This window comes from Carassius auratus, unplaced genomic scaffold, assembly GCF_003368295.1.
Source record: "Carassius auratus strain Wakin unplaced genomic scaffold, ASM336829v1 scaf_tig00029710, whole genome shotgun sequence".
Lineage (NCBI taxonomy): Eukaryota > Metazoa > Chordata > Actinopteri > Cypriniformes > Cyprinidae > Carassius > Carassius auratus.
The window spans coordinates 1-64310 of NW_020525788.1; the positions used below are offsets into that span (position 1 = coordinate 1).

The 64310-nt window shown below is 34.6% G+C and overlaps 3 protein-coding genes and 1 long non-coding RNA gene across 9 annotated transcripts; 3 read left to right on the forward strand and 1 right to left on the reverse strand.

Moving 5' to 3' along the window:
- The first annotated feature begins 19551 nt into the window (after positions 1–19551).
- On the forward strand, positions 19552–21417 carry LOC113079873 (C-C motif chemokine 12). 3 transcript variants are annotated; one of them, XM_026252097.1, is made up of 4 exons: positions 19552–19813; positions 20739–20865; positions 20949–21016; positions 21100–21417. In XM_026252097.1, exons 1-4 carry the CDS (start codon positions 19723–19725, stop codon positions 21120–21122), a joined length of 309 nt encoding a protein of 102 aa, XP_026107882.1. In that variant the 5' UTR covers positions 19552–19722; the 3' UTR covers positions 21123–21417. The 3 variants fall into 3 exon arrangements, with proteins under 3 accessions (XP_026107882.1, XP_026107884.1, XP_026107883.1); XM_026252098.1 differs by lacking the exon at positions 19552–19813 and adding an exon at positions 20002–20202; XM_026252099.1 differs by lacking the exons at positions 19552–19813; positions 21100–21417 and adding an exon at positions 19934–20202 and having other exon boundaries at positions 20949–21039.
- A 6135-nt stretch (positions 21418–27552) lies between these two features.
- Positions 27553–28585, forward strand: LOC113079876 (C-C motif chemokine 8-like). The gene is made up of 3 exons (XM_026252103.1): positions 27553–27737; positions 27840–27914; positions 28072–28585. Exons 1-3 carry the CDS (start codon positions 27568–27570, stop codon positions 28094–28096), a joined length of 270 nt encoding a protein of 89 aa, XP_026107888.1. The 5' UTR covers positions 27553–27567; the 3' UTR covers positions 28097–28585.
- A 1270-nt stretch (positions 28586–29855) lies between these two features.
- Positions 29856–58184, forward strand: LOC113079875 (C-C motif chemokine 12-like). 3 transcript variants are annotated; one of them, XM_026252101.1, is made up of 4 exons: positions 29856–29987; positions 42528–42654; positions 57928–57995; positions 58076–58184. In XM_026252101.1, exons 1-4 carry the CDS (start codon positions 29918–29920, stop codon positions 58096–58098), a joined length of 288 nt encoding a protein of 95 aa, XP_026107886.1. In that variant the 5' UTR covers positions 29856–29917; the 3' UTR covers positions 58099–58184. The 3 variants fall into 3 exon arrangements, 2 of the variants coding, with proteins under 2 accessions (XP_026107886.1, XP_026107885.1); XM_026252100.1 differs by lacking the exon at positions 29856–29987 and adding an exon at positions 40148–40301; XR_003281771.1 differs by lacking the exons at positions 29856–29987; positions 42528–42654 and adding an exon at positions 57755–57846 and having other exon boundaries at positions 58076–58133.
- On the reverse strand, positions 49504–53662 carry LOC113079877 (uncharacterized). Of its 2 annotated transcripts, none has more exons than XR_003281772.1 (5): positions 53429–53662; positions 51799–51957; positions 51561–51638; positions 49982–50033; positions 49504–49902 (listed from the first exon to the last, which is right to left on the reverse strand). It is a non-coding gene; the product is annotated as an uncharacterized LOC113079877 (long non-coding RNA). The 2 variants fall into 2 exon arrangements; XR_003281773.1 differs by lacking the exon at positions 53429–53662 and adding an exon at positions 52972–53223.
- Positions 58185–64310: the final 6126 nt, after the last annotated feature.

Genomic DNA, 64310 nt, shown 5'->3' on the forward strand with positions numbered 1-64310 from the left:
AAGTGGTCCTGATTGAACTATATTAAGTATACAAAGAAAGTATATAGAGTTACCACTTTGCATAAACGCACACAAAGTAGGCAAACTCCAAAGATTAATATCAGGTACTCAGGAACATGCGTTCAATCTCTTCACTCCGCTCGTTGACAAGAGAGAGGTCGGAAAGTTTCTAGCTTGCCACCTATCGTCCTATATCAGGAAGGGGGGGGGGCAAAACATTTTCACACCACTGTAGGTGTGAAGACTCACGTTCATCACACTTTACGAAACATCATCACAGCAAGACCCCTCTACCTGTTTGATTTGAAAACAAAAGGCCTGTAGATTGTCACATACTCCTTTGAGAAATACTATAGTTCAGTTCAATTCAGCTTTTTACGATACAAATTGTTTCAAAGCAACTTTGAAAATTAAGTTTTTTACAATATTTAGTAGTAGCTTATCAGTGGTGACTATCAGTGTCACCACTGATCAGCATCAGCATGAACTGTTACAGTTCTGTGGAGGAATTTTGGTAATCTATGCAGAATTGTTGTAATTCATCCACATTGGAGGGTTTTTCGAGCATGAACCACCTTTTTAAGGTCATGCCACAGTATCTTAACAGGATTCAGGTTAGGACTTTGATGTTGACTTTTATGATGTTCTTTTTCTGAAATGCAGTGTTATGTAATGGGCCCACACCTTCCAAGAGGTTCAACGTTTGTCTCCTCAGTCCTCAGAGAATTTTCCCAAAGTCTTGGTGATCATCAAGATGTTTTCTGGCAAAACTGAGACGAGCATTTGTTCTTTTTGCTCAGCGGCGGTCTTCGTCTGTCTTCTTGGAACTCTGCCATGCAGACCATTTTTGCCCACTGTCTTACTTATGATGGAGTCATGTACACTGACCTTAAAGAGCCACACAGATGGGAAATCAAAAAATTACCTGAATCGCTGAACGAGTCGTTATAGATTTCAAATCTTGTGCCCATCTCTATGTACGTCACTAGGAACACTTTGCATAATAATCTCCGCCTACCGTCTTGGGAGAAACGGAACTCTGAACTGCCCCACCCCCCCACACAGATGCTCTGGTTGGTGTGATAGCGTCATGTCGAGGAGACAGTGTGTTTTCAATTGTAAAGGCAAGTTTGTTTTATTTTCACTGCCAAAGAATGAAAATCAGAAGAACCAATGGCTAAAATTAATTTTTACCACAATACCAGAGCAGTACAACAAATCCCTTTTGTTCTGTTCACAACATTTCACTGATGACTGCTTTTCTAATCTCGGTGAGTACAGCGGGATTTTCAAAGCGTTTGGCCATAAAAGAGGGTTCATTACCAAATTTATTTAGAACAAACGAGCATCTCCGAATCACAACGCGCAGTATGATTATGAAGTTATGTGTCTGTTTTCTCCCGAGCGTCTTATCAGTATGTGTGCTGTCTGCAGCCTGTGTGCGCTGATCGTCATGTCCAAACACGTCATTAAAATTAAGTGTAACTCTGTGAATACTCAACGAAGAGACATGAGAGAGATATCTATAGAAAGCTTGACATGTCTACTTTAAAACTAAACAAGTGCTGCCGAACAGATATTCTGTGATAAAGTAATCCATATAAAAATAACGCTATGTCTGTTTTTCATGTCTCCCTTCGTTATATGTGACCACGCCCCCACGCTGAATGCGCTATTCAGATTCAAACTGAAGCGCGCGGCTTGAATACACCAACACAGAAGAAAAAGCAGCGAGACTGTTCAGGTTTTTTATTTTACTGTTTGCTTCGCGATGAGAGGAATAAGACATAATTCACCCCAAACAGATGTTAACGCAAAGTTTACCGTGGAGGTGTGTGCGGAACAACCAGTCAAACCTGACTATGTTAGTTGACCAATCAGAACACAGTATGCTACCGAAAGGTGGGGTTTAAGGAAACTGAATCTTTTGAACAGCTTCGCGCGAACCGTTTGGGGATCTCTGAGAATTTAGGTAATTTTAAAATTATATTTTGACAAAATGACAATGTTTTTTTAACCTTGGATGGATTTAAACCTAATGTACAGGACTTATAAACAGTGATAGGAAGCTTAGAATTTTCATCTTACTGGCTCTTTAACTGAGGCGAATGAGGCCTGCAATTCTTTGAATGTTATGTATGGTCTTTTAGGAACTCTTGGATGTGCTCTTGGCATAATTTTGGTCAGCCGGCCACTCTTGGGAAGGTTCTCCACTGTTCCATGTTTTTGCCATTTGTAAATAATGGCTCTTACTGTGGTTCGATGGAGTGCCAAAGCTTTAGATATGGCTTCATAACCTTTTCCAGACTGATAGATCTCAATTAATTTCCTTCTAATTTCTATTTTTTTTTTTTTTTATCTCAGCATGATGTCTCAGCGTTACCGTCTGGGCAGAACTATTGTTCCAGTCACCAAAGACAGATTTGCAAATAACCTGCCTGATCTATCTCAACTGCTATTTGTGCCCAAAAATACACATGAATTAGATGAAATCACTGACAACATGGGCACTTTTTTCTCTAATACAATAGAAGCTGTTTCCCCCATCAAATTGAAAAAGGTTAGAGAAAAACGTACTGTGCCATGGTATGGTAACAGTAATACTCACTCTCTCAAGAAAGTAACTCGTAATCTTGAACGCAAATGGAGAAAAACTAACTTGGAAATTTTTAGAATTTCATGGAAAAACAGTATGTCCAGATAGACAGGCTCTAAAAACTGCTAGGGCAGAGCATATACACAAACTCATTGAAAATAACCAAAACAATCCAAGGTTTTTATTTAGCACAGTGGCTAAATTATCAAATTACCAGATGCCACCTGATTCAAATATGCCACCAACGTTTAATAGTAATGACTTTATGAATTTCTTCACTGATAAAATAGATAACATTAGAAATACAATAGCAAATGTAGATTCTACAGCGTCTAACACTTCAGTTTCATCCAACGCACCCAAAGATAAACTGCAGTGCTTCACAACCATAGGACAGGAAGAACTAACTAAACTTATCACTGTATCTAAACCAACAACATGTTTATTAGATCCTGTACCTAGTAAATTACTGAAAGAGTAGCCGAAGAACCGCTTCTCAATATCATTAACTCGTTGTTATCTTTAGGTCACGTCCCAAAACCATTCAATCTGGCAGTTATCAAGCCTCTTATTAAGAAACCAAAACTAGATCCTAGTGTACTGGCAAATTATAGGCCTATTTCAAATCGTCCATTTATGTCTAAAATTTTAGTCTGCTAAAAAATTGTCTGCTCAATTGAGCACCTTCCTGCACAAAAATGATCTTTATGAAGAATTTCAGTCAGGTTTCAGGCCCCACCATAGCACAGAAACTGCACTTGTTAAAATTACAAATTACCTGCTTCTTGCGTCAGATCAAGGCTGCATCTCATTTCTAGTCTTACTTGATCTTTGTGCTGCGTTCGACACCATGTCCGATCTACCTGCGTTGTCTACCTGTCCGATCGCTACCATTTTGTTTACTTAAATGGGGAGTCATCTCATTTATCATCAGTAAAATATGGAGTACCACAAGGATCCATCCTAGGTCCCCTTCTATTTTCAATATACATGTTTCCCCCTGGTAATATTATTAGAAAATATGGAATTAGCTTCCACTGTTATGCTGATGATACTCAGCTATATATCTCAACGAGACCAGATGAAACTTCTCAATTATCTAAGCTAACAGAGCGTGTTCAAAATGAAAAAGATTGATTGACAAATAATTTTCTCCAATTAAACTCGGATAAGACAGAGATATTGATTATTGGACCAAAAAACACTACACAGAATCTTGTACAGGTAGATTACAATCTGCAACTAGGCGGATGAACTGTTACTTCCTCTACAGTCAAAAATCTGGGTGTTATATTTGACAGCAACTTCCCTTTAGAAAATCATATTTCCCATGTTACAAACTGCATTATTCCATCTTAGAAACACTGCCAAGCTACGAAACATGTTATCCGTTTCTGATGCAGAAAAGCTAGTTCATGCATTTATGACCTCTAGACTGGACTATTGTAATGCACTTCTAGGTGGTTGTCCTGCTTCTTCAATAAACAAGCTACAGGTTGTCCAAAATGCAGCAGCTAAAGTCCTTACAAGGTCAAGAAAATATGATCATATTACCCCAATTTTACAGTCTCTGCACTGGCTACCTATTAAGTTCCGTATCAGTTACAAATTATCATTACTTACCTATAAGGCCCTAAATGGTCTAGCTCCTGCCTTCTACCACATTACAATCCATCACGCTCCCTAAGGTCACAAAACGCTGGACTTTTAGTAGTTCCTAGAATAGCAAAGTCCACTAAAGGAGGTAGAGCTTTCTTACATTTGGCTCCTAAACTTTGGAATAGCCTTCCTGCACTTCCTGATAATGTTCGGGGTTCAGACACACTCTCTCTGTTTAAATCTAGATTAAAAACACATCTCTTTCGCCAAGCATACGAATAATGTATCTATTAAATTGTGAGTGTAATTGCATCTGAGCAAATGTGCATTCTTATTAATTAGCTTGGGTTAAACTAATTTTACTTTGTTGGATCAGCAGCTATGCTAATGATGTCTCTATTTTGTTTCTATGTTTTTGCATTTACATCCTGTGGTAACTAGGATTTACACAAGCTCCAGTCTGGATCCAGAACACCTGAGAAGAGATGATGCTGACCCTCAGAGGACCCCAGATGATCCTAACCCTGAATCAACAAACACAACTAATAAATATTGCTACAAGTGTGACTGCATCATATAATAATTATTAATTAATAATATTAATAATGTTCATCATCTGGCTGACTACGTCTTGTATTAATTTTTCTAAAAATCCTGTCATACATGCACAAACTGACAGTCACCACTTATAAGCTACTACTAAATATTGTAGAAACATTATTTTCTGTAAAGTTGCTTTGTAACGATTTGTATTGTAAAAAGCGCTATACAAATAAAATTGAATTGAATTGAATGTCTAGCTTTTGAGGATCTTTTGGTCTACTACTTCACTACTTCTTCTGTAAATTTAATTGGTAGTTTGCAATCATTGTGCATTACCACCATCTACTGGGCTGAGGTGTGATCACACTGGGATGTCATCAAAAAAAAAAAAAAAAAAACTTTTAACATCCTATAGGACCAAAGCCCAAGCTTCAGCTGACGCTGCGTGTTCAGCTCCTCCAGCTTCCACTCTGAGCTCCTCATCCTACAGGAGAAAATAATTAAATAATAATACAAAAAAACTGCCCTAATAGTGGGCTGTGTGTTGGTTAAATTTTCCATTGTTAAAGTCTTTATTTGCCATTCTTCATATTTTCCCTTTCTCTGGTGTATTGTGTACAATCTAGAAGTATGTGTTTTACATTATCTATTACTCCACAATTTGTACATACTCCAGTCTGATATTTCCTTATAATATGTAATCCACTATTTAAACTTGTATGTCCCGTCCTCAGTCTGGTGAACAATATTTCCTCCTGCCTTTCCACTCCACTGATTTTACTAGTTGTAACCTCTTTGTGTATGTTGTACAAGTGTCTGCCTTTTCCCTCCTTATCCCATCTCTCCTGCCACATTCTGTTAATTGTGTCCTTAATAAAACTTTTAATTTCTGACCTGCTTATTTTGATATCCAGTCTGTTTACTTCGCTTTGTCCTATTTAAGAGATATCTTGATTGCAAACAGGTGTGGCAGTAATCAGGCCTGGGTGTGACAAATATGAGAAATTGAACTCAGGTGAGATCAACCACAGGAAAACACTTCTTCACACAGGGCCATGTAGTTTTGGATTTTGTTTACCCTTAATAATAAAAACCTTAATTTAAAAACTGCATGTTGTGTTTACTTGTGGTATCTTTGACTTATATTTAAATTAGTTTGATGATCTGAAACATTAAAGTGTGACAGACATGCAAAAAATCAGGAAGGGGGCCAACACTTTTTCAGTGGTCTGAGTTGTGCAATAAAAAGAAGAATATGAAGTGAGAAATTGCAATAGAACTGATATTTGGCAAAGAATTCATCAAAAAAGAGAATGAAATGTATTAAAAAATAGGCTTTCTACAATGAAACACGTGAGCACTCAGCAGATGGCAGCATGTAACAAAAAAAGGAAAAAAGAACGAGCGAAAGTCCATCACTAGAGGGCGCTACTGACATCTATAAATGTTTATCTTATTACACAAATGATAAGAATTCATGTGCCTTAAAATGTACTTGAGAGAACAAATTAAGTCTCCAAAAAAAAAACAAAAAAAAAAAACATGGAGAATAAATGTTCACATAAACAGCATCAATATATATATATAACATTTTATAATGTTCTGACTTCACTTACAGAGATGGTTTCATATTTAAAGAAATGTATATTCATATGTTCAGTTATATTCATAACTGTTTCTTTTAATCTGGGTAGCACCCTTACACAAATTTATTAGGGTAAGCTTCCATTCACATACCACAGGTACCAAAGTGTGATACTCCTGGGTATTATCCAAGTGTCACAAAATAATAATAATAAAATTAATTAATTAATTAATTAATTAAATTAAATAAATATATATATATATATATTTAAATGGCTAAAAAAGACAAAGTATAACATCTTAAGTATCTTAAGTAATTTGGTGGAAACTGTGGTTACCATGGTAAATGTTTGTAAATCAATCAATGACTCAGATAAACTCACAAAACACGTGATGATGTATATTGATTACTCATTGGTCTGATGTTTGTTCTCACACAGTTGTCACAAGGGAACTGTGTCAGTCATTATAAGGTTTGTACTTAAATGCCCAGTTACACAAATGTGTTTCATTATCAGTGTTTTTTTATATATATATATATATATATATATATATATATATATATATATATATATATATATATATATATATATATATCAAAGTTTAGGAGAACTAGTTTTATATCTTCCACAAAGGGAACTTTGTTAAGTTGAGCAGAACTATGTATCTAACATAACAACTCAGTAACCAGTATGCTATATAGCTGTATAAACAAGCATTAAGAGTCTCCAAAAAACATATTTCAACTTAAAACTATAGTAGACTGTAGGAGAATTTCAGTAAGGTTTCAGGCCCCACCACAGCAAAGAAACTGTACTGTTTAAAATGACAAATGACCTGCTTCTTGTGTCAGACAGAGGTTCGATCTTATTGCTAGTTTTACTTGATCTTATTGCTGGATAGGTCATCACATACTCATAGATTGATTACAAAACTATACAGGTATTCAAGGGCAGGCATTAAGATGGTTTAGATCCTACCTTTCCAATTGCTACCACTTTGTTTATTTAAATGGGGAGTCATCTCATGATTAATGTAAAATATGGAGTGCCACAAGGCTATGTCCTAGGTCCTCTGCTATTTTCAATATGCATGTTTCCCCTTGGTAATATGAAAAATAAGGGATCAGTTTCCATTGTTTTGCTGATGATACTCAACTAGATATCTCAACGAGACCAGATAAACTTTTAAATTATCTTAACAAACAGAGTGTGTTAAAAATGTAAGATTGGATGACCAATAATAGCAGAGATATTACTTACTGGACCAAAAAAACAGTACACAGAATCTCTTTTATTTTGATTTTAGATGGATCTACTGCTACTTCCTCTACAGTCAAAAATCCGGGTGTTATATTAGACAGCAACTTCCCTTTAGAAAATCATATTTCCCAAAAAGCATTCTTCCATCTTAGAAACATTGCCAAGCTACAAAACATTTTACCTGTTTCTGATGCAGAAAAGCTAGTTTATGCATTCATGACCTCTAGAATGGACCATTGTAATGCACTGCTAGGTGGTTGTCCTGCATCTTACATTTACGTTAAATCATTTAGCAGACGCTGAATGATTATCGAATACAGGTAGTCAATAAACATGTACAGGTTGTCCAAAATGCAGCGGCTATTGTCATTTCCAGGTCAGGAAAATATGATCATATTCCCTAATTTTAAAGTCTCTGTTCTGGCTACCTGTTAAGTTCTGTATCAGTTACAAATTATTATTGCTTGCCTATGAGGCCCTTAATGGATTAGCTACTGTGTTCTTAACTAGTCTTCTACCACACTACAATCCATCTACACAGAATACCTGAGAAGAGATAATGCCAATGACACCAACCCTAAAACAACATACATAACTACCAAGTTTTGCTATAAGTTTGATTTCATCATATAATAATTGCTGTTAATAGTGTTCATCATCTGTTTGATTACGTCTTTTATTGATTTTTTTCATACATTTCTGCCATATGTACATAAACTGACAGTCACCACTGATAAACGACTTCTAAATATTGTAGAAACTTAATTTTCTTAATTTGCTTTCAAACGATTTGTATCGTAAAAAGTGCTATAGAAATAAACTTGAATTGAACTGAACTATAATGTTTCTTAAAGGAGTACGTGATGCAGTCTGCAAGTTCAAACTTTTCATGTCTGAATATTTACTATTTCCTGTTATCAGTGTTCATCTGTGGTCTGGCTAAGTGCTAACCGCTAACAGACTAAATTTTTGCTAAGCTGGCAGCACAGAAAGGCTGAGGCTACAAGAGAGATATTAAGTTAAACACAAGCATTGTCTAAATGAAATCAAAGAAGACATAGTATACAAATGAACAGAGTTATACAGTTAATAATATGCCACAATAATAATATTCCATAATTCTGGATTTAGTTAAACAGAAGTTTAATTCTGACTGGTACATTTACTGACACACGGCTGTAGACTTTTTTTTTCCATTTTGCAAAATGTACAATTAAAAATACATGAGGTTAAAAGTTGTGTGGGCCACCATGACAGTGCACATTCCATATACAAAGAGCGTTATTAATATCTGTCTCGTTGACTCGTCAGCAACGTGGGATGATTTCATCTTGACTACTTGAGCAACTTCCTGTGGTTTCTTGTCTCGCTAGCTTTGGTATCTTTGCATGCATCACCTACACAAACGCTTGATATTTCATTAGAAACACTGCGACGCAAATCAACCCAAGGGTCACCGAGACTTTGTTTAATTTTTCATGAGTTTGAACATTTTAAAAAAAAAATGTTTGAATGCATGTGACAGTATCAGTCCTAGACATGGGAGTAAAGGGTGGAGAATATTTCAACAGTCTGTCCCATCCCCAGGACTTGTATGAGGTGAGATCCAGGAAGCAGGTTGATAAGATAACCAGTGACCTCTACAATAACCCTCTTATTGCACCATCCAGCTCCTAAAATAATCCTTGTGTTGAAAATAGAAACGAATACATGCCTTACAATGGTAAATTAGAGTAACAATGTCAGCACAGACATAGATAGATAGATAGATAGATAGATAGATAGATAGATAGATAGATAGATAGATAGATAGATAGATAGATAGATAGATAGATAGATAGATAGATAGATAGATAGATAGATAGATAGATAGATAGATAGAAAGATGTTTTCTGAGTTAAACAAATATTTTAATGTAAAAGACACAAATGAGCTATAAATTACATTTATATTTGCACATACAATTTACATTATTGTTATTTATGGTAATGCTTAAAAAGTGTTTACTTTTAGCTAGTTGCTAATTAACATGCATATTACTAGTAGCATATTGACTGTTTATTAGGACGTCCAATGCATATATTAATGCATTATTCTGCATGAGCATATTCTATATTTTCATAACCTTACCCCACACATAAACGCAATTACTACAACTACACTATTTACTATTAAAAAGAAGTAAATTATGAGTTTGAGGGAAAATTCTTATATAGCGAATATGTGTTCCCTAATATAAAGTGATATTTTTATACTTTATACTTTATTTATGATGTATATATTTTAATGTTATCTATCATAAATGTATATTGTGTATTAAGACATATCATGAGTACAGAATGTTTGCTGTGTCTCAACCCAGCTAATTCTTTGTAAGTGTAATTTTATAAACCAACAAATGTGATTCTAAATTGTTTGTTTGTTTGTTTGTTTTTTGTATTTTTCAAATAGTTTGAGAATGAGTCTGAGACTGAGCAGATAGAACTTTTAAATTCCATGACCCTTGACCACAAGTTCCTCAATCTCCTCTTGGTAAAGCAGCACAAGAAAGTAAATGAATGTTGGCGCTGTGGCTAATCTGTAAGCCACAGAAAGACAATGGGGGGGGTAGCCTCTCACATTTCAAAACTGGTAGAAGCAGTGATGTTACAGAAGTGATGCAGAGGAAAGCTCTAAAGACAGACTCTTAAAACCATCCATGACTCTGTCGCTGTCTTGTGACATAGCTGTGGGGATTTCCTGTCCTGGCTGTGACTAAAGCCTCAAACTCACTTGGACTATAACTGTCCACCACACATAAAAATAACTCCTCTTGGCTGGAATGTACTGCACTAAATGCTAATTGTGTATATGGTATATTCCCTTGTTAAATATATCTCAAAGAGAAGAGGATGTGCGAAGTGACATTCACAGACCAGCATTTATGGTCAAGACCAAATAAGGCAGTGATGTCTACTGAAGACCGGGGCTAGTTGTCACATGGAAAGTTGTCACAAATACTTTTTCTCAGTAACTGTATGGTTTAGAGTCACACATCCATTACACAATTTGAAATTAATTTTCAATTACACAAAGATAAATAAAATAATTCAAAACATTAATAATGAGTGTATACTATACCAATACCTTCAGTATTCTCCAGTTATTGCATTTTATGTCATGATTTACTTTTTTTTCTTTCTTTTTTTTCTAATAAAGGTCATACAATAAAATTTTATTCTCACTAATGGATCCTCAGTAGTGAATGGGTGCCGTCACAATGAGAGCTTGAACAGCTTGATGGAATATCATGGTATTGAGGTGTTGTATGTGTGGTTTAACTGTGGATATCATGATCTAAATATATGCTACTATGGAAGACCAGTGGTGACTTTTAATAAAATTCAAACAGTCATAATAATTACATTTCACCAGAAAGGGAAGGAAAGGAAATGCTCTGTATTTCACTTATCCGTGTTCACACACAAACCAGTGAGTAGTGAACACATACACATTGTGAACACACATCCAGAGTAGTAGTTTTGTGAACACATACCTGGTCTTGGTATTGAGAATTCTTTTTTTTCGGGGGGGGGGGGGGGGGGATGGGGGTTGACAATTTTTTGGCCCTTAGCTTGAATCTTAAATATATTTTCAGCAAATTTTCATTTTTGGGTGAACTGTTCCTTTAAAGCGCTAATTCGCCACAGAAATAGCACTTTTTACAGACTTCTAGTTCTGAGTGAACAAAAAAGTTATAAAAGCAAAAAAAAAAAATAAATAAATAAATAAATATTAATTAATATTCTGGTAGGGAAAAATTATTGATTTGGTATATTATCCGTCACATTATTTTTTTTTTCACACAAGCACCTGCCTAATGTTTGCATGCACCATTTTTTTCCACTTGAACATTTTGCACAACATGCTGTGGTTTGTTTTCACACAAGCTTCTGTGCAGTTGAATCATTATTGGTTTCACTTTTCACTTTAACACTTATATCCTAACTGCATGAATTATTTAATTAAAATGTGTTCCCTAATTAATCATATAATGCAATAATACACTTGTTGACAATGCTGATCTGTTGTAACAGTTATTTAATTCCCAATTTTTTATCCCGATTAACAAATTTTAGCAAAATTAAAGAACATCGCCAGAGCATCATCATCATACTAGCGTTACAAAAATATTACTTGGTCCTGTATTTTTGGCTTTCACGTGTCCAGATTTGACACTAGTCCCATGACAAATTTCACAGAAACCCTACAAATGACGATACTCTCCAGTTATCCTTGTCATTTCCAATAATTACATCATTTACAGTAGCTAATATCTCTGTGAAGCAACAACCTAGATAACTGTAAATGTTCATCCTTTAGAAGTAACCTCCATAACTCATGTCATGTCCATGTCATGCTGCAGAGTGATTAATCTTGCGTAAGTTATTCCGTTATGAAGCATTAACAAAGACGATACTTCCCGTTTCTGAGGACATAAAAAGCAATAGCAGCCCAAGTGCAGCAAACAGTTTGTGGAATCGGATAGCACACAGGATCCCTCAGGAAACATGTACCTGTCCTCAGCATCTCAACAAATGATCTGTTTGTTTTCTTTGGTTATATTCCTGTGTGCTTTCACATCAGGAGGTGAGTGTCCTTTGACTTCTGCACTCGCACACAAATTGACATTTGCACTCAATACTTAAGGAAAATTGTTACATTTATTTAAAAAATTTATATATATGTTCAACCATAAACCTAATTAAATTCTTATAGATTATAGTTAAAACAAGGACACAAGTATTGGCCAATGTATTAAGAATACTCTGCTTAAGACATAATCTCTAAAGTCTTATTAGCTTATGAAATTTAGCTTTATTTACATTGTTACACTTCGAGAGCTTCCGAAATCAACCTAAAAATGGGAAATACTTTTATTTATGGATGTCTTTCTGTCTGCTTGCAGTGATCTCTCATGACCCTAAAAGGCCAACCTGCTGCAAGGAGGAGATGCTCACGGATAAAGAACCTTTGATCAAAATCACAAGCTGTTACAACCTTCCAGCAACACGCAAATGTCTTGCAGCTGTAGTGTAAGTCTGTCAGTTAAAAACAATAATAATCAAATGCCTGCCAAATCTCTTCTTTGTCAAAAAGCATTTTATTGCATAAATTTTGTCAGTATATGTAGTCTAAATGCTTTTCACCTTTCATCTTTACAGGTTCGTTGATAAAAATAACTGGTTGCACTGCATCGATCCTAAGGCTCCATGGCTCAGTAAAAGGACAAAACGTCTAGAAAAGGTTAGAGTCTTCAGATTATGAAAAAGAGTATGTAAGGAGTAATGCAGGATAGATGAACTGAATAAAATATGACAACCTCTGCATGGTTTATACAAACAAAGTCTATTATAAATTGGTATATATATAAAGGGCTACTTCCTGACCTGTTTTTCTTCTGTTCTAATTCAACAGAACGGTGTGATTTGTAAAGATTATACTAAATCTGAAGATACAGACATGGTGACCAAACATCTGTGAACTTCACCCAGAATCCGGTCTTCACCAGCCACACCAGCAAGGCCTCTTTTCCATCTCTGTTAGCCAGACAAGCTACACTGTACTACACAATTCTGCTGAATACACATGGCTCTTCTACGCTGGAAAAATATGTTGAACATATTGCACGAAGAAACAATCTGCGGTTCGCTTTCACACTTAGCTGCTGGGCAGTCTAAGTTATATTATCCCTTTGTCTTTTTTATTTATTTTTCACATATTGATGTTCTAGTTTTATTTATAATGCTTAATTCATAAATCTTTATTTTCTTTTTAGAATTGTATGTATTATGCATTTGCTTTAAGTATTGTTTAATATATTTAATTTGTTTTTTAATTCGTCCGAGTATATATTTATTTTCCTATTATGACTTATAGAATATACTTTATTTAATTTATGACATCAGTTAAAGTGTTTAAAATGTATTGGATGAAGTATGTATTAAACAAAGATAAACTGCAATAAACACTACTAAATGTTGGTCTTCTGAAATGGAAATTTATCTAAAAACCAATTTAATAGAATATAACTAATATAAGTTTATTTCTGAATTTCTCCTGTGACTGTCTTAACCTTTGATTAAAGGCCTGAGGCCTACAGGAATGAGAGGTTAGCAACACCTTTCTAAACTATTTGAAACCATCAGAATATCTAAGGAGGGTCTTTGTGGTTAGAATGCATTTCACAAGTATTATCACACAGATTTCACATAGAGGTCACAGTAGAGATGAACACACACACACACACACACACTCACTCACTCACACCCAATAACTGTCTGAGGAAACAACATCAGTCATATGTTCCGTTTCTCTAAAACACTGATGGGAACTGTGCATCATCATCCTCCAGAATAATAACAGTCAGACACGTCTTAGAATTTGCTTATGTAAATATTTAGTGTAATGGTGTGAGAAATTATCTCAGACGAGTCTGATTTGTAAGCAATCACCACCGCAGCCATGTAAAGAATTTACAAAAAACTAACCTTTCATTAAAAACAAATGTGTGTGTGAAGGGGTTTCATTATGATTTTTTTTTCTCCAACACATTGTGGGCACGATTATTGGTCCCTTTTTACTGAATACTATTTGCAACCTCCATTTGCCAAGATAACAGCTCTTGAGTCTACTTCCATAATGTCAGATGAGTTTGGACATACCCAAAAAGATTTTGGAGACCATTCTTCCATACAGAATCTCTCCAGGTCCATGTTGGTGCCTCTCTTCTTCTGTTCAGATCACTTAATTTCTGCATGATTTAGGTCAGGGACTGTGATGGCCATGGCAGAACCTTCATTTTGTGCTCATTGGCTCATTTTTAAATTGATTTAGATTTTTGTTTTGGGTTAATTTCCTTGATGGAAGATCCAACCAATGCTTATTCTAAGATTTCTTGCAGAGTCTGTCAGATATAGATTTTTTTTATCTGTTGGTATTTGACAGAATCTTTGATACTATCTGAAGATGTCCAGGACCTCCGGTCACACACAACATTAAAGGGTTCGTATGATGCGATCTCAACTTTTCCTTACTCTTTGGAGTGTTACAAGCTCTAGGTGCATAAAGAAGATATGTAAAGTTGCAAAGACTAAAGTCTCAAATCCAAAGCGATATTCCTTATAAAAGTAAAGAATCAACCACACCCTCCTAAAATGGCTCATTTAAACACGCCCCCACATGTCTACCTCACGTTGTGGGAAGATTTGCATAACGCTACCAAAATGTTCACGCAAAGGAAGAAGGCATAACTTTTATTCTTGCTGTTGCCGCCGCCACCATGTTCTGAAGGTGTTTTCCTTGTGAAAGCGAAGCTTCTTTGTTTGGCCTTCCAAAGGGGACAAAACAAGAAATCAGTGGTTAAGTTGTATTTACAACACTGTTCCAGAACAGTTTTAAAGCTGCGGTAGGGAACTTTTGACACTCTAACGATTAATAAACAGAACTGCTTGCGTCTTGTGGAAGAACATCGTAGCCGGAACTACTTCTCTCTGTTTATGTCTATGAAGAATCACAAAGGTACTGGGTTACTCCGCCGCGGTACCCCCGAAGCAATCTAAAATAGTCTAATTTTTTTTCACAGATTATCTGTCTCATATTCTACTATCAGGACATAATGACAGGTTTAATAAATATGTAAAAAATATTTTTTTACAAAAGTTCCCTACAGCACCTTTAACCCAAATATTCAGATGTGTGGTGCTCATTTTATGGAGGACTGTTTCCTTATCCTGGGAGTAGCCTACAATGCTAGCTGTTCTGACTCACAGTCTGTAAGTACGTTTACATATGTAAACATTTGCCTCTGACAATTCAAACATGAGTTTTGAGCAGTTTAGAGTAGCACTTGTTGTTTGTCGTTTCTCTGATCACAAATACAGAAATGGTTTTATGTTTACATGACGTGATGGAACGCAGCGCTTCCAACGGTTACTGAAACCACACCTTTGTTCTTTGCGTGAACATTGCGTGGGGAGCATTGCACAACTTATTCCACATAGTTACGTAGATATGTGGAGGCATGTTTAATAAGCCTTTTTAGGGGGGTGTGGCAGAGTCTTAACTTTAATAAAGAATATCTCTTTTGGATTCAGACTTTAGTCTTTGCAATTTTACAGATCTTCTTTATGCACCACAAGCTTTTAACACTCAAAAGAAAAAAGGAAAAATTGAAATTGCATCATATGACCCATGGGCGTAGGTTTAGTGGGGGACTCTAGGTACTAGTCCCCATCAATATTTTGAGATGACAAATTTGTCCCCACCAATATTTAGCAAGCTCCTTTAAACTGCTATTTGGATCTTTCTATTGCTATTTGGATCGATTCTAACGGCCAGGACAACGACAGTATAAGAAACGCCGTAATTTGATTGGCAGTGGAGTATCTGACAGGCTACACGCGCGGGCCTGGACTACTTTTGTGCTTACACTAGCAGCGAGCGGGTGGTTAGTGTGCGCGTGCATGTTGATGACGCAGACGGTAAGTTACAAGGGCTGTCTCTCTGCCACATACAAAGGCCAGATTTTTTTTTTTTGCCCCTTTTTGTACTTTGTAGATACCACCCAAGAAAAAGAAAGGGAGTGCTTTCAATTTTTTCAATTTTTTTGAGAGTGCTTTTTTGAGATTATACAGTTATATTAAATAACCATTAAATCACTGGAATCTTACAACAAAATAATTTGGGGGGGGGGGTATTATGGGGGTGTCCCCACCAAAGCTGAGACCAAACCTATGCCCATGATATGACCCCATAGGAAAAATAATTTAGGAACTGAGACAACTGGTTGACTTTATGAACCACTCTTCTTCATAAGGAATAAGAGTAAAATTACAAAATTTCTTAGAGTTTTGACACAATTAATAGTATTTTTTTACTCTGAGCAGCTTTAGGCATATAGTCCATGAACTATATTCTCTGGTTTTACTTATTCTGATGGATGATTAAGGGGATATAGGGGGGGTAAATAGTAACATTCTTCTTTTGGAGGCTTTTTTTTTCAGTCTATATCCCATTCATGTGATCACACATTTTAATATAATTATTTCATTTTTATATATCCATTTTTTTATATATAATAGACTTCCAGTCATGTATGTGTTCCAATCTGTCAGTAAAGGAAGTCTTCATGATAAACTGAAACAGTGTCTTGAATTTCAGAAGAATCTGAACAAAACTCCCCAACAAACCTCTTTGGTGAAGTGACTGTAGCATGTCAGCTCTTCCTTCCTAATTTTCTTCATTTGAAAACATGTCAACTTTACAAGATAAAACATATGAAAATTACTGAATTAAAAAAAAAGAAAGAATCACCACTGGTACACTGATTTGGTCTATTGGGGTGTTACAAATAAAGCTATTTTTTAGTATACACTGAATTCAAATCAATTAAATGACTCACAGCGAGGTTAGAAATTAAATATAATGTAAGATTTTTCAAAAATAGATGCCCTCATCTACATTTATATATATTAATTGAGCAAATGGCATTTACACCTGCTGTGACAAATGAATTCACTTCCAAAATAAACTACATGGAAATCCAGATACCGTGATGCAAAAGAACAGTGATGAAATCATCCACAAAAATAAATGTGGCCGCAATGGACAGGATGCAGCTCATGCAGTTCCGCTTTATTGACTATTTAAGAGGAGCTAGTAAGAGTCTTGAATATATTCTCTCTGACTCCAGAAGTGAGCACTGAAGATTGACTGTGACAATGGAGACACGCAGGACCCTCATGAGGAGTTTGGCTGTTGCGGTGGTCATTGCATCTGTGATCTGGACTACAACAGGTGAAGAGCTTTAACTGTTCATTCATTATTCTGTCTGATGGAACAATGCAGAATATTGAGGTTTACCCAGTTCTTTTTTTTTACTGTAGCTCAAGATCAAAAAGTGAAGGAATGCTGCACTAAAGTCTCCACAGCCAAGCTGAACGATCCCATCCTCAATTTCAGGCTGCAACGTGAAAGTCTTCCATGTGTGAAGGCCGTCATGTAAGAATCACAGTTCATTTCTAAAGAAAACATGTCATGATTAGAAATAAACAGCATTCGATGTTATATTTATGTGTTTTCAATGTTTTCATTCTCTTTGACAGCTTTGAAACAGAGCGGGGAGAATTCTGCATTGACCCAAGACAACGATGGGTCAAGGAGAAAGTTAAGCAGTTTTTGTAAGTTAAACCTAACAAGTATGGTGAAACGTAACAGAATTAGTAACAACATAAAATACTTTTTAAAGTGTATTGTGATGCATTTAATAAAGTATTCTTGTATTCACACTTTTTTTTTTTTACAGCAGATCTCAAAGAAACAAACCCTGACTTCCACAGCAGCCCCAACATCATCTATTAGTGACCAAACTCATGTGGGAGGAGCTACACAAGAAACTGACAGCTCATCAGTCACAGATGTCTTAAAATTAGCTAATAATGAGAACATGATAATGAGTAGTTAGGCCTTTTAAAACTAGCTGATTCTGCTGTAGTATTTGAAACATTTTGTAAATTATGCACATTTAAATTGATTATTTAAAATATTATATGTTGTCTAATACATGTAGGACAATTTGACAGTGACTGTTATTAATCTATTCAGAAACTGAATTACAGTGAAAATGTTTTGTAACAATTGTGGTTTAAATATTCTATTTTATGTTTCACATTGAAATTTATTTCACACAATGTACTAGTAATGGACTTGTTGCGTTAACTTGTGTCGAGAAGGCTGACACAAGTCTGAGTGAATTTTACTTGAATGAGAACATTAATTTTTTTCCTTTGTTTGATGAAGCAAATGAACAACTGCATTTTGAAACTTCAAATAAACTCTGATCAGCATCTACATGGTTTTGCTTGTGGTTGATTTTTCCAAATGTGTGCAAGAGGTCCTTCCTCAAACCTGAAGATATCTTTTCTCTTAAGCATTTTTATTCTTTTCTTTTTTGCTGGTTGCTGACTATGCACAATTTTTTTTTGTTATTTATGCTATTATAACACAATATTAGGTACTATAGAATGAGTAAGTTGGTACAGTATACACTTAAGTGCTGACATTTTGGATTTTTCCTTTATACCAAAAAATCATCAAAAACCACATCAGATATTAAAAACACAATGGTTAAATGTTCCTTCAACTCCAAGCACTTTTATGTCCCAGGCGTTGAGTTTTATTCTACAAATGATCTTTTTTTTTCTTTTTCTTACAGTTCATGAAGATGATATTAAAACTGTCTGTAAATCTATAATTATGTGCTTATTTATTAATTATCCTTTTTCAAATGCCTATTATGTGTAGATTAAATGAAATAAGGTTTAATGTATAGTGTTTATATGAGCGAATATTCTGTATTGATTTTTCACAGGTGTTTTCCCCACATTTTGAATTAAACATTGCAGTGTGTTGTGTTTAAGGGTTAAAGAAAATGTCCATAAACATTCATATTACTAGTATGTTTTTTTTTTTCTTAGACTATGTATTTTAGAGTAATATTCTCAACTGTAACTAAACTTATTCCAAAACTGATAAAAAATAATAATAATTGGAGAATATGATGGTAAAAGAACAATATTAAACACAATAAATAATGAGAAATGTTAACCTAAGAATGTGGCTGAAATGTAAAAAAAAAATAATAATAATAATAATTAACTGAACCGAAAGTGCTCATCACTAGAGAAACACCTAGTTAAAAAAAATAAATAAATAATAATAATAATATTAAGGTAAAGAACATCCAATTACATCCAAATCAGAAACTCAGCACTTCAGCTTAAGTTATGTTTTCAGTTAAACTAATTTAACCCCTAAACTCATTTCGTGTATTGTGGTCTGTTTTGCATTTTTGGGGGGAGGGGGATACGTTTCTCATAAATTATGCTGATGGGTAAAATTGAATGTATTGTGGTTGAGAGGTGTGAATGCTTCTATGATAACTTGATGCTATGCTTTCAAAAGAGTGGTGGTAAGTTTGTGACGCATTACTTCTTTCTGACATCTACTGCACTGTATCTCTTAAAAGACCTCCACATAATAACTCACACACATAATCAACACAACTAACTGACAAACACCAAACTACCTTCGATCTGGATGCCAAGAGTCATGGCCTGGACTTCTAGATTAATCACCATTGCTGTTCTGATCGCCCTCATGGGATGTTTCACTGGTGCACAAGCCAACTGTAAGTAACTAAACATGCAGCGCACAATATTTCAATGCCATAGTCAGTGTCACTGTCTCTTCATGTGCTCCTGATAATGAGAAACCTTAGGAAGAGCCCTAAATCTTCAGGATATAATACTGCTGTGATCATGAATTTGACTTTTGTCACATGAGGTCAGCAGGACACCTCTTACAGGTTAGAGATGTAAAGGAAGTGAATATCCTGTCTTGAAAAATACCATATAAAAAGACTGAGACTAGATACAGCATCTTCAAAACAGAAGCTAGCCTGCAAACATATTCTTCTTGTGGTTATCTGAATATTTTACACCAACATCATGCAGCTCTGCTGGAAATTAGCTCTGATGATGCTGGTTCTTGTGTGTGTTACTGCACAGCAACACAACTGTAAGTTTTAGGATTTAATACTGGATTTGTATTTCTATCATCTTTTTTACATTTATACTCAGATTTTGGCCTAATCTACCCAAAATGCAAATTTAATTTATATTTACTCTTTCTTATGTTATTCCCAATAACCTGAATGACTTATTTTTTTCTCTGGAAGACAAAAGAAGATATTTTAAAGAATTTTGGTAAGAGTTTTGGTTCCCATTAACTTCCATTGTATGGACAAAAATATTAAGTCAAGGGGAACCGAAACTGCTTAGCTTCCAAAATTGTTCAATATCTTGTATATAAAATAAATGCATACAGGTTTGGAAAGACATGGGGTTGAGTAAATGATGACAGAATTTCAATTTTGTGTGGAAAATCCTTTTAATGATGGTGAATCCAGTGCTATTTATTGCATTTAGCTGTAGCACAGTTTAGTTTTCTTTGATGGAGCCCTTATCAATATCATGATCTTCTCATTTTCACACATAAACAGTACGCACACAATATAAATTCAGTGGAGATTTCAATCTCAATCTCTCTTTCAGATCGTCGTCCCACTCGTGTTGGAGTGAGCTGCTGTAAGGAAGTGTCAGGAGGAAGAATCCCTGCTTCAATTAAACTGATGGGATACAAGCATCAGAATGCTCTGAGTCCGTGTGTGGATGCTATAATGTAAGCTCTCTCGTTATTTCACAGAAGTTAATATGTATATGATATTGTGTTCATTTCACTTCATGTTTATTTATCTCCTGCAGATTCTACACAGAGAAGGAAAAGTTATGTTCAGATCCAAAAGCACCCTGGATTAAAAACCGTCTGAATGGTACAAACCTAATAATTATATGACATTTTAATATGATGCTTATGTTATGTACTATTTAAAAAATATGATAATCTTTCCTCCAGGTCTGAAGAAGATAGTGGACTAAGAAAATGGAGGCCTAGAGGATGCTGCAAGTCTATCTATACAGTATATGTAATCAATCTATCTATTAAAAAGAGAATATATATTCTGTATGTTTATTTAAGCAAAAAAAAATATTATTTGATCTTCTTTATCTTTATCTTATGTGAATGTTAAGAGATGTTTAAAGACTTTGTTTAATCTGCTATAAAATTAAAAAGCATATTTTGAAAAATAACCATTAAAATTGTGCTTCTTTTGACACAAACATCCAGACTTTCATTTAAATGATATTTAAGATGAATCATTAAAGAAATAGTTCACACAAAAAAGGGAAATTCTGTCATTATTTACTCTTCCTCATGTCATTCCCAATATGTATGACTTTTTCTCTTGCGTGGGATATTATAATGGTAATATAATGTTGCTTGTGAGCCCTTTTGAGGCTTGAAAGATTTAATCCATCTGTAACTGAATGAAGTCATTAATAGTGTGTGAAATATTCCTCTGCCTAACTATCTTGTGTTACAGTAATGGCATATTCTCCATCTAGTGGAGAACAGCACCTAAAGCACAGAGTAGGTCATAATGCATTATCAGTCAAATAAAGTGTCACCCCTGGTTAGTTGACTACAACTAAACAAATTATACATCTTATGGAAATATTAAACAGAAACAAACATGAACAAAATAACAGCACGCCCCCAAACAAGACATTCAAAAACAACTAAAAGTATTCCTAAAAGATTTACTAACATGACACAGTTTCTCAAAATTCGCTTAAAGACATTAGCCTACACTGGCAACACCATAATAAAGCAAAGGCTAATCAAAGCTAATCACCTGGTGCTATTTATAAAGAAGAAGAAAAATCGATTTTGTGTGAGGTCTTTTTTTTTTTTTTTTTTTTTTTGTCTTTGAGAATATGTTACTCAGTGGGTTCCCTGAATGACCATGAATTTCCAATATACTAAATGCAACTGTGAAAAATTGTTTCGACACACACAGTGTTGGCACTATTTAAAATTTAAATAAATATTTAGTTTTTTATGCTGCTAAGAGAACCAATGGTGACTTACATGCTGTTGCAGAAATGGCATCCGTATACAAAAACGGGATCAGTGTCAAAATTGCATTGATGAACATAATGATGACCAGAACAATGGATGGGACAAAAATATGATACATGCTTTTTAGGAACATTAAACACTTCTGATTTTGCCCTATTTTTCCTTGATATGCTTTTTTATTATTCTCAAAAATGCAGAGCTGCCAACTTCCATTTTTCAGTGTATAAACAACCCGCACCCGACCGACATTTTCAACTAACCCGCCCACAACTCGGACCGCAAAAAAAAACGCCCCTTTATATTAATGAAATTACTTAAATATGCTATAGCCTACAGGATAATAAGCATTATGATTGCATGCATAAAGCTTGCCACAAAGAACCGGTTAAAGTAGGCCTAATGATTATGAATGTTTCTAAATTAGCAAGGACTCCAAGGAGACATTTAATTGTTTAGTAATAAACTGGAGTTTTCTGTGTCGCTGCAAAGATGAAGTTGACAATGTGGACTCACCATGAATGCCAGAGAGAAATGCACATTTCATATGTATTACATAATCAGAGAGTAGCCTATTTATTTTGGTTTGAATATTTTCGTTTAAAAGGAGACATTTCAAGCTTTCTGTAATATATAGCCTATATTTCTCAAATCTGTGAGGTACAAGTGGAATTTCGGCGCCCTCCAGTACACATGCAATACAAGTGATTGTGCCGGAGCCTTATTACATTGTCTGCTATAGCTATATATTTGCTTCTTATTTATTTAATACAGGCAATTGATTGATAAAATATTGATCATATTTAAGATACAATTGATATAAAATGAAAATGTTTTAAAATGAGTTTTCTATAAATCAAAACTTAATGAAGTCGTCAAAGTCATGTTTTACCAAAAACTGTGCCGTTGCTCCCCAGTCTTCACCTTTTCTCTTGCCGCCTCCATCTCTACCTGCAGACAGAGCTCGTGCCAGTTATTCAGCCAATAAAGTGTAGGCCTATGTATTTCAAAATTGAGTCTAGTACTATATAAATTAAAAAGGTTTAATTGGCATCATTATTTCAAAAGACCCGACCGACCGTGACCTGAATATCATAAAAAATATTTTTGGATTACTTGAAAATGTGGGTAACTGCAGGTGACCGCAGGTACCCGCTCATTTTGGGTCAACCCGCGCATCACTGATTCCTTTACAGTTTTTTATGATTGCTATGACATTTTTTTCAATACTTCTAATAATTTTTCTAAACTCTTAACGCACCAACACACCTACAACACACAGCTGAGAAAACAGTTAATTCCATGCTCAAAATCACACATTGCAAACTGTGACGAGTGGGGCGTTGGTCGAGAGCCATGGGAACGTGATTTATATAATAAACAGTATATAGCTTTATCATAGATTGTGTTTTACACTACAGTTTCTTTTTCTTTTTGGGTTCAGTAAATGCATGTATTTTGTTTATTTTGCTGCAGAAATTCAGTGCAACATTTGAATGACCATCTCAGAGTAGCTTTATAGAATGAACGGTCTATGTGGGGAACAAAGACAGAACTGCTCCAGTAAAGGCTTTATTTGCAACAGGACATTAGAAAAATTGAGAAGATGTGATCTAATCTGCCCAATCTTCTGCGTTTGACCACATATTCTCATCCACATCACACCTGATATCTTCTCTGGCAAGGCATCTTGGGAAGTATCTTTTGGTATGCCCTATCCACTTGTGGTATTGTTCTGTATGTCAGATGTCTTGCCATGCAGCATCCATTGTATCCTGAAGGGACATTTGGTCCTGTGGACGATGTTCAAAAACCTTCAATCTCCTCAGTGAGGTTAAAGAAAGATGAGTAAGGGCAATGAAAACAAATATCATTGACTGACTGCTCTGGTAATGTTAAAATGCAATTGTTCCATTTTTATCACATATATTGGCAAGTGTTCTTCCACCTGTCCCCTTTCTCTGGCACCAGTCTTTCGTACAGATAGGTGAAATGGAGGCTTGCCTCTGGCGATTACGTTTTGGTTGCACCAGCAACTAAAAAAAGTTAGAGGTGTGGAAAAGTTTTGACCATGTGAATAATGAGAATAATGAGCCAGTGGGTTATATTGCTGGATCAGTGAGCGCAGGAATGTGCTGAAGCCATTTACAGTGGATTCAATAATTTTCCTCCACAAACATATGTGGGCCTATAATCTCTGTGAGTAAAGGTTTTTCTAATGATAACTAAATATTAATTGAATCTTAAATGCATAACGTAGAAAGAGTGTATAGACTAATGTTGGCATTATTATTTTATTAAATTTCAGCTGCTAGTGGCGAAATAGAATAATTTTGTTATTGCCAAATACCCATCTTAATTTAGAATTTATCTTAATTTAATTTGTTAAGAAAGACTTGTTTTTATTGGTGCGTTGGTGTATTTATAGGCTAAATGAGCCTAGGCCTGTTTAGAGTGCTAAGATGTTACGATGTTACAGAGGACTTATAGTCTACTTAAGTCATTAATAAATTGTTAAAACATGTATAAATGACAAATTCTTGACAAAAGGCAAAAGAGCTGTGTGCATGTTCATTTGAATAATGTCGGGCTGTAAACGAGTTCGGGCTTTTAAAAAGTCAATCAAAATGTGCTTGTCAGGCTCGGGTTGTGTCGGGCCTAATTTTTAAGGCCCAATTACAGCTCTAGTGTGACCCTCTTTCAAAATTCTTACATGTCTGAAGGCCGTCATGTAAGAATAGTTAATTCTAAAGAAAACGTCACTAGTTCAACAGCATCTGATATTGTATTTCTGTGTTCAGTGTTTTCATTCTCTTTGACAACTTTGAGACTAAAGAACAAAGGTACTGCAAAGATACTCCTAAACAACGATGAAGAAAGAAACAACGCAGAAGAAAGTTCAACAGTTTGTGTAAGTTAAACCCAACTAGTATGTTGAAATATAGCAACATAAAAAGGACCTAGTGTTTTAGTGTAGTATTCTTGTATTCTTACAGTTTTGTTTTGTTTTGTTTGTTGTTTTTACAGCAAAAACAGCAGGCCACCAACATCATCTATTAGTGTCTGAGCTCGTGTGGGAGGACTTTCACAAGCAACTGACAGCACATTATGAATCATCATCATCACATTCTCAAAGTAATGAGAACACATCACTCAGAAGTTACACGTTTCAAAATTATTTGTATTTTTATCTTTTAAATATGATAAAAATGTAAGTGTTGTAAGTTTAACCTAACAAGTATGGTGGAACATGATGTCACAAATGTCTAAAAATAAGCTAATAATATAATAAAGTAGTTGAGCCTTTTAAAACTAAAAGTTGAAGAGATTTTGCTGTAGTATTTTGGAACTTTTTTGTAAATTATGCACATTTAAATTTAGTATATAAAATATTATGTGTTGTCAAATACATGTAGGACCATTTGAGAGTGACAGTTCTTAATCTATTCAGAAACTGAATTACAGTGAAACTACACTTCAATTTCACTTCTCTTCACTTCAAACTGTTTTTTAACAATTGTGGTTTAAATATTATATTTTAATCACATTGAAATATATTTCACTCAATGTACTACAGTAGTAATGGACTTGTGTCATTAACTCATGTATCAAGAAGCCTGATGCAAGTCTGAGTGAATTTTAGACTGATTTGAATGAGAGCATGAAGTTAATATTTGATAATACAACTGTAATCTGAAACTATAAATAAACTCTGATCAGCATCTACTGGTTTTGCTTGTCGCTGATGTTTTCAAATGTGTTCAAGAGGTCCTTCCTTAAACATCAAGACATCTTTTATCTTAATCGTTTAACCTCTTTTATTTATTTATTTATTTTGTGGCTGGTTGCTGGCTATGTGTAATTTTTTGTTATTTGTGCTATTGATTTTGTACATTTTCTCCATATATGTTATGTACTGTAGAATGAGAAAGTAGGTATAATAAAAACTTGAGTGCTGGCCTTTTGGATTTTTTTCCATATATTCAGACTCTTGTCGAGTCAGTCAGATTTAGATTTTTTTATCTGTCTTTGAGATAATCCATGTTACTATGTCTCTGAAGATGTCCAGGAACTAATGATTCAATATAACTGTGTCCATGGGGTACTTTTTTACCCTTATGTAAAGTCTAGGAATAAGAGTAAAATTCCATCATTAATACAGTTTTTGACACACTTAAGAGTAATTTTTTTTTTATTATTCGGAGCGGTTTTATACATATGGTCCTGAACTTTAATCTCTGGTTTTACTCATTGTGATGGATGATTAAGGGAATATGGCTTTTGTATTGCCTCATATTTTTACTCCTGTGAAACAAGAAGGAACATGGCTGGACAATTACATGTTTGTAGTCTGTTTTGCTAATCTGTGGAACATAAAATAAGATATTTTGAGGAATTGAAAAAAAAAAATAGAATACCGAGACTTTAAAATAAAAATAAAAAAAAAATTGGGGGGGGGGGGGGCGTATAATAACAATCTTCTTTTGGGTTATTTTTGTTCTGTCTATATCCCATTCATTATCATTTTTTATATAATTATCTAGTTTTTATATACTGTATACATTTTTCAAACATAATAGACTTCCGGTCATGAATGTGTTCCAATCTGTCAGAAAAGGATGCCTTCATGATAAACTGAAACAGTGTTTTGAATTTCAGAAGAATCTGACAGTATGGAGCAGTGAGTGTGACAATATTGTGAAATGGAAAAACTTGACCAATGCCTTTCCACCAGCTAACAAAACTCCCCAACAAACCTCTTAGGTGAAGTAACTGTGGCATGTCAGCTCTTCCTTCCTAATTTGCTTCATTTGAAAACATGTTAACTTTACAAGAAAAAACATATTTAAATTACTGAATTAGAAAAAAGAAAGATTTTTTTTTTTTTGGTACACTCATTTGTTCTATTGACATGTTAAAAATAAAGCACTTTTTTCAACATACAGTGAATTCGTATCAATTAAATGACTGACAGCAAGGTTTGAAATTAAATATAATGTAATAATTTTCCAAACAGAGATTCCCCCATCTATATTTACATATTTTAATTGAGCATGACATTTACACCTACTATGACAAATGAGTTCACTCCCAAAATTAACTACATGGAAATCCAGATACCGTGATGCAAAGAACAGTGATGAAATCATCTACAAAAATAAATGTGGCCGCAATGGACAGGATGCAGCCCATGCAGTTCCGCTTTATTGACTATTTAAGAGGAGCTAGTAAGAGTCTTGAATATATTCTCTCTGACTCCAGAAGTGAGCACTGAAGATCGACTGTGACAATGGAGACACGCAGGACCCTCATGAGGAGTTTGGCTGTTGCGGTGGTCATTGCATCTGTGATCTGGACTACAACAGGTGAAGAGCTTTAACTGTTCATTTATTATTCTGTCTGATGGAACAATGCAGAATATTGAGGTTTACCCAGTTCTTTTGTATTACTGTAGCTCAAGAAATTAAAGTGAAGGAATCATGCTGCACTCAAGTCTCCAGAGCCAAGCTGACCGATCCCATCCTCAATATCAGGCTGCAACATGAAAGTCTTCCATGTGTGAGGGCCGTCATGTAAGTATCAGTTCATTTCTAAAGAAAACATGTCATGATTAGAAATCAACAGCATTCGATTTTATATTTATGTGTTTTCAATGTTTTCATTCTCTTTGACAGCTTTGAAACAGAGCGGGGAGAATTCTGCATTGACCCAAGACAACGATGGGTCAAGGAGAAAGTTAAGCAGTTTTTGTAAGTTAAACCTAACAATTATTAATTAATTAATTAATTATTAATTAAACATAACAGAATAAGTAACAACATAAACGGCTTATGACATATATTGTGATGCAATTATTATAGTAATCTTGTATTCACGCCATTTGTTTGTTTGTTTTGCTTTTTACAGCAGATCTCAAAGAAACAAACCCTGACTTCCACAGCAGCCCCAACATCATCTATTAGTGACCAAACTCATGTGGGAGGAGCTACACAAGAAACTGACAGCTCATCAGTCACAAATGTCTTAAAATAAGCTAATAATGTAATAAATTACTTAGGCCTTTTAGAACTACAAAGTTTAAGAGATTTTTCTGTAATATTTGTGAACTTTTTTGAGTATTAAAAAAATTATATGTTGTCAAATACAATTAAGACTCTTTGACATTGATAGTTCTTAATCAGAAACTGAATTACAGTAAAATTGTTTTGTAACAATTGTGGTTTAAATATTTCACATTGAAATATATTTCACTTAATGTACTAGTAATAGACTTGTGTCATTAACTCATGTGTCGAGAAGGCTGACGCAAGTCTGAGTGAATTTTAGACTGATTTGAATGAGAACAGAGCTGGATTTTACTTTCTTCTTTTTCTTTTTCTTTTTTGATGAAGTAAATTAACAACTGTAATCTGAAACTATAAATAAATTCTGATCAGCATCTACTGGTTTTGATTGCGGTTGATTTTTCCAAATGTGTTCAAGAGGTCCTTCCTTAAACATCAAGACATCTTTTCTCTTAAGGATTTTTAATATTTTCTTTGTGATTGGTTGCTGGCTATGCACTATATTTTGTTATTTGTGCTATTGATTTAGTACATTTCCTCCAATAACAAATATTACGTACTTATAGAATGAGTAAGCTGCAGTATAAACTTGTGTGCAGACCTTTTCGATTTTTCTTTTTTCCATGTTCGTTTAATTAATGACAATACCAAAAATCATCAAAAACCACAATAATTGAATATCCCTTCAACTCCAGGCACTTTTATATACCAGGGGTTTTATTTTGGCCAATTTATTCCAATTTATTTATTTAAGAAATTTAATGATAAAAGAATGATACTAAACAATACATGATGCAAAATGTTAACATAAGAATGTGGTTGAAATGTTTTTTAAGAAAACCAAAAGTGATCATCACTGAAGAAACACCCAGTTAAAATGTAAATATAAAAGCTTTTTTGATGAAAAGAAAAACATTTTATTAAGGTAAAGAACATCCAATTACATCCAAATCAGAAACTCAACACTTCAACTTAAGTTTTCAGATAAACTCATTTAACGCCTAAACTCATTTCACGTATTTTGGTCTGTTTTTGCATTTTTGGGGGGGAGGGGGATTAGTTTCTCATAAATTATGCTGATGGGTAAGACTGAATGTATTGTGGTTGAGGGATGTGAATGCTTTAATGATATCTTGATGCAATGCTTTCAAAAGAGTGGTGGTAAGTTTGTGACGCATTACTTAAATCTGACTGTTACTGCACTGTATCTCTTAAAAGACCTCCACATAATAACTCACGCACATATACAACACCAACACCAAACTACCTTCGATCTGGATGCCAAGGGTCATGGCCTGGACTTCTAGATTAATCACCATTGCTGTTCTGATCGCCCTCATGGGATGTTTCACTGGTGCACAAGCCAACTGTAAGTAACTAAACATGCAGCGCACTATATTTCAATGCCATAGTCAGTGTCACTGTCTCTTCATGTGCTCCTGATAATGAGAAACCTTAGGAAGAGCCCTAAATCTTCAGGATATAATACTGCTGTGATCCTGAATTTGACTTTTGTCACATGAGGTCAGCAGGAAACCTCTTACAGGTTAGAGATGTAAAGGAAGTGAATATGCTGTCTTGAAAAATACCATATAAAAAGACTGAGTCTAGATACAGCATCTTCAAAACAGAAGCTAGCTTTCAAACATATTCTTCTTGTGGTTATCTGAATATTTTACACCAACATCATGCAGCTCTGCTGGAAATTAGCTCTGATGATGCTGGTTCTTGTGTGTGTTACTGCACAGCAACACAACTGTAAGTTTTAGGATTTAATACTGGATTTGTATTTCTATCATCTTTTTTACATTTATAGTCAGATTTTGGCCTAATCTACCCAAAAATGCAAATTTGGTTTATATTTACTCTTTCTTATGTTATTCCCAATAACCTGAATGACTTAATTTCTTCTCTGGAAGACAAAAGAAGATATTTTAAAGAATTTTGGTAAGAGTTTTGGTTCCCATTAACTTCCATTGTATGGACAAAAATATTAAGTCAAGGGGAACCAAAACTGCTTAGCTTCCAAAATTGTTCAATATCTTATATAGAAATAAATGCATACAAGGTTTGGAAAGACACGTTCTTCGTACGTCGCTAACTCAGTTAGCTGGATTTGATTGTTGACGATTTGGCGTGATCTTGGATCGTTTGGTTCTTCGAAGCTCATCCCGGAGCTGCTGTCATAGCAACAGGTCCTTAAGCTTAAACCTGCTCTGGAGCAGCTTATTTCATGTAAACAGGATTAGATTGCTTCTTTTCAACCAGAACTGATACTCAAACTATGTCTGCTACCACCGCTACTTTATTACAAGAGTATCGTACTGATCCAGGGACAATAATTTAAAATAATAATCATTAAAAAAATATTTAAAAATAATATAAAAATGCTGTGTAGTCCATAACAGCTTACTATAGACAGCCAGTTTTACTCACTGAAATATTTATTTGTCATAAAATTATTACTTCATAATTGTATTAGAGTCGTACACACATGATATACAGATAATAGAGTCGTGTATTTTGAGTGATGACTGCTATTATAAGAGAGGCTTGATGGAGCGCAGGAGATGCAGATAACATGATATTGACCCTTAAGAAACTTTCATTAATGCTGTCACGTAACAAATCTGTCCAAATACAAAATGAAATGAATATATAATTTCTACATTGAAATAAAATGTAATGACTGCACAACTATTTTAAATTGCGAATCTAAATAATTGGGAATTATGAAAAAAATTATAATAAAATAAAAACATGTATCTATTATATGTTTCATATATCTATTATAACATTTATGTAGTTTTGTTTGCTTGGCTGTTTCCTTATAAAAGTCCAGAAATTTGTCAAGTTTTTGGTCAGGTGTCGTTTTAAATTATATGACGTCATTACATTGCCGTCTTGCCACCAGTCAATCGCTGCACTGCTGATCATGGTTTCGAGTATCGATACATATCCCCTTTTAAGCCAACACATGAACGCGCAATTATCTCAGAAAACTCAATCCAGCGATACCAATCATACACAACAGGGGCCCGTTCTTCGTACGTCGTTTATTACATCCAAGATCAAATGACACATCCAAGATGAGATCATCGTGCTAATCATGATCCGGCTAATTGGGTTCTTCGAACACACCTGTTGTGTATGATTAGTATCGCTGGATTGAGTTATCTGAGATAATTGCGCGTTGTGTGTAAGACTCTAATACAATTAAGAAGTAATAATTTTATGACAAATAAATATTTCAGTGAGTAAAACTCGCTGTGTCAGTAGGCTGTTATGTACTACACAACATTTTTATATTATTTTTAAATAATTGTTTTAATGATTATTATTTTAAATTATTGTCCCTGGATCAGTACGATACTCTTGTAATAAAGTAGCGGTGGTAGCAGACATATTTTGAGTATCAGTTCTGGTTGAAAAGAAGCAATCTAATCCTGTTTACATGAAATAAGCTGCTCCAGAGCAGGTTTAAGCTTAAGGACCTGTTGCTATGACAGCAGCTCCGGGATGAGCTTCGAAGAACCAAACGATCCAAGATCACGCCAAATCGTCAACAATCAAATCCAGCTAACTGAGTTAGTGACATACGACCCTTACAAAAAATAACCATGGTTTTATTATAGTAAAACTGTAGTAACCTATGGTTTTTTGGAGTATTTACTACCATTTGTATAACCACAGATTTACTACAAATACCATGGTTAAACTATGGTTAATATAGCAAAACCATGGTAAATTTGTGGTTACCATGGTTTAACTATAGGAACTATGGTTTTTTGGTTTTATTTGTAGTAAAACCATGGTTAATTTTCATAAGGGGAAGAACGGGCCCCAGGTGTGTTCGAAGAACCCAATTAGCCAGATCATGATTAGCACGATGATATCATCTTGGATGTGTCATTTGATCTCGGAAGCGACGTACGAAGAACGGGCCCCTGAATACACTGTAAGTCGCTTTGGATAAAAGCGTCTGCTAAATGCATAAATTTAAATATATATATATATATATATATATATATATATATATATATATATATATATATATATATATATATATATATATATAACTTGATCCTCTTTATCTTTATCTTTTGTGAATGTTAAGAGATGTTTAATGGCTTTGTTTAATCTGCTTTACCCTTCAAATTTTGCTTCTTTTGGCACAAACATCTTGACTTTTGGACTGTATTTAGAATCATATTTAAGCTGAATCATTAAAGAAATAGTTCACACAGAAAAGGGAAATTCTGTCATTATTTACTCATCCTCATTTCTTTCCCAATATGTATGACTTTTTCTCTTGCGTGGGTTATTAAAATGGTAATATAATGTTGCTTGTGAACTTTTTTGAGGGTTGAAAGATTTAATCCACCTGTAACTGAATGAAGTCAGTAGTGGGTGAAATATTCCTCTGCCTAACTATCTTGTGTTACAGTAATGGCATATTCTCCATCTAGTGGAGAACAGCACCTAATGCACAGAGTAGGTCATAATGCATTATCAGTCAAATAAAGTGTTACAAATCACCAATCAAATTATACATTTTATGGAAATCATAAACAGAAACAAACATGAACAAAATAACAGCACGCCCCCAAACAAGACATTCAAAAACAGCTAAAAGTATTTCTAAAAGATTTACTAACATGACACAGTTTCTTAAAATCAGCTTAAAACATTATTCTACACTGGCAACACCATAATAAAGCGGTGGTATCAGATGCTAATCAGCTGGTGCTATTTATAAAGAAGAATAAAAGATTTTGTGCGAGGTCTGTTATTTTTTTATTGTTTTTTTTAGGGTGTTTTTGTTGTGTTAGTCTTTGAGAATATGTTATTCAGTGGGTTCCCTGAATGACCCTGAATTTGCAAATTACTGAATGCAACTGTGAAAAATGTTTCGACACACACAGTGTTGGCACTATTTAAAATATAAATAAATATTTAGTTTTTTATGCTGCTAAGAGAACCAGCAGTGACTTACATGCTGCAAAATTTCAGATTTGACATCCACATATAAATATGGGATCAGTCTCAAAATTGCAGTGATGAACATAATGATGACCAGAGGAATGGATGGAACAAAAATATGATACGTGCTTTTTAGGAACACAAAACATTTCTGATTTTGCCCTGTTTTTCCTTGATATGCTTTTTATTATTCTAAAAAACTGCGAGCTGCCAAATTCCATTTTTTGAATCACTAAGGAATATGATTTCAACTAAAAATCTTTACTGTTCTACTCAGAAAAGTGTCCTATCTTGGATGGTCTGATGGTGAGTAAATTAACAGTGAACTATTTTTCAGTGATGCGTGGGTCAGTGTATAAACAACCCGCACCCGACCGGCATTTTCAACTAACCCGCCCACAACTCGGACCGTGAAAAAAGAAAAAGAAAATATTGTACCCGACCCGCTTCCTGACCCGCAATTTTTATAATTAGTAAATGCTCATCTTAATGTCATTGGGCCATAGACGTAGGAACCTCCCTGGCCTATATCCATTAATCCAGCCTGCAAACACCCGCTCATTTTGGGTCAACCCGTGCATCACTGATTCCTTTACAGTTTTTTATGATTGCTATGACAATTTTTTCAATACTTCTAATAATTTTTCTAAACTCTTAACGCACCAACACACCTACAACACACAGCTGAGAAACAGTTAATTCCATGCTCAAAATCACACATTGCAAACTGTGACGAGTGGGGCGTTGGTCGAGAGCCATGGGAACGTGATTTATATAATAAACAGTATATAGCTTTATCATAGATTGTGTTTTACACTACAGTTTCTTTTTCTTTTTGGGTTTAGTAAATGCATGTATTTTGTGTATTTTGTGTATTTTGCTGCAGAAATTCAGTGCAAAATTTGAATGACCATCTCAGAGTAGCTTTATAGAATGAACGGTTTATGTGGGGAACAAAGACAGAGAACGGCTTTATTTGCAACAGGACATTAAAGAAATAGAGAAATAGAGAAAATGTGATCTAATCTGCCCAATCTTCTGCGTTTGGCCATGTAGCAAATATATATATATGACGCGTCTCTTCCTCATCCTCCTCATCCTCCTCTTCCTCTTCCTTCCTGCACTATCCAATGATGTTTGATAGGGTGTCCGAGGGCACATAAATTTTTAGCAGATAGGAATTTTCGTCCACACGGATGTGGCGTTTTGGAAGAGTGAAGCCGATGTTTTGAAACCGGGTCCCAGAGTGGATATGTTTGAAAAGGCCGCCTTTGCGTTTCGTCTGGATGGCGAATCCGTACATTTTCTGACAATATGACATCAGATCACGTCTCGTCCCTAGTCAAACACCACTACATCACATAACAGCAACAAAAACATGAACAAACACAGTACAATTGTATTTTTTCTATTAACTAACATTAACAATGTATTGTTCCATGTTCGTTTGTGTACCACGCGCAAGGTTTATGAGCAAATCCATGTCTTCTTCTCCGTTTTAAGTGTATCTCTGTGGCAGAATTACAGTGCCACATTCTGGTCTGGCATGTATACTACATCGGTTTCGTGTGGACGCGGATATTTCTTGAGATGAGGGAAAAAAGATCAGGGGTCCGTCTCCTTGTGGATGGGGCCGAAGAAGTAACGGGTACTTACGGTTATGGATAGAAATGTAGTGGAGTAAAGACTACAATATTTGCCTCTCAAATGTACTAGAGGAAAGTCATGAGTACTCCCCAAAAATGATACTTGAGTAAAGTACAGATCCCTTAAAATTGTACTTAAGTCTGTACTCAAGTAAATGTACTCCGTTACTGTCCGGCTCTGTATATCATGTTAATATATTGCCATAGTTAAATTCCATAACATGCCAATTACATGTGTTCTTAATTACACATACATAAGTTCTTGCATAATTTTTTTCGTTAATTCTTAGTTTTTACCTTGATAATAGAAAATATGAGCTAGGCATCATGTATGACAGTCAAAAATTAGATATGAGCTACAAAATGACCAGATCCTTCCATTAGCTATATAGAAAACATATCTTGCATATATGTGGATATGAAGAAGCAATACAGGAGACCTATATTTCCTGTATATTCACATGTATGCACCTCAATTTTGCCTATATATGCATATATGCAGCATATATGCGCATATAGACTGCATATAGGTTTCATATATGTGCATATATCCACATATACTGTAGCTTCTTTCCATGTGGGTACAGCTCTAGTGTGACCCTCTTTTCAAAATTCTTACATGTGTCAAGGCCGTCATGTAAGAATCATAGTTCATTTCTAAAGAAAACATCACTAGTTCAACAGCATCTGATATTGTATTTCTGTGTTCAGTGTTTTCATTCTCTTTGACAACATTGAGACTAAAGAACAAAGGTACTGCAAAGATACTTGTAGTGGCTTTCCAATGCCGTTGTCGTTGATGATAGGAGTATAAACAGAGTCCATGCAGACGGATATAGATGCATAAAAATGTCTATTTTATTTGTGAACTCATTATACATAATCTCAACTTCATGTGACCTCTCACTTCTTCCGATGTACACACAAAGGCATACCTAATGAACAGCATACAAATAAGAATCCACTTTCCAAGCTACTCTGTCGTGCTGTCAAAAACTGTTTGCCTCTCAACCACCAACGCAATACACATGTTGCTCAGGTGCTCTAATTAAACCTAGCCACAGCACCACCCAGTGGACAAAAACCTTACCATCCCCAAAATGGCTCCTACAATACTCCTAAACAACGATGGGTGCAGAAGAATGTTCAACAGTTTGTGTAAGTTAAACCTAACTAGTATGTTGAAATATAGCAACATAAAAAGCACCTAGTGTTTTAGTGTAGTATTCTTGTATTCTTCCAGTTTTGTTTTGTTTTGTTTGTTGTTTTTACAGCAAAAACAGCAGGCCACCAACATCATCTATTAGTGTCTGAGTTCGTGTGGGAGGACTTTCACAAGCAGCTGACAGCACATTATGAATCATCATCATCACAATCTCAAAGTAATGAGAACACATCACTCAGAAGTTACACGTTTCAAAATTATTTAAAACTTTTAAATATGATAAAAATGTAAGTGTTGTAAGTTTAACCTAACAAGTATGAAGGAACATGATGCCACAAATGTCTAAAAATAAGCTAATAATATAATAAAGTAGTTGGGCCTTTTAAAACTAAAAGTTTTAAACAATTGTGGTTTAAATATTATATTTTAATCACATTGAAATATATTTCACTCAATGTACTACAGTAGTAATGGACTTGTGTCATTAACTCATGTATCAAGAAGCCTGATGCAAGTCTGAGTGAATTTTAGACTGATTTGAATGAGAGCAAAGTTGATATTTGATGATGCAGCTGTAATCTGAAACTATAAATAAACTCTGATCAGCATCTACTGGTTTTGCTTGTGGTTCGATGTTTTCAAATGTGTTCAAGAGGTCCTTCCTTATATATCAAGACATCTTTTATCTTAACCGTTTAACCTCTTCTATTTATTTAATTATTTATTTTGTGGCTGGTTGCTGGCTATGCATAATTTTTTGTTAATTGTGCTTTTGATTTTGTACATTTTCTCCATAATATGTTATGTACTGTAGAATGAGAAAGTAGGTATAATAAAAACTTGCTGCCATTTTGGATTTTTTTCCCCCATATATTCAGACTCTTGTCGAGTCAGTCAGATTTAGATTTTTTTATCTGTCTTTGAGATAATCCATGTTACTATGTCTCTGAAGATGTCCAGGAACTCCAGGAACTAATGATTCAATATATAACTGTGTCCATGGGGTACTTTTTTACCCTTATGTAAAGTCTAGGAATAAGAGTAAAAAGGACCTCATTAATACAGTTTTGACACACTTAAGAGTAATTTTTTTTTTATTATTCGGAGCGGTTTTATACATATGGTCCTGAACTTTAATCTCTGGTTTTACTCATTGTGATGGATGATTAAGGGAATATGGCTTTTGTATTGCCTCATATTTTTACTCCTGTGAAACAAGAAGGAACATGGCTGGACAATTACATGTTTGTAGTCTGTTTTGCTAATCTGTGGAACATAAAATAAGATATTTTGAGGAATAAAAAAAAAAAATAGAATCCTGAGACTTTAAAAAAACAAAACAAAAAAAAACTTTTTTGGGGTAAATAATAACAATCTTTTTTTGTTCTGTCTATATCCCATTCATTATACATTTTGATATAATTGTTTAGTTTTTATATAAACATTTTTTAAACATAATAGACTTCCGGTCATGAATGTGTTCCAATCTGTCAGTAAAGGATGCCTTCATGATAAACTGAAACAGTGTCTTGAATTTCAGAAGAATCTGACAGTATGGAGCTGTGAGTGTGACAATATTGTGAAAAGGAAAAACTTGACCCATGCCTTTCCACCAGCTAACAAAACTCCCCAACAAACCTCTTAGGTGAAGTAACTGTGGCATGTCAGCTCTTCCTTCCTAATTTGCTTCATTTGAAAACATGTCAACTTTAAAAGATAAAATATATTTAAATTACTGAATTAGAAAAAGAAAGAAAAAAATTATTGGTACACTAATTTGTTCTATTGACATGTTAAAAATAAAGCTCTTTTTTCAGCATACACTGAATTCGTATCAATTAAATGACTGACAGCAAGGTTTGAAATTAAATATAACGTAATAATTTTTCAAACGGAGATTCCCCCATCTATATTTACATATTTTAATTGAGCATGACATTTACACCTACTATGACAAATGAGTTCACTCCCAAAATAAACTACATGGAAATCCAGATACCGTGATGCAAAGAACAGTGATGAAATCATCTACAAAAATAAATGTGGCCGCAATGGACAGGATGCAGCCCATGCAGTTCCGCTTTATTGAGTATTTAAGGGGAGCTAGTAAGAGTCTTGAATATATTCTCTCTGACTCCAGAAGTGAGCACTGAAGATCGACTCTGACAATGGAGACACGCAGGACCCTCATGAGGAGTTTGGCTGTTGCGGTGGTCATTGCATCTGTGATCTGGACTACAACAGGTGAAGAGCTTTAACTGTTCATTTATTATTCTGTCTGATGGAACAATGCAGAATATTGAGGTTTACCCAGTTCTTTTGTCTTACTGTAGCTCAAGGTCAAAAACCGGATAAATCATGCTGCACTCAAGTCTCCACAGCCAATGTGACCGATCCCATCCTCAATATCACACTTCAACGTGAAAGTCTTCCATGTGTGTGGGCCGTCATGTAAGTATCAGTTCATTTCTAAAGAAAACATGTCATGATTAGAAATCAACAGCATCTGATGTTATATTTCTGTGTTTTCAATGTTTTCATTCTCTTTTACAGCTTTAAGACGGAGCGGGGAGAATTCTGCATTGACCCAAGACAACCAGGGATGAAGGAGAAAGTTAAGCAGTTTTTGTAAGTTAAACCTAACAATTATTTATTAATTAATTAATTAATTATTAATTAAACATAACAGAATAAGTAACAACATAAACGGCTTATGACATATATTGTGATGCATTATAGTAATCTTGTATTCACGCCATTTGTTTGTATGTTTGTTTGTTTTGCTTTTTACAGCAGATCTCAAAGAAACAAACCCTGACTTCCACACCACCCCCAACATTCTCTAATAGTGACCAAACTCATGTGGGAGGAGCTACACAAGAAACTGACAGCTCATCAGTCACAAATGTCTTAAAATAAGCTAATAATGTAATAAATTAGTTAGGCCTTTTAAAACTACAAAGTTTAAGAGATTTTTCTGTAAACATTTTTGACAATATTATATGTTGTCAAATACATGTAGGACACTTTGACATTGATAGTTCTTAATCAGAAACTGGATTACAGTAAAACTGTTTTGTAACAATTGTGGTTCAAATATTATATTTTATTTTTCACATTGAAATATATTTCACTCAATGTACTAGTAATGGACTTGTGTCATTAACTCATGTATCAAGAACCCTGACGCAAGTCTGAGTGAATTTTAGACTGATTTGAATGAGAACAGAGCTTGATTTTACTTTCTTCTTTTTCTTTTTCTTTTTCTTTTTTGAGCAAATGAACAGCTGTAATCTGAAACTATAAATAAACTATGATCAGCATCTACTGGTTTTGATTGCGGTTGATTTTTCCAAATGTGTTCAAGAGGTCCTTCCTTAAACATCAAGACATCTTTTCTCTTAAGGATTTTTAATATTTTCTTTGTGATTGGTTGCTGGATATGTACTATATTTTGTTATTTGTGCTATTGATTTTGTACATTTCCTCCAATAACAAATATTACGTACTTATAGAATGAGTAAGCTGCAGTATAAACTTGTGTGCAGACCTTTTTGATTTTTCTTTTTTCCAAATGTTCGTTTAATTAATGACAATACCAAAAATCATCAAAAACCACATCAGATATTAAAAACACAATAATTGAATATCCCTTCAACTCCAGGCACTTTTATATACCAGGGGTTGATTTTTATTTTGGCCAATTTATTCCAATTTATTAATTTAAGAAATTTGATGGTAAAAGAATGATATTGAACAATACATGATGCAAAATGTTAACATAAGAATGTGGTTGAAATGTTTTTTAAGAAAACCAAAAGTGATCATCACTGAAGAAACACCCAGTTAAAATGTAAATATAAAAGCTTCTTTGATTAAAAGAAAAAAAAATGTAAATCAGAAATCAGAAACTCAAAACTTCAACTTAAGTTTTCAGATAAACTCATTTAACGCCTAAACTCATTTCACGTATTGTGGTCTGTTTTGCATTTTTGGGGGGAGGGGGATTAGTTTCTCATAAATTATGCTGATGGGTAAAATTTAATGTATTGTGGTTGAGGGATGTGAATGCTTTAATGATATCTTGATGCAATGCTATCTGACTGCTACTGCACTGTATCTCTTAAAAGACCTCCACATAATGACACTCCACACGACTGACCAACACCAAACTACCTTCGATCTGGATGCCAAGAGCCATGGCCTGGCCTTCTAGATTAATCACCATTGCTGTTCTGATCGCCCTCATGGGATGTTTCACTGGTGCACAAGCTAACTGTAAGTAACTAAACATGCAGCGCACAATATTTTACACCAACATCATGCAGCTGGATTTCTGGATAATACTGGATTTCTATTTGTATATAAAAAAAATTACATTTATACTCAGATTTTGCATTTTCGATTAATTTAATTCACACCAACATTTTTTTCAGACTAGAATGTATGTTTGAAGGCCTAATCTACCTAACAATGCAAATTTGGTTATATTTACTCTTTCTCATGTTATTCCCAATAACCTGAATGAGTTCATTTCTTCTGTGGAAGACAAAATAAGTTTTTTTATTATTATTATTATTTTGGTAACAGTTTTGGTTCCCATTAACTTCCACTGTATGGACCAAAAATATTAAGCCAAGGGGAACCAAAACTGCTTAGCTTCCAAAATTCTTCTATATCTTATATAATAAATAAATGCAAACAGGTTTTGATACATATGATGGTGAGTACTCTTTGCTCCACTTTAAAATCTTGCTTGGACAACTTTTGCCCACTGTTGTCTAGACCAGCACGCACCACCCCATCTGCCCCATGGCTGCCCGAGGTTCTCCATGAACATCGCTCTAAACTCAGGGCTGCAAAGAGGAAATGGAAGAAACTCTATCGACCTCAGTGTGTATCAGTCTCTCCTCTCTTCCTTCTCTGCAAATGTCTTCACGGCTAAAACATCCTACTACCACAACAAAATTAACAGCTGTTGTGACACTCGGACACTCTTCAAGACTTTCTCTTCTCTTCTTAATCCACCTCCACCACCTCCTCCATCGACTCTTACAGCAGACGACTTTGCAGTTTTCTTCACAAATAAGACAAGAACCATCAGTGACCAATTCTCCACTCCGCTGCTTTTGACACCGTTAATCACCAGATTCTCCTGTCCACCCTCAGAAAGATGGGCATCTCTGGAACCGCACTCCTGTGGGTTAAGTCCTACTTCTCTGACAGATCCTTCAGTGTGTCTTGGAGGGGTGATGTTTCTAAGTCACAACACCTTGCTACTAGGGTTCCTCAAGGCTCAGTACTTGGATCAGTTATCTTCTCCATCTACATGACGTCATTAGGATCTGTCATTCAGAAGCATGGCTTTTCTTATGACTGCTATGCTGATGACACCCAACTCTACCATCCAATCAGATGTCCCGACGATAGCTGCTCGCATTTCAGCCTGTCTGAGTGACATTTCTAGCTGGATGAATGACCATCACCTTCAGCTTAACCTTACGAAAACAGAACTGCTGGTGATTCCAGCTAACCCATTGCTTCATCACAACTTCTCTTTACAGCTGGGTTCGTCAACCATTACTCCTTTGAGGACAGCCAGAAACCTAGGAGTTGTGATGGATCATCACTTAAGCTTCACAGACCACATTGATACAACGACCTGGTCCTGCAGGTTTGCCTTATACAACATTAGGAAGATTAGACCCTTCCTGTCAGAGCAAGCCACACAACTTCTTGTCCAAGCTCTTGTTCTCTCCAGACTGGACTATTGTAATGCTCTCTTGGCGGGCCTTCCTGCATGTACTGTCAAGCCTCTGCAATTGATCCAGAATGCAGCAGCGAGGGTTGTCTTCAATGAGCCAAAAAAAGCTCACGTTACTCCTCTCCTCATCAGGTTACACTGGCTACCAGTAACTGATCGCATCAAATTCAAGGTACTGATGCTTGCCTACAAGACGACCACTGGCATGGCACCAACATACCTAAACTCTCTGGTTAAATCTTATGTGCCCTCCAGAAGTTTGGGCTCTGCAAGTGAGCAACGCCTTGTGGTGCCATCCCAAAAAAGTTCAAAATCACTCTCACGGAACTTTTCCTGGACTGTGCCCAGCTGGTGGAATGACCTCCCAATCTCAATTTGTACAGCTGAGTCTTTAATCATTTTCAAGAAACATCTAAAGACTCATCTTTTTCGCCAGCACTTAACCAACTAATACTAGCACTTTTCCTTCTTTTCTTGTCTTTTCATTTATTTATAAAAAAGTAAAAATAAAATAAACCTGGCTATGCGTTCTGTACTAGACTAACTGAGACTTGTCATGGCACTTGTATACTGTTGTTGTTCTCTTGATTACATGACTGCTTCTATTGTTCTCATTTTTAAGTCGCTTTGGATAAAATCGTATGCTAAATGATTAAATGTATCATGTCTCATTTTCACACATAAACAGTACACACACAATATAAATTCAGTGGAGATTTCAATTTCAATCTCTCTTTCAGATCGTCGTCCCACTCGTGTTGGAGTGAGCTGCTGTAAGGAAGTGTCAGGAGGAAGAATCCCTGCTTCAATTAAACTGATGGGATACAAGCATCAGAATGCTCTGAGTCCGTGTGTGGATGCTGTAATGTAAGCTCTCTCTATTTCACAGAAGTTAATATGTATATGATATTGTGTTCATTTCACTTCATGTTTATTTATCTCCTGCAGATTCTACACAGAGAAGGAAAAGTTATGATCCAAAAGCGCCCTGGATTAAAAACCGTCTGAATGGTACAACCCTAATAATTATATGACATGTTAATATGATGCTTATGTGCGGTTTAAAAAAAAACATGATAATCTTTCCTCCAGGTCTGAAGAAGATAGTGGACTGAGAAAATGGAGGCCTAGAGGATGCTGCAAATCTATATATTTAATCAATATCTCTATTAAAAAGAGAATATATATTCTTACTCAAATTATTCTTATTGTATGTTTCTAGTGCTCAAATAAATCACTTATATGGTGTCCAAGATTCTGTCTAGTGTTTTATAATAAATTAAAAAAACTATGCAGTGGTACAGTATGTTTACTGACAAAATAGTTTGTAGAAGTCTTCAATACTATTGGGAAATATATTTTCTTTTATTTGGGGGGTGGGGGGTGTAGACATAGTCTCATAACAATATTTGCAGGAGTCTCATTTTTCATGATATTTTATTCAGATTTGAATTAGAAACTCATGAGACATGTGGCTTTAAACCCATTACTTTTCTAGATTGCTACGGGACTCATTTAATGTATTTTTATTAGGGCTGTCAAAAATAGCACGTTAACGACGTTAATTAGTTGTTTGTTGTTAATTACGTCAAATTTTTTAACGCATTTCACGCATGCGCAGTGTGAAAAATTATTCAGGTCAGGAAAGTCTCATTCATCAATCTCTGAATTCTCAAGATAGTAAAAAACAGCGGCGAGTACCACGATGAAAACACAGAAGAAGCTAAAGGTTTTACCCCAGTTACTCTCAAATACATTCATGCCAAGCTCGATAAACAGAGACGACTTTGGTAGTTGATACGCTGGAGCTTCTTCCTGTTATAGCATCCTGTGTTTCACACTGCGCATGCGCAGAACGCCTACATGCAATGCACCGAAAATTACAGCTGTTTGGAAAAGCATTTGCATTTTTACTTGAAGCCTTCAGAACGTGAAAATATCAATCCTAAAGTATTGTGGCAGAGCAAATGAACACCTCCCAAAAACAAGAGTGTCCAGAGTGCTGCTTAAGTGATGGTGGCGCATGTTTGTGTTTCTGAGTTCATTCTTTCGAGTTTCTCTATGCATAATTTCATAGATATGTGGCTATATTTAACCACTGGTTCACCTAAAACTCTTACACTATCTGTAGTTAAATGGCATGGTTTGATATAGTGCTCAGGTAAATTTGATCTAAGTAAATGTTAAACTTTTGAAAATCAGAAAAAAAGAACCACATATCGATGAATCAATACATGAAAATTATGTATCTGTGTCCTGTTATTTATCTTTTGGTATGCATTTCAGAAAAAAAAAATGGTTAGGATTCAGGTGTAATTGCAAATAGTGATTAATCCTGATTAATCTGATTAATTTAATTAAAAATTTTAATCATTTGCCAGCCCTAATTTTTATATCAAATAAAAAAATATTTAAGAGTGGTCAAAATCAAAGTCACAAAATTCAAGGCACTTCAGTGTCTATAACTTTTAATATTTTTGAGCATTATCAAATCTGGTTGATAAAAAGTAAAGCCCAAAGGGTCTTCTTTCTAAAGACACCACAATTATGTTTGTAACACACTGAAGTAGGAAACTATTACAATTATAAGTCAGGTTTCATCTGTGAGTCCAATAAGGGTGGGTGCTGGCTAACAGGTTAAAGAAATAGTTCACACTAAAAAGATCAATTCTGTCATCATTTACTCATCCTCATGTCATTCCCAATATGTATGACTTTTTCTTTTGTGTAGGATATTAATGATAATTTTAATATTGATTGTGAGCCTTTTTGAGGCTTGAAAGATTTAATCCACCTGTAACTGAATTAAGTTATGAATAGTGGGTGAAATATTCCTCTGCCTAACTATCTTGTGTTACAGTAATGGTATGTTCTCCATCTAGTGGAGAACAGCACCTAATGCACAGAGTAGGTCATAATGCATTATCAGTCAAATAAAGTGTCACCTCTGATTAGTTGACAACAACTAAACAAATCATAAACAGAAACAAACATGAACAAAATAGCAGCTCGCCCCCAAACAAGACATTCAAAAACAGCTAAAAGTATTTCTAAAAGATTTACTAACATGACACAGTTTCTTAAAATCAGCTTAAAAACATTAGCCTACACTGGCAACACCACAATAAAGCAGTGGTATCAGATGCTAATCAGCTGGTGCTATTTATAAAGAAGAATAAAAAAAGATTTTGTGTGAGGTCTGTTATTTTTTTATAATTTTTTTAGGGTGTTTTTGTTGTGTTAGTCTTTGAGAATATGTTACTCAGTAGGTTCCCTAAATGACCCTGAATTGGCAAATTACTGCATGCTAAGTGAAAAAATGTTTCGACACACCCAGTGTTGACGCTATTCAAAATTTAAATAATTATTTTTTTACTTTTTATGCTGCTAAAACTGACTTACATGCTGTTTCAGAAGTGGCATTCACATATAAATATGGGATCAGTCTCAAAATTGCAGTGATGAACATAATGATGACCAGAGCAATGGATGGGACAAAAATATGATACATGCTTTTTAGGAACACTAAACATGTCTGATTTTGCCCTATTTTTCCTTGATATGCTTTATATTATTCTCAAAAACGTCGAGCTGCCAACTTCCATTTTTTTAATCACTAAGGAATATCATTACAACTAAAAATCTTTACTGTTCTAATCAAAAAAGTCACCTACATCTTGAATGGTCTGATGGTGAGTAAATTAACAGTGAACTATTCCTTTACAGTTTTTTATGATTGCAATGACATTTTTTTCAATAATTCTAATAATTTTTCTAAACTCTTAATGCACCAACACACCTACAACACACAGCTGAGAAAACAGTTAATTCCATGCTTCTTTGGAACCAGAGAAGAACCAGATATCTTCTCTGGCAAGGCATCTTGGGAAGTATATTTTGGTATGCCTTATCCACTTCTGATATTGTTCAGCTGTAATGTCTTGGCATGCAGCATCCAATGCATCCCGAAGGGACATTTGGTCCTGTGGACGATGTTCAAAAACCTTCAATCTCCAGACTCAGAAAAACTCAATGGGGTTGAGAAAAGTGGAGTAAGGGCAAGGAAAACAGACATCTTTGACTGACTGCTCTGGGAATGGTAGAATGCACATTGTTCCATTTGATCACATATATTGGCAAGTGGTCCCCCACCTGTCCCCTTTCTCTGACACCAGTCTTCGGTACAGATCTTCTAAAATCTCACATTTATGCAGGAGTGCACTTTTCCACACAAAATCAGCACAAAAAGGTCATCTTTTACTGTATACCGTATGATCATGCGATTGAAAGAACCTCAACACCTGTATGTTTCTACACTGTAAAAAATCCAACTCACAAAAAGTTAGACTAATGATTATATTTGAGTTAACTGGACAATTAAGTGCAAAAATGTTGGCATAACTAGTGAAAAGACGTTGGTTCAACAATCGTTGGACCAACCTAGAATTAATTGTAAATTCAATTTGTAAACGCAAGTTAACAAGCATTCAAGTTGGGTTGGAGGTTGGAGCATGCGCACTGTAACGACTATGAAATTTGCGCATGTGCAATGAAGCATGCCAACATTGAACAGACAAGGGAGCCTCACATATGGTGAATAAGCTAAAAAAAGTCAGCGTACTCCTTTAAATTGCACTTATATTTCTCGTTTTGTAACATGTTTAGTGTTTACAATTTAAAATGTTAAACATAGAACATTTAAAGTATTTAGGACCGGATGAATGAGATAGCACTTTGAATATTTTTTTTTTCTTCTTCTTCTTCTTCTGCCTACTCATCTAATTGCTTTTTTAAGATTGAGTGTGGCTAAAGTTACCAATGTGTTGCTGCTGGTTTGAAATAAAACCTGGACCAAAATATCAAGCATGTAGTAGTTTTTTTAACATTGTGTTGCTGTTTAAAAACACATTTTTAGTCAACTGAACGTATTTTATTAAGTCAAGTGAAAATAACATTAAAAGTTGAAATTACATAATTTTCTGTTTTTTAACTATAAAAACTCAATCAGCTGAACAAAAGATCTTAAGTTTGGGAGACGTGACCTTACTCAGTGAATTGAGTTAAGTGAACTAATTTGTTTAAAAGTTGAGTAAACTCAAAAAAGCTGTGCAGCAAATTGTAATTTTAAGTTAAGTCAACTTTTCTTATTTTACAGTGTAGATGGGAATCATCTTATATTTGCAAAACTTCAATAAGCTGTTTATCATCAGCTATGGAATAAAAAAGTCCTACAGTTCACAACATGAACAACTGTTCACTTTGCCTTTACAGTTTTCTTTAGTTGTTTACACAATTTTGAAAACCGGGTTCTTTTTTTTCCAAAATATAAAAATAACAATTATCCAAACACCACACTTAATTTGCATAATTCCTAGATTGTTTGCAAAATGACACACTTCAAAACATGTGAAAATGCTATTAGTTTTAATTTAAAAGGCTTGATGGACTGGCCCAAGACACATTGGAAAATCTTAACTTCACCCTAATAAACATACTGCAACTCTTTATTGTGCAGCATTTTTCCTCATGTGGTCAATTTGTACTAATACATAATGTGAAACAACAAAGCTATTAGATTATTTTTAGCAATAAAAACTCATGTATGGCACAAATTCCATTTATAATCCATATCTCATATTTCCTTAATATCTTGTACCTTTGACAGTAGCTGCATTTACAGTACATGGACACTACTAATCCAATCGTAATAGGACTAGAAGCACAATCAGAATAAAAAAGTCACATGTAAACACGTCAATCAGATTGAATTGGCCAGATCCGACTAAAATTTTGATAGGATTGTAAGGGGTGGTTTATTCCTTTTGTAATCCGCTTTGTTTTGAACTCTCTCACAACAGACATGAGAGAAGACAATGCTGAATAGTTTTTGCTATTTTTGGACCAAAATGTATTTTCGATGCTTCAAAAAATTCTAACTGACCCTCTGATGTCACATGGACTACTTTGAAGATGTTTTTCTTACCTTTCTGGACATGGACAGTAGAACGTACACACACGGGTTTGGAACGACATGAAGGTGAGTCATTAATAAAATAATTTTTGGGTGAACTATACCTTTAAGACTTTTTCATCTTTTATTGTCATTTTTTGTTGCTGGCTATGCACAATTTTTGTATTTGTGCTATTTTGTAAATTTTTCTCCACAAACAAATGTAGGGGAGTCCCCGACTAAGAACTCGAATTAGAATTTTTGAATCTTGTCGATATTTGACTGATAGCCGAATCATATATTTTGTGGTGAAGGGACGGGGGGGGGGGGGGGGGGTTGCAAAATACATTTACAAGAGTCAAGTCAGACATTGACTAACATAATTACGTAATTTATTAACATAATTTATGTTTTGAGTAACAGATAGCTAACACTTAACATCGGCGAAACCATAACTATTAACTATTTTATTTTATCATTATTTTTACAATAGTGTAATAATATACAATAGCTCTCATTATAACGTTAGTCTAAACGTTAGCAGTTAATTTTTCTGCATTTCTGTTTTGAGCTGCGTGCGCTGAAGATGACCAGTAGAGTAAGCATTTGATAGCAAGTTTTTAATCAGTGGGATTCAACTCATAATATCATGTAGAATACGCTTCGTTATTTATACAATATAACATTAATATTAAGACCAAAAAGGGCTGAATGCACATGAACATATCTGCAGGGCTCTGAATGCGAACTCATTTTGTGGATGCGTTCTTCACAAAAAAATATACTGAAACACGGCAGCTAAACTATAAAAATTCATAGCGTTTTAGTATAGTGGTCTTCTCATTATAATAGTATGTATATAACAGTCCCAGTCATAGTTATGAATATTCTGCATTGTAGTTTGACCTGCTCACGCTGTGCGCTGAAGAGATATCACCGTTGCACTACAATGACTCAAAACTCAAAACTTATATATGAAAAATAATATACCCACTATATATATACACCAGCTGAAATGTTTTGAAATCACTTGTACCCTATCTGTTCGAAAAGATCCAGTCTCTGCCTGTGTCAGTTTGTCGCCAAGATGCTCCTCTGTCAGTCACAGAAAGTGAAACACAAATCTATAGTGGTTGGATTTATTCATTCACTTTAAATATTAATTTGAAGCATCTTCCTTTTCAGATTCTTACAGCTTTATCATAATAGGCTGCATATTAACTTATTGGGATAAAACCGGTAGTTCTCTGTGAAATCAGACATTTGAGCTCCCCCATATAGTCAAAATGGCATAATCAATAACACCCATTGAATATTCGACTGTGAGATTGGTACACTCAAAAAAATGACTCTTTAAACTTACTTAAGTCAATTATGGACAGTGGTTCCACACAACCAAATTGTGTTTTGATAACATTAATGGCATTTTTTGAATCTATGCAAACTCCTTGTGTTGTGACAACACAACTGAATGAGGTAGAATCTATGTGAAATAGTAATGTTCAACCAACTCAATTTATTGACTTTGCTTCAACTTAAACTGGTTAAGTTAACTCAACATGTTTTGGTTTATTACAATCTAGCCAAATTTGTTTCACTCTATCAACATAAGGAGGTTTGTTTCAAATTACTCATTTCAATTATGGACAGTGGTTCCACACAATTAGTTCTAGTTACTTTAACACAATATTTTCTTTTTGAAGTTACTCCCTTCAACAAAGCATTTTTTGTATGTTTTGTCTTGTAATGAGACAAAAGACAAGATGTCACAAATGATCAAAGTGTATTTGTTAAACAAGCAATAAATAATTACACACAGTAAAATACAGTTTAAACCACATTACAAAATTACACAAAATAGCAAATACAATTCTAATTGGCATTCATGGGCAACCAATCAAACCTTATTCCAGGAACAGGAAGTGGCTCCAGAAATAACTTCTTCAGTATTCCAAATGTGTACCTGAGTTCAGGAGGGTTGCTCAAGTTCAGTCCATAAATCAGTCCCAGTAACATGGTTTTACAGACTGTAAACTGCTATAGGTCCTGAAGAACTTTATCCTTTAAAACTCCAACTTCTGCTGGACTGTCTTCAATGATGCAGCTTCAAATAGATTCCCATGAGTCTTCTGGATCACCTCCTGACTGCTGGCAACGTCTGTATCCTAGAAGTATTTAAAAGCATGGAGAACTCAAATTATTGTGTATTAACTTTAACAAATAATTTATTAACCTTGAACTCACCATATACTCCATACTGCTAGGGTCTTCATTTGGATACTTCAATTTCATTAGTCTGAAGATGAAAACAACAAAATTTAGCCTTTGTTTTTTTTTTCTAAAATTACATGAAAAAAAGTCAGTCATTCATCTTCTTATGGGAAATCCAGGCAAGCAGTCAAGATGGGATTCTAACAAACATTACAATGGAAAATGTTACACATCTGGACCCTGTATGGTTAACAACAGAACTGGAATGTTCCCAGACCCAGAAACATAGTAAGGACATCAGTAAAACAGTCCATGTGACACCAGTGGTTCAACCATAATTTTACAAAGTAAACAAAAATACTTTTTTGTGCAAACAAAATTAAAACAGCGACTTTATTCAACAATTCTTCTCCAAATCGCATCTTCCACCATTATCAACAGCACGTAAATAATTCATGCACATGGTGCTGCTGACCTACAACACGCCTGCACTGAGCCTTGATTACACGCAGAGGAAAGCAATGTTCATGCCTCTTGTTACTGTCCATAATGGCAGAATATGTGACTTGGAGAAGAATTGTTGATTAAAGTCGCTATTTTTGTTTTCTTTGCACAAAATGTATTCTTGTACCTTTGTAAAAGTGTGGTTGAAGCATTGATGCCACATGGACTGTTTTACTGATGTCCTTACTATGACTCTGGGAACATTTCAGTTGCATTGCAGCCTTTATGGAGGTTCAGAAATCTCTCGCATTTTCATAAAAATATTAGGGATGCACCAATTGACCGGCCATAAATTGGAAACCAGACGGTTTTTGCTTTAAATACGCAATTGGTAATCGGCCGGTCTTTGGAATTTTTTTCAGCCGATTTTTCCGGAAGTGCGCCCGCGTGCTCCGACTACATTACTTCTGTGTGAAAGCAAACACATCCCGGGATTGATTCCAGCATTGAACTCGGGTCGGGGACGTAGTAACATTGCTGGGTTCAATCCCGGGACAAGCGCTGTGTGAACAAAAGCCAGATCTAATGCCGTGTCGTAGTGATGACATTATCGTGTGACTCTTTTACTGGCTGTTTTGAAGGAAGATCAACGTTCACTGAAAAAAAAAAAGTGCAAACTGTATGAAGCAGAGATCAGTTAGTTCCTCACTTTCCACGGTGACACCGAGATCGTTCGCCAGATTCAGTGAAAGTATTACATGCCTAATGTTTTCGACTCGTACATTACACGTCACGCCCTGATGTCACGTGTCGTTACGGGATCTGTATTTGCCGGAATCGCAGTGTGAAAGGGGCTTTATTGAGCTTTCCCTCAATTTTGGACTGTAGACTGTGGACTGTCCTTCCTTCTTGTTTGTTGCTTAAAGATAAAAAAAAAAATCGTCCAGTTTGCTTGTAAAAGAAATCGGTATCGGCCATGAAAAATCATGATCGGGGCATCCTTAAAAAATATCATAATTTGTGCTCTGAAGATGAATGATGGTCTTACGGGTTTGAAACGACATGAGGGTGAATAATGACATGTTTATTTTTGGGTGATCTAGCCATTTAAACACACCTGAACCAGCTAATCAAGGTTCTTGGGAATTTTAAAACAAAAAAGTCTTACCTGAAGTTCCAGGCAGGTGTGTTAGAGCTGAACCCCACAGAACACTGGCTTTCCTAGAGCAGGTCTGGACACCCCTGCCTTGCATCAAAATAAATCTATCAGTTTATAGATATACCACATATTTTGTATTTATTGTATTAATAAACCTTATCTTATCTGTCTTTTTTTGTCAATTTCCAGTAACCAGTGAGAGAATAATGTTTTAATACAAGGTTGTGTTGAGTGCAGTTGTTCTTACCTGTGTAGTGGGCACCAAGAGGGTTTCAGTATTTGTCCAAGGTCTCTTCTTCAGTATGAAAACATCTTCGTAAATTTTGCAGTCCGAATCAAGTTTGGCAAAGATTGTTGATTCTAATGGGCCTATGGTAATTCTGGATGTCTCAAATTCTGCACAAACCTGTACACATGAAGTGCAATGTGTTACAAAAAAAAAAAAAAAAAATTGAACAGCAAAAACCAATTCAATGATCAAAATATTAAGTGATTTATTTGTGTGAGTGATGAATAGTGTCATGTTTACCATTCCTAAAGAAGGACCTGATTACATATCTGGAGCATATGTATAATGTGAACAGCTCAGAGTAGTGTCCGGTTTAAAGTCATTGTATGACCACACCGCCATGTTCATAAACAAAGCTTCAAATACTCCCACTGTGCTGAGCCAGGGCTCTCAAAACTCGGTCAACATCTCATGGTTGGACATTTATTGATTATTTATCTTTTTAAATTAGTTAAAATATACATATTATAACAAATAAAGGTAATTACTTCCACTTTTTAAAGTCATTATGTATTACTAATACAATTAATTTATACAAATATATTTGGCACACAAAATGAGATAAGAGAGAAACTCCTATTCGCCATTTGATTAGTTATATGAGGAAGTAGCTGAATGACAAATCATTCTGTCTCTTAACATCTCTTATTGTAAGCCATATGTATAATATAAAGTAAAGGTAAGTGATAGGACGTTTTATTTTTGGATAAACATTTTATTAATAAATACAATCTCTCTTAAAATACCTTATTGGGTTATGATAATCAAAACAGTTTGGTTTGATCTAGCGCAGAACTAAGACTTTAATGAAATATTTCCCCCACTTATAAAATGATTTTATTATTAGCTAGCTCCATACCGGAGAGCTGCTTTATAAAAGGAAATCAAGTTATAATTCTAGCGACACTTACTCTGTATTTTCATGTTTAATATTGAAAAGCTATCGATTGCATAAAGGACTGTTATATAAATAAACGTGACTGGACTTTTCTTTACTGGAGTGCCTGGAGAACCTCAGAGTTCGTGCAAACATCCATATCTCTGTGTTCTTAAGAGCTGCTTTTACATCGCGGTCAGTTTGTTGTTGTGTTTATGCAGTTATTGAGAGGAAGGCGTGCAGTATATATTTACATATTCATCCAAGGTTCGGATCGGGTCGGTTTGCCTCAAACTGAAGTGCTATCTTCTTCTTTTTAATTGAATCAGGAGAGTGTATTACAATCTTGCGCTACAGCGCCACACTGGTCAAACTGCATTAATGCAGGCTTTCAAATCAGGCAGATACGAGATCAAACCACTAACGTTACTCAAAAACATTTGCTGAAAATTTTATTTTTATCGTCGACGTTGTCGATAATGTCGAGTAATTGTTTCAGCCCTAGTGTATATATATATATATATACTAAAGTAAATACATTACAGAGAGTCGTGCGCTTTCACATCTCCCAACGCTTCAAAATCATCTATTAACGGTGCAATAAACCGATTACACAATACTAGACTGCAAAACAAAAGCACCTCAAAACAGAAACTCTAAGAGAAATTAAAGACTTTGACTTAACACAATAAAAACTTTAGATTTTCTTACCTGACTGATACCTCTTGCTCCCCTCCACACCGTCATCAAATGCGTTGGAAATCGTCACTTCCGGTTTTTTTTGAATCACGAAATTAAACCCTTTACGTTACTTTAACGATTGATAATTAAGTAAAATTTAAAATTAAACATTTTAAGTTGATTAAACACAATACAATTGTGTTTTGTCGGAAAACTAAATATATTTGTGTTGTTTTAACAAAACATATATGTGTAAAACGAACAGTGCCGGAAAACCATTTTTTTGAGTGTAGTCGAATCAGGCTCCTCGAATCAAAACATCAATTCGTCGACTATTTGGGGTCACCCCTAAAAAAAATGTGTAGAATGAGTAAGTTGGTACATTATAAACTTGAGTACTGACCTTTTAGATTTGTTTCCATATATTCAGACTCTTGCAGAGTTTACTCTTTGCACAGATTTAGTGTGTTTTTTGATGTTGTTGTTGTTGTTGTTGTTTTATCTGTCGGCAGTTGACAGAATCCATGTTACTGGGTACCTGAAGATGTCCAGGACCTCCGGCAGAAAAAATACGTGCAACATTAAAGATTCAGTATACAACTGCACAGGGTACTATTTTACCCTTATGTGAAGTCTAGGAATAAGAGTAAAAGTTTTGACACACTTAAGAGTAAATTTTCACTCTGAGTGGTTTTATACATAGGGCCCTTAAACTATATTCTCTGGTTTTACTCATTGTGATGGATGATTAAGGGAATATGTTTTTTGTATTACCTCATATTTATACTCCCGTGAAACAAGAAGAAACATGGCTGGACAATTTCATGTTTGTAGTCCCCCTGGTTTGCTAATCTGTGGAATTAAAAATAAAAATATGTATTTTGAGGAATGCTGGGACTTTTTAAAAATGGATTTTTGGGTAAATACCATTTTTATTTTTATTTTGGGGGGGGGGGGTTCTGCCTATATCCCATTCATGTGATCATTTTTATATAATTTAATTTGAATATAATAGACTTCCGGTCATGAATGTGTTCCAATCTGTCAGTAAAGGATGCCTTCATGATAAACTGGAACAGTGTCTTGAATTTCAGAAGAATCTGACAGTATGGAGCAGTGAGTGTGACAATATTGTGAAAAGGAAAAACTTGACCCATGCCTTTCCACCAGCTAACAAAACTCCCCAACAAACCTCTTTGGTGAAGTAACTGTGGCATGTCACCTCTTCCTTCCTAATTTGCTTCATTTGAAAACATGTCAACTTTACAAGATAAAACATATTTAAATTACTGAATTAGAAAAAGAAGAAAAAAACTATTGGTAAGCTCATTTGTTCAACTGGCTTATTTGAAATAAAGTTCTTGTTTCAGCATTCACTGAATTCAAATCAATTAAATGACAGCAAGGTTTGAAATTAAATATCATATACGCATTTTTCAAACAGAGATTCACTCATCTATATTTACATATTTTGATTGAGCATGACATTTACACCTACTATGACAAATGAGTCCAATCCCAAAATAAACTACATGGAAATCCAGATACCGTGATGCAAAGAACAGTGATGAAATCATCTACAAAAATAAATGTGGCTGCAATGGACAGGATGCAACCCCTGCAGTTCCGCTTTATTGAGTATTTAAGAGGAGCTAGTAAGAGTCTTGAATATATTCTCTCTGACTCCAGAAGTGAGCACTGAAGATCGACTCTGACAATGGAGACACGCAGGACCCTCATGAGGAGTTTGGCTGTTGCGCTGGTCATTGCATCTGTGATCTGGACTACAACAGGTGAAGAGCTTTAACTGTTCATAAATTATTCTGTCTGATGGAACAATGCAGAATATTGAGGTTTATCCAGTTCTTTTGTTTTACTGTAGCTGAAGAACAAAAAGTGAAAGAATCATGCTGCACTAAAGTCTCCACAGCCAAGCTGACCGATCCCATCCTCAATATCACACTTCAACGTAGAAGTCTTACATGTGTGAGGGCCGTCATGTAAGTATCAGTTCATTTCTAAAGAAAACATGTCATGATAAGAAATCTACAGGATCTGTTACAGTTACATTTCTGTGTTTTCAATGTTTTCATTCTCTTTGACAGTTTTGAGACGAAGCGGGGATATTTCTGCAGTGATCCTAAACAAAAATGGGTGAAGGAGAAAGTTAAGCAGTTTTTGTAAGTTAAACCTAACAATTATAGTGAAACATAACAGAATTAGTAACAAAATAAAAGACTTATGACATATATTGTGATGCAATCATGATAGTAATCTATTGTTTTTTTTGTTTTTTGTTTTTTTACAGCAGACCTCAAACAAACAAACCCCTGACTTCCACAGCAGCCCCAACATCATCTATTAGTGACCAAACTCATGTGGGAGGAGCTACACAAGAAATTGACAGCTCATCAGTCACCAATGTCTTAGATTTAAAATAATAATGTAGTAAAGTATTTAGACCTTACAACAAGCAATAAAGTTGAACAGATTTTGCTGTAGTATTTTGGAACTTTTTTTGTCAATTATGCACATTTAAATTGAGTATTTATGACAATTTGACAGTGACAGCTCTTAATCTATTCAGAAACTGAATTACAGTGAAACTTTTTTGTAACAATTGTGGTTTAAATATTATATTTTATGTTTCACATTGAAATATATTTCACTCAACATACAAGCAATGGACTTGTGTCATTAACTTGTGTCAAAAAGGCTGACGCAAGTCTGAGTGAATTTTAGACTGATTTATATGAGAACAAAGAATTATTTAAAAAAAATGTTTTTTTTTTTTTTTTGATGATGATGATGATGATGATGATGCAAATGAATTACTGTAATCTGAAATTACAAATAAACTCTGATCAGCATCTACTGGTTTTACTTGTGGTTGACGTTTCCAAATGTGTTCAAGAGGCCCTTCCTTAAACATCAAGACATCTTTTCTCTTTAGCATTTCTTTACTTTTCTTTGTGACTTGATACTGGCAGTGCACAATTTTTTTCTTATTTCGCTATTGATATTACATACTGTAGAATGAGTAACTTGGTACAATATATACTTGAGTACTTTTGGATTCATTTAATTAATGTCAATACCAAAAAAAAAAAACCATCATAAACCACATTAGATATTAAAAACACAATAGTTAAATGTTCCTTCAGCTGCAGGCACTTTTATGTCCCAGGGGTTGATTTTTATTCAACAAATTAACTTTTTTTATTATTATTATTTCCCTTACAGTGTATGAATGTAATATTAAAACTGTCCGTAAATGTTTAATTATGTGCTCATTTATTAATTAGCATTTTGCAAATGTCTATTATGTGTACATTAAATGAAATAAAGTTAAAATGAGGAAATATTCCATGTTGATTTTTTTTCCCACACATTTTTAATTACACATTATAGTGTGTTGTGTTTTAGGGTTAAAGAAAATGTCCATTAAAATTCAAATTACAAGAACATAATTTTTTGTTCTTAGAGTATATATATATTACTGTAATATTCTGGATTGTAACTAAACTTAAAAAGACAGAGCAGTTGGCCAATTTATTTCAAAACTGAAAATAATTACAAAAATTACATTTGAGAAACATGATGGTAAAAGAATGATATTAAACATAATACATAATGAGAAATGTTTTTCAGAAAAATAAAAAATATTTTTTTTTTTCAATCCACAGAACCAAAACAGAAACTCAACACTTCAACTCGTTACGTTTTCAGCTAAACCCCTGAACTAATTTAATGTATGTGGTATGCTTTGCATTTGATAATGCTGGTTCTTGTGTGTGTTACTGCACAGCAACACAACTGTAAGTTTTGGGATTTTTTTAATGCTGAATTTGTATTTGTATGACATTTTTTTTTTTTACATTTATACTCAGATTTAGCATTTTGGATTCATTTAATTCACACCAACATGTTTTCAGACAAGTATTGATGTTTGAAGGCCAAACCAACAGTGCAAATTGCAATTTGCAATTGACTCATGTCATTCCCAATAACCTGAATGACTTCATTTCTTCTCTGGAAGACAAAATAAGATATTTTACAGAATTTTGGTAACAGTTTTGGTTCCCATTAACTTCCACTGTATGGACCAAAAATATGAAGTCAAGGGGAACCAAAACTGCTTAGCTTCCAAAATTGTTCAATGTCTTATATAATAAATAAATGCATACAGGTTTGGAAAGAAATGAGGTTGAGTAAATGATGACAGAATTTCAATTTTGTGTGGACGAAAATATATAAACTCATAAAGAGTATACACACAATATAAATTCAATGGATATTTCAATCTCAATCTCTCTTTCAGATTGTCGTCCCACTCGTGTTGGCGTGAGCTGCTTTAAGGAAGTGTCAAGAGGAAGAATCCTTGCTTCAATTAAACTGATGGGATACAAGCATCAGAATGCTCTGAGTCCATGTGTGGATGCTATAATGTAAGCTCTCTCTATTTCACAGAAGTTAATATGTATATGATATTGTGTTCATTTCACTTCATGTTTATTTATCTCCTGCAGATTCTACACAGAGAAGGAAAAGTTATGTTCAGATCCAAAAGCACCCTGGATTAAAAACCGTCTGAATGGTACAACCCTAATAATTATATGACATGTTAATATGATGCTTATGTGCTGTTTAAAAAAAACATGATAATCTTTCCTCCAGGTCTGAAGAAGATAGTGGACTGAGAAAATGGAGGACTAGATGATGCTGCAAATCTATCTTTATATGTAATCAATCTATCTATTAAAAAGAGAATATATATTCTGTATGTTTACTTAAGCAAAAAAAAAAAAAAATACTATTAGATCCTCTTTATCTTTATCTTATGTGAATGTTAACAGATGTTTAATGGCTTTGTTTAATCTGCTTTAAAATTAAAATGCAATATTTGGAAAATAACCATTAAAATTGTGCTTCTTTTGACACAAACATCCAGACTTTCGGACTGTATTTAATCATATTTAAGATGAATCATTAAAGAAATAGTTCACACAACTATCTTGTGTTACAGTAATGGCATATTCTCCATCTAGTGGAGAACAGCACCTAATGCACAGAGTAGGTCATAATGATTTGTCAGTCAAAATAAAGTGTCACGAATCACTAAACAAATTATACATTTTATGGAAATCATAAACAAAAATAAACATGAACAACCCCAAACAAGTTGTTTAAAAACAACTAAAAGTATTTCTAAAAGACTTACTAACATGACACAGTTTCTCAAAATGAGCTTAAAAAATGCTAAATAAATAAAATAACGTAATTTTGTGCGCTGTATGTTATTCTTTTTTAAGGGTGTTTTAGTTGTGTTGAGAATATGTTACTCAGTGGATTCCCTGAATGACCCTGCATTTGCAAATTCCTGCACGCAACTGTGAAAAAATATTTGCGCACACCCAGTGTTGGCTCTATTCAAAATTTGAGAACTAGTGGTGACTTACATGCTGCAAAGTTTCAGAAGTGGCATCCACATATAAATATGGGATCAGTCTCAAAATTGCAGTGATGAACATAATGATGACCGGAGCAATAGATGGGACAAAAATATGGTACGTGCTTTTTGGGAACACTAAACACATCTGATTCTCTATTTCGTCAACAAACATAGTTCAAACAAAGTTGCTTTAAGCCTCCAAGTAAACAGACAGTAAAGTTGTTTATATTGATGAATGAATCTGCATTTCAAAATAAATCAAGTGAGTCAATGATTCAATGACTAAAAATGTGTTATTAAACTTACTCACTCTCAGGTCATCCAAGATGTAGGTTTTTTCTTCAGTAGAGTACAGTTAGATTTAAGAAGAAACCATGGTCAATGGCTATAGATTACAGGCAATAAAGGTGTAAATACTGTTCAATTTCTAACACAAACCAATCATTTCGCTTCATAGGACTTCCATATATCGTCCAGAGCCATGGGTATTAATTTAGTTTTCTTTGATATGCTTTTTATTATTCTCAAAAATGGCCAGCTACCAACTTCCATTTTATGAATCTCTAAGGAATATGATTTCAGCGAAAACAATTTACTGTTCTACTAAAAAAAAAAAAAAACATATCTTGAATGGTCTGACAGGGAATAATTTAACAGTGAACTATTCCTTTAAGACAGTCACTTGCTTCATTCCTGAATGAATCAGCCATTTGAACAGATTGATTGAATGATTCAGTGACAAAGACAGGGCCTTTAATTTTGTAGTTTAATGATTTGATTTCATTAATACTGATTGGAAATTTATCTTCCTGATTGTCCTAGTATTCTAATTTAACAGATTTTTTTTTAATTTAAAAATAAAAAAGGTTCAAATTACCCCCTGAAAATCAGTTTAAGGAGTCAAATATTACTTCATAATGGGAAGATTCATTTCTGTCATTGATCAGAAAGGCAGGGCTCCTGAAAAGAAACGTAAGAGACATGATTAACGTACACTAAAGGTGCACATCACGTAAACTTTTTGCCCTCTGGTTAAGAAACAAAACTGCATGCATTTTGCAGAAGAACATGGTTTTAGTGTTTCGGCTCTGCATGACTGTGTGGATGAATGTGGTTCTTTCTCATAACTGAAAAAAATCATATTGCTCATAAAAATCACTACTAGACTTCCCAAAAGGTTCACGATAACTCACTGGGTTCTAGTTCTTCAAGTTTTTGCTTCTTTTGCAAACTTATCAGCTGTTTTATTCCCTTTTACCCCGATATGTTCCAGTACCCTACAAAAGTATAATATTATGCCCTCTGCCTTTCAATCTGTAGTACAAAATATAATTTCTACTAGCAGGTTTTCTTTATCCGTTTTTGTGGACATTATACTTTGAGAGCTAATGAGGAATCTGAGCTAACTACAATCCAATACAATCCTGGCTTAATTTGTGCATTCCATTAATGTCCTACTATTAAAGCAGTTAATTCTGTTGAGTATACAGACAATTTGTCACTTAATCTTAAACTTATTTTGTCTTAAATCGTGTACTTTACACTCCTATGCCTACTTGATCTTCAGATACATCTGTATAAAAGAATACAAATTTCATAACCTATTACTATATCTTTCTTCAGCTTTTCCCTGGCCTCCAAAAATTAATCCTGAATCATTTCAACAATAGGTTCAGGACATTTCCTGCGGACATAACCATTTAATGGCATGTTAAGGACAGATTACTTCATTTCTCCAGACAATAATCCTTGACCCACTGTTCATATTTCCATCCAAAATTATTTCCTCCATTCTTTTTATATTCCCAATAATCATTCAAAACTGCATGCAGATGTGTCTGATGTCTCTTATCACTACCCTGAAAGTTAGGGTGCTCTCTTATCCACTACCCTGGGTGCCAGACCAACTTTTCTCTATTTACAGAGATGACAAGACACATATGGTTGACCGATATACAGTATGTATTCCAATTCCTGCTAAATTCACCCTCCTATCTATAATATAAACACTTACCGTAGTGAATCAGGGTAGAACAAAACACATTCTGGAAGTGTACCTTTGACAAATGATACCTTATTGTAAACTGTTGCCCATATTTGAATATATTCCTTTACTTTACTACACAGGACTTTTTAAAATCAGCCTTGAAGTCGTGGATGTGTTACAATGACTGTGTTCCCAGTCTGTCAGAAAAGGATGTTGTCGTGATGAAAACTGAAATAGTGTCTAGCATTTCAGAAGAATCTGACAGTATGATTATCTACGAAATGGAAAAACTTGACCTACATGTCATCGCACCAGCTAGCAAAACTCCCCAACAAACCTCAATCGGCTCTTCCTTCCTAATTTTTTTTTGTTTGTTTGTTTTTTCAACTGACCGGCCATACAAGACATATTTGAAGAAAAAGTAATAATAATTCTCTGTTGATATGCTGTATTGTCCTACCGGCAGATTACAAATAAAATGCCTTTTCAGCATACACTAAATTTACATAAATAAATCACTGACAGCAAGGTTATAAATTAAATATCATGCAAGATTCCCCCATCTACATTTACAAATATTAATTTAGCAGTTGACATTTTCACCTACCTATTACAAATGAGCTCATTCCCAATCTAAATTACACCGAAAGGCTGATTTAGTAATAAACCAGAAAAATTATTAAATCATCTACCAAAATAAATGTGGCTGCAACAGACATGACGCAGCTCATGCAGTTTAAGTTCTGCTTTATTGACTATTTAAAGCGAGCTAGTAAGAGACTTGAATATATTCTCTCTGACTCCAGAAGTGAGCACTGAAGATCGACTCTGACAATGGAGACACGCAGGACCCTGCATGAGGAGTTTGGCTGTTGCGGTGGTCATTGCATCTGTGATCTGGACTACAACAGGTGAAGAGCTTTAACTGTTCATTCATTATTCTGTCTGACGAAACAATGCAGAATATTGAGGTTTACCCAGTTCTTTTGTATTACTGTAGCTCAAGAAATTAAAGTGAAGGAATCATGCTGCACTAAAGTCTCCACAGCCAAGGTGACCGATCCCATCCTCAATATCACACTTCAAAGTAAAAGTCTTCCATGTGTGAAGGCCGTCATGTAAGTATCAGTTCATTTCTAAAGAAAACATGTCATGATTAGAGATCAACAGCATCTGATGTTATATGTCTGTGTTTTCAATGTTTTCGTTCTCTTTGACAGCTTTAAGACGGAGCGGGGAGATTCCTGCAGTGATTCCTAAACAAAAAATGGGTGCAGGAGAAAGTTAAGCAGTTTTTGTAAGTTAAACCTAACAAGTATGGTTGAAACATGAAATAATTAGTAACAAAATAAATGGCTTATGAAATGTATTGTTATGCATTTCAGTGTGGTATTCTTGTATTTCACACATCTATATTTTTTACAGGAGAGATCAAAAAACAAAACCGTGACTTCCACACCAAAGTAATGAGAACACATCACATTGAAGAAGTTACAAGTTCCAAGTTATTTTACAAATTTTTAAATATGACTGACAAATTCAAATTTTCTGTTATATTAAGAACCATTTGTAATTTAAACATATTGTCAATTGAATATATTAAATATTATTAATGTTGTCAAATACATGTTGTCCAATTTGAGAGTGAAAGTTTTTTTATTTTTTCAGAAACTGAATTTATAGTGAGATCTGTCTACAGAAGTGGCTTAAATAAAATATTAGTATATATTATATTTTACACTGAAATATTTTTCTCACAACGTACTAGTAATGGACTTCATGGTGTCATTTAAGGGAATTTTAGACTGATTTGTGTGAGAACAGCTGCAATTTTTTTCATTTGATGAAGCCAATGAACCTGGAACAACAAAAGTTCATGTTTCTGAATTTGTGCAAGGGGTCCTACTTCAGACTTTAAGACATATTTTTTTATTTACCATCTTTATTATTTTCTTCACGCTATTTTTGCTATGCTATGCATTGTACATTGTACTACTGATTATGTATATTTCATAATATATAATCAAATGTTACAGAGCATGAATAAATTGGTACATTATGAGTGCTAACAATGAGAAAGTATTTTATCTTGTGTCTTTTTTCCAATTATTCATGTATGTTTGACTTATCAACTTAATTCATGCTAATACCAAAATAGCATCAAGCCACTTCATATTAAAAGACATAATAGTTGGACTTGGACATTCCTTGAACTTGCATTTTTATGTACCTGGGGACATAACATTTTCTATATAGATTTGTTTTCTCTTACCGTGTATATTTTACTGTAGAACTCTTTAAAGGTCCCCTTCTTCGTGATTCCATGTTTTAAACTTTAGTTAGTGTGTAATGTTGTTGTTATAGTATAAATAATATCTGTAAAATTCTAAAGCTCAAAGTTCAATGCCAAGCGAGATATTTGATTTAACAGAATTCGCCTACAAAAAACGACACGTTTGGACTATATCCCTCTAGTTCCTGCAGTAATGACGTCACTAAAACAGTTTTTTGACTAACCTCCGCCCAGATTAATTCACCAAAAGGGGGGCGTGGCCTTGTTGTGCTCCAACGGAGAAGAAGGAAGAGCTGTGTTTGTGTCTGTCGCTGTACTTAGAGATTAATGGTTACAATCTATGTTTAAGTCGGTTCTGGAAAATTATAATCCACATATAAAACTATGTGCAGCAAATTTTGCTGAGGACAGCTTGCTGAGGACAACTTTCTCAATCAGTTTAATGCCGGATTCGCACAAAGATTATTCTTGAAAGAAAGCAGTTCCCTCTTTGTCTGGAGAAGGTGTTGTTTATGGACCACAACCGGTAAGTGTATTTTATTATTTAAGTTGGTGCGTTTAACAGTTTCTGTAACTTATTACACAAAGGGCAACACTGTTTAGCTTTGTTAACTAGATGTTAGGGCTGTGCAAAAAAACGAATGCGATTTTCATGCGCATCTCTCAGTAAAAACACTCCTGTGACTATAAATACATCTCCAGCACACGATCCTGCCCACTTGCTTCTCAAACTACTCCAAAACTAGTCCAATCGCGTTTGCAGGAGGGCAGCGTGCTGTAAGCTGCTGTCAAATCACAACACAGGAACCGCTGGCCCAATCAGAACTCGTTACGTATTTCTGAAGGAGGGACTTCATAGAACAAGGAAGACATCAGCCTGTTTTTATGACAGTGAAAACAGCGGTATACAGATAGGTGAATTGTGTGAAAAATACTGTTTTTTTTACACGCAAAACATGAACACATGTTATATTGCACAATGTAAACACAATCAAAGCTTTAAAAAAGGCGTAAAACGGGACATTTAAATTAACAATATATAAATCATTAAAAAAACATTAATAGTATTATTTTATTCCAATTTATTAAATTTTCACCACCTTAATTTCTTCTGCGGCATCATGAAAAGTTGTTTCATAAAGGGAAGGTATGTGCCATCTAGAATCTATGGGGACTACAA

Excerpts from the sequence above, each read along its gene's own strand:
- LOC113079876 (XM_026252103.1), top strand. The coding sequence starts at position 27,568 with ATGGAACAATGCAGAATATTGAGGTTTACCCAGTTCTTTTGTATTACT. Across the intron at positions 27,738-27,839 it reads CCATGTGTGAGGGCCGTCAT|CTTTGAAACAGAGCGGGGAG; the intron begins GTAAGTATCAGT and ends TCTCTTTGACAG. Across the intron at positions 27,915-28,071 it reads GAGAAAGTTAAGCAGTTTTT|CAGATCTCAAAGAAACAAAC; the intron begins GTAAGTTAAACC and ends TGCTTTTTACAG.
- LOC113079873 (XM_026252097.1), top strand. The coding sequence starts at position 19,723 with ATGCCAAGAGTCATGGCCTGGACTTCTAGATTAATCACCATTGCTGTT. Across the intron at positions 20,866-20,948 it reads CCGTGTGTGGATGCTATAAT|ATTCTACACAGAGAAGGAAA; the intron begins GTAAGCTCTCTC and ends TATCTCCTGCAG. Across the intron at positions 21,017-21,099 it reads GATTAAAAACCGTCTGAATG|GTCTGAAGAAGATAGTGGAC; the intron begins GTACAAACCTAA and ends TCTTTCCTCCAG.
- LOC113079875 (XM_026252100.1), top strand. The coding sequence starts at position 40,211 with ATGCCAAGAGCCATGGCCTGGCCTTCTAGATTAATCACCATTGCTGTT. Across the intron at positions 42,655-57,927 it reads CCGTGTGTGGATGCTGTAAT|ATTCTACACAGAGAAGGAAA; the intron begins GTAAGCTCTCTC and ends TATCTCCTGCAG. Across the intron at positions 57,996-58,075 it reads GATTAAAAACCGTCTGAATG|GTCTGAAGAAGATAGTGGAC; the intron begins GTACAACCCTAA and ends TCTTTCCTCCAG.